Source organism: Gossypium raimondii, chromosome 3 (genome assembly GCF_025698545.1).
Source record: "Gossypium raimondii isolate GPD5lz chromosome 3, ASM2569854v1, whole genome shotgun sequence".
NCBI lineage: Eukaryota > Viridiplantae > Streptophyta > Magnoliopsida > Malvales > Malvaceae > Gossypium > Gossypium raimondii.
In genome coordinates, this window is record NC_068567.1 from 58,048,228 (window position 1) to 58,103,424 (window position 55,197).

Below are 55,197 nucleotides of genomic sequence, written 5' to 3' on the forward strand. Positions count from 1 at the left end.
GCAAATAATTATTTACATTTGGGTAAAGAAATGTTGTTGGTTTATCCCAAAATGTCAACTGTCCGCTCTCTCTCTCGAGATTTTTCTTTTATTTCAATCAAATATATCTTTTATATTATTTACTATAGATTAAACATGGGTTTAGGGAGAGTAATAAGGTAAAAGATAATACATATGCAACTGCTCAATTATTGCTTGATGATTATTTTAAAATAACTTGGTCTAATCACATTGTACCAAAAAAATATGGAGAAGAGAAGATTGATTTTCTCAAACCTGAATTTCTCTTTTTTACACTTCTAACAAAACCCAACCCATGTGCAAACTTTTATTGAAGCAAATAGATCAAAGCCACTAAATCGAAACTACTCACAATGCATTGTTAGTATTAAAAGGGTAATTTAAAATGGATATAATATCTTTTTTTCAATCCCCATGTTAGAAACAATTAAGTCAATTTAAAATAATGGCGTTGTTGGTGTCATGGGATTAGAACCTAAATCTGGCAAACCATATAATTTTAGATTTTATTATTATTATTTTAAATATGCCTAAATTGGTTTAATTTTAGGCCACCGAAATATAACGGAAACAAACTCAAAAGATAAAGGAGGTTGAAAAAACTAAAAAGCTATAAGAAAGTAGCACACTCTCAAACATATTTTTTAGCTCAACAATAAAGTACAATGGAATATTACAAATCAAGGGAAGACCTCTATTTATAGTTAAGCTTTCCTAGATCTAACGACACTAATTGAATTACATTATTAGTTGAAAGTAGTGCCTATTTGTAAGATGAGATTCTTAAGGGATTTAAACTCTATACATTTTTATCCTTTATATTTACAATAATCACGTTGATAACTCTAGTTATGCTAAAATGTTTCACTGGGCCACCAAAATTTAAGTAGATGGATTTTTTCATAAGTTGTACGAATCAGACTAATTCAGGTGAATCAAATGAGCCTCATTTGATCAATTGACCTCCTTAGAATAATTTGTGTGCATTCATCATGAGATTTGATCTGCCGCTCGTGACATTATGACTTGTCATTTCAATCAAACTCTTTTTCTTATTTTTTAACGTCCACCTAAGCTTGAAACAATAATTTTAAAGGTTGGTGTTTAAGTGTAACTCCTAAAGATCAAATAAAAAGTTTGTGGTGTAATGATAAAATGATAGTTTTAATAATTATTAGGTAGACTTAAAATTAATTTAAACTTGTAGGATTTGAATGATATTGGGAACAATTGTTTTTTTAAAACCTTCAATTTTATATGTTTACAATTATGTCCTTCCCTACCTTAACGTTTATATCTTGATCCTTAATTTGGATTTAAGTCATTCAATTTAGTCCCTTTCTTTAATTTAATTTGTTTTATTATTAAATTTCATTTGTATTTCATATAATTAATTTATGTTCTTGCATGCATATTGGACCATTATATGATGTAGTTAATTTTATTTATATTTTTGCATGATTCGTGGTTTTTATATAATCATTCAGCAATATCCTATAATCAATAACAATAGGATCAAACATCAAAATTTTCAAATTTATATTCTTAATACAGCTAATGATAGAGGTGGCGTCCACTTCAGTTGTTTAGTAAGGGAAAGGTCGTCGTGTTGCTTGGCAACCTTGTTGGCTGCAGTCCCGATGAAATGATGTGCACCTATCATCCAGTTTCCATTACAATCGCACTTGCACTTGCAACTCCAATATTCCCAATCAAGTTAAAAACTGAACCAACCTGCAGGGGAGGGTGTTAATGAATAGGAATGTTAAAATTTCGGTTAAAATTAAATTAATCAACCGAATCAATATAATTTGGTTGGTTAATCGATTTAATTCGGTCAGAGGTTGGTTAATATATAATTTTTTAAAAATTCGGTTATCAATTAATTCAGTTCGAAATCGGGTAATTAACTGAATTAATCGAACTTAGTAATTAATAAAACAAATTATACGTAGTTTTAATTCAAATAATTCGGTCAAACGAACATTATCAATTTATTTATTTTTATATGTTTTTTACTTATTTTAACAATAACAAAAATATAAACATATAAATTTCGGTTTGGTTAACGGTTAAAGGATTAAAAAGTTCGGTTAATTCTTAACCCAATCCAAGTATTTTCTTCATTTGTTAAATGGAACAAATATGCAAGACTGTAAAGGTGTGCTCTCTTCAATTACCTTTTCTCAGTAGCTAACTCTTCATAATGAGACTAATCTTATTGATGCTATAGAGTATTCCTTCACTCGTTTGGATATTACATATTTTGGAAATAATATGCACTCTCCTACAAAAACTCACTAGAATCTTCCGATACATGAAAAAAATTGCAGATTATGGCATATAAATCAATTGCCACTCTGAAAACATTCTTACAATATATGCAACTGCAAATTGGGTTGGGGACCTAAAAGATCGTGGTTCCATCACTAGCTATATTCTAGCGAATCTTCCATACTTGAAAACATTACAGATTATGACCTACGAGTCAATCGTTACTCTAAAAACATTTTTAGCATATATACAGTTGTGGATTGGGTTAGGAACCCCATAGATCGTGCTTCCACCCTTGACTATATTCTCTTATTTGAGCATGCTAGCCAAATCCTCCCTTGAAGTTGAATATAAGGTTGTTGGTGTCACTGCTACTAAAACACTTTGGGTGTTGCATCTCTTGTAAGAGCATCAAGTCCCTCTCTCTTCTACTCCTCAATTTTTTTGCGATATTCTTGAGGCCACATGTCGCTGTTAACACCCTATTCTGCATAGCAAGATGAAGCACCTCAAAATTGATCTTCACTATATCTAAAATCATGTTGAACGAAAGACTTTTGAGGCCAATCAACCAATCAACCAGCTAATACACTTACAAAAACCTTACGTATACTTTTCGTCAACTTCCCAAATTAGGTGTTATTTCACAACCCTAAACTTTTTGTCCATCACTTTTATCTTCTTTTTATAATTCAAATTTATTTTTTAAACCTCATAGAGGCTTCCATTTAATTTCAATAGAAGGATGTTGATGATGTTTTAATATTGCTTGCCATTGCATGATATTTAACAGCAAGAGGAATAGCCTTTCGGACGATGGATTCCTTGCGGATAGGTTTATTGAATATTAACCCATTCCCACCAAGCCAACTTCCCCTCAAAAGATAAACAAACACTAAGTACCAAGGAATGTTGGATGTTGGTGGTGAAGATTGATGCGTAACCAGTCGCTAAAGGGAACAGAGAAAGCATGCAGAACCCAGAAGGGTATTTGAAGCTATCCCAAAGATTCGTGGCATAATTGTAGTCCTTTAAATGATGTTCCAAGGTTTTTCAGGCTGAGTGTCGTAGAAAGAGCAAGGAAAGTGAAAAATGAGCACATCATCCACTCAACAAACAACACTTTAAAAACTTCATTAAGAAATACCAAAAATTCCCTCATAATGTCATCATTTTAATTTCAATGTGCAATTTGATATCCGAATATCTTGACCCAAACCGCATTTGAGCTCTTAAAAAAAGCATATTGAAATAAAAAAAATTTTGACATACCAAATTAAATGTTAAAACTAATTAATTGTGAAGAAAAACAATTCAAATATCAAATTAAAAGAACTAGAATACTAAATTTAACATTGAAACCAAATTAAGCAAGTGCCAAGTAATATATTAACCTTCATGAACATTGCTCGATTAACAAAAATGAATTTTAAACCAACCAAAAGTTTAAAATTCTCTAAAATTAAAACAAAAATCAAACCTTTAGCAAAGGGTAGAAAAACAATCACTTAAATGTAAAGTAAAAATTCTGAACTTTTTTTTGTTTTGTTTTCTTCTCTTCTTTTAATTCATTCCACCTGCATGACTTGGTGCTGATTTCCTCTTTTCAGAGAAAAACACAGTGGAGATTATTAACAAGAGTTACTAAAACAAATTGAACTCAAAATTGCCAGTGAAACATTTGGTAACAGTTAGAAAACTGCAAAACATCAGAAGAAGAAACTAAGCAAATTTAACAAAATTCCATTACAGTCTTGTAAGTTCAAACTACTCCATATAAAGTAAAGCAAACATAACAAGATACCATGAATAACATGTTTAAAACAGAGATGTTCCTTTCCCCTTCTTGTCTCCACCAATCTCAAAGTGCTTGCACCTCTGCAAAAACGGGTAACAAACAACCGAAAATTAGCTCATCAAACATGGGAAAACGAGAACACAGAAATACAAAAGGGTTTCAGGTGCACCGACCTTGATCGGATGTTGTGAAACGTGCTTGCAACCTTGGCATTGCAGCCTTAGCACAATCTTCTTGGTGGTCTTTGCCTGTTCAAATGGTACACAAATTTATACATATATACATGTACAAAGCTTGGAGAATCTCAAGCAACAATAAACATGAAATATATATCCATCCATGGGATAAAAGTGACACAAAATATTACCTTCTTGTGGAACACTGGTTTGGTCTGACCACCATAACCGGATTGTTTCCGGTCGTAACGACGCTTCCCCTGTGCAGCCAAACTATCCTTGCCCTTCTTATACTGTGTGACCTTGTGCAAAGTGTGTTTCCTGCACTCCTTGCTCTTGCAGTAGGTCTTCTTGGTCTTAGGTACGTTCACCTTCAAACAACAGTCACAGTTAGTCTAAGAAAGCAATAAATTTATAGCAGTCATTTCGTCAAACACTTCATCGACGACAATTAAGACACAGTACTGCCAAGGAAAAAGAATTAAACCTTATTCAGCAATCTCATCACATATTTTATATATGGATTTTTGAGGAAAACCCACGGCTAAGGTCATTAATTCAAGGCCAATTTCAGATTTCTGGGCAAAATCTACAACTTTAGTGATCATTTCTTGAATATAAACATATAAAGGAAAAATAAAACTATCATAACTTCACCAATAAATTTCTGGGAAAAAAATCCCAAACCCTAGATCCTCTTCTCCCCAACCCAAATGTTCTCATACAAACTTGATTATTTCAATTTTACAAGCACTTTGCAGGCAAAAACATAAACAATCAGATCATAAATAAGCTCAAAAGATGAAGGAAACCAAACCAAACAAAAGAAAGAGGAAGCACCATGGCTGCGGCCGAAAAGCGAGAAGCTTCAGTTTTGATCCGGTGGTGGCAGCCAATTAACCTAACAAATATATTGATTTTGGATTAGGGTTTGGATTTTGGGCTTAGAAACAAAAACAAAAATTGATTGCCATGATCTAACCCAGAAAAATCTTTAGCAGCCCAATTAGTCTTCGACATATCCAAGAATTAGAAGCCCATCATCAATATTCAACCCTAGAATAAGTAAAATTTTACATGCAGACATTTTTACACGATTTTCTTCCTCAAATTTTGTTCACTTCATCGTACATTTTGATTCATCGATACAAATATAATCGGAGACGGATTCATTAAAGAAATTTATTCATATTTGTAAGCTTTGATTTTCAAAAAAGAATCTTAAAATAGGCGAATCCGAGTGTGGGCTAAGATCTACCATAACTATAAATTAATACATGTAAACCGTAGCGCCAACCCATCCAAAATGAATGCCAATATTCCTACTAATCCATACCTAAATGTTTCATGTTTATCTTACTTGGTTTTCCACAATTCCTTGGAAGGACGAAACTCCTTTAACCTTGAGGGAATAAATAATCCAAAATTAATTTAGATTCTATTTTTGTTAAATTAATAAGTTGTAATTAAATTATGCCACAATTTGTATAAAAAACCATTCAATAAATATACTCAATAAAAATTTATGTAAAACCCAAATAGGTGCGAAGTCGAAAATATTTTAGGGCTGAAATTAAATTTATGATAGTAAAAATGTAATTTTATCATTTTAATACCTTATATCTTTATAATTTTAAATGATTAAATCAAATTTTATCATTTTAGAGGTCAAAGTGTAATTTTACCATTACAAATTTTAAATTTTAATGGACCTGAATAAAAATTTTTCATTTTAGGAGGGTCGGGCCTGGATTTGCCATTGAACCCAAATAATGCTTAGGTTAAAAGTTTGAAATTCAAATATAATCACGAATAATTTTTTATTCATTTATAAAAACAAAAGAAATAAATTTTTGATAATATCTTAACTGAATTAGTTGAACCTAATTGATTCATAACAGCAACTCAATTAAACATTGTATTAAAGTGAAGATAAGTTGAACTAAACTAAACTAAATCAAATTTTTATTTTAATTAGCTTTTATCATATAAGAAGAATTATTTTATTTCAAAATTAATGGAAACAACGGTCGAAATATTATTTATATATATATATGTGTGTGTGTGAAGGACTATACATTATCATGAACTTCTGCTAAGAGGTTGAATGATGTTGATCTTACTCTGAGCTTAAGAAGCCAAAATTCTTGAACACTGACTGTGCAAAGAGGATGAAGCTAATGGTAGAAAAATGCTTCATGAATGAGAAAAACATTAGGGAAACAAGCTTTCAGAAGCAAAGAATAGATGTAATTTTGAAGAGTTAAGGACTATAATACACTATTTCTTGTGTCAAGCCTGATTCGAGGTCAGTAGTTCAGTTTTAATCTAGCCATCATCAGTAATCATCAGAAGCATTTTGGGGTAGATGAACAGTATACACCAGATTATGACAAAGCTTACAGAGATCTTGATGAATGGTTTGTAAAAGACTTGGCCAGAAAGGCAATAGTTTAGGATAGCAGAGCTGGAGACTACATATGTTGCGTTGCAAGCTAAAAGGGGAAGCTGCTAGAGCTGTTGGTTTGGTTCTAGTTGTTGCTAAGGATTGTCTTTGTGCTATTTTGGTGTTTGGTTGGTTTGATGAACTTTAGTTTGTATCTTGATTGGTCTATATTACACTTGGATGACTGATGCTTCTGCTTGTTTTATATTTTAATGTTATGATCTGATGATATTCAGGGAGTTATGATTTTATTAGTTGATAATTAAAAAAAAAAAACTATCTTTGTATCACTGATTTTATGTAATGAAGAGCGGTAAAACTAAAGAATGTATTTTGGTAAAGAAGGAAACTTGATGATTTAGGCTCTATTTGTTTCACTGAAAATGGCTTCAGAAAAATGATTTACTTTTCTATAAAAGTTAATATTTTCTAGTGTTTGGATGAATCTGTGTAAAATATTTTATGTTGTTTGGATTTCTTGAAAATATTTCGTAAAAGTTGTTTTCAATAAAACAAACAAATATTTGAGATTTTATTATCTTTTCATTGTTTAATTGAATTTATTTCATAAAGTTTATTTATATTTTAATTAATCATGTTTTAGTTTTAATCAATCTTAATTTACTTAACTAAACTTAATTGTTAATTTCAGTACATTAGGAATATAAATTTATATTTATAAATTTATGTTTAATTAAGTTGAAAGTGGTAAATATTTATTTTGAATATTATTTGGATGAGTAAGTTGAAAATGATTTAATTTAATAAAATTGAAGTAAGGACCAAATAGTAAAATTGTAAAATTTTGAATTATAAGGGTTTGAGTAGTGAAATCTAAAACATTGATGTAGTAACTAAAGTATATGATTATGAAATATGAAAATTTGGAAAGTTGAGCATAAAATAGTAAAGTTTGAAACTAAATGGGTTAAATTGTAAAGATTTCAAAACTTGAGTTTTAGGACTAATTTACATTATTTGAGAACTTACAATTCTGAAAAATAGAACATGAAAGTTTAACTATTCAAAATCAAGGACTAATTTTTGGAAATTTTGACAAATTTAGTTGAAAGGACTAAATTATAAAATTTGGAAATTTTAGAAACTGGATTGTTTTGCAAATTTGTACAAAACAAGGTTTAGGACTGAACTGTAGAATAAGAAAATCTATTTTGAGAAATTAAATTGTAGAATATTAAAATTTTGGATTTTAGGGACTAAATCTTTAAAAATATAAAATTAGAATATAAGGGACTGTTTTCTTCGACAGTAAAGAGAGTTTCCCCTTTATTACTCTGAAAGTTTCCCCTTTTTGTTTCTTCAACAATGAAAACAGTGAACAGAGCCTTATCAGTTTGGAAAATGTCTTACGGAAAAATTTTTGATAATATATTTTCCTTAAAAAAGTCTTGATTTTACCCTTTTTAGAGAATAATTTCCTTTAGTAATTCATTTTCTATCGAACAAACACCGTAAAACAATGAAAATGTTTTACATAAAATATTTTACATGCAATATAATTATATTTTCATATTTAACAAACATGCAATTAAAGGTGTTTCTATTTATCTCACATTGTATCTTGGTATTAAGGGTTCATCACGTATAAGAACAAATATATAGATAAGATCGGTGTTAGAGGCAGTAAAATTTATAATATAATATTAGCTCCTCAAAATACAAAATTCATACTTTAATCCTTTTAGAAATTAATAAAATTATATTTTAGTCCATTAAAAGAAAAAAGACTAGAGAAAATTTTGGCACCACCTCTAAATATAGAAAACCTAAAGCTCTAAAACGGGATAAACTCAAAATGTGTATAAGAATCACATGGAACATCAACTTTGGTACCATATAAAGGGGGTATCAAATGAAGATATGAGCGAGCCACTAAGAGTTTCTGGGCCATTGTCCCTCTAAAACAGTAAAATTTTAATTTAAACCATTTATAATTTATAAAATTTTAAATTAATAACGACAAGACTACATTTTAACTCCTCAGAAAATGATAAAATTACAATTTAATCCTTTAAAAATTATAAAGATATAGGGGTAATTTACCAATAAAAGCCCTTTTTTTCAAAATTTACCGAAATGGGCCAACTATTTAATTATTTACCAAAATGGTCCATTTTCCGCGAAATCGCGTCCACGTCAGCGCGATGTCAGGGTACGCGCCAGGAAATCGCGTCCACGTCAGCGCGACTTGCTGACATGGACGGAAATCGCGCCCTAGAGGACGCGATTTGCTGACGTGGCATGAACAATTTATGTTTTTTAGCTTGAAAAACTTTGAAAGGCCATAACTTTTGGCTCGGTTGTCCGATTGATACAATTTTTTTTATTTCGAATAACTTTTCGAGATCTACGCGCTGAAAAACTGCTTAGAGATGAATAGGGACTAATTTGTAAAGTATAGTTTGTTAGTTACGAGTATAGGGACTAAAGTGTAATTATTTCAAAATTAGCATGAAATTTTTGTATTTAAGAATATTTGAATGTTGTGGAAGGATGAAATTGAATTTGAATTGAAAAACGAAGCTTAGATTTGAAAATATGACTATTTAGGTTTTAGGGACTAAATTGAATAAAATGGAAAATTTTAGGGAACTTCTCAAAAGTGGAATGAGCTGACTTATACCTATAACAGGATGATATAAGACAATTCTGTAAAAAAATATCCGGTGTTTACTTCAAATGAATAAGGAAAATAATGATTTGAATGTTTCAAAATTCAATTTTAAACCGAAAAAATCAAAATTTAGGGGCAAAAAAAGATCTTTTTCAACGAAAACTGCGGCAAACCGCCTTCGGCTGTTTGTCAGCGCGTAGATGTCGAAAAGTTATTCGAAATAAAAAAATCGTCTCAATCAGACAATCGAGCGAAAAGTTATGGCCTTTCAAAGTTTTCCAATCTTAAAAACATCAACTGTTCATCCACGTCAGCAAATCGCGTCCTCGTAGGCGCGATTTGTGTCCACATAAGCAAATCGCGCTGACGTGGACGCGATGTCCTGCCATGTACCCTGACATCGCGCTGACGTGGACACGATTTCGCGGAAAATGGCCAATTCCGGTAAATAATAAAAAAATCAGCCCATTTCGGTAAATTTAAAAAAAAGGGCTTTTTCTGGTAAATTGCCCAAGATATAGACTATTAAAATAATAAAATTACATATTTATTATTGTAAAATAAAATTTAATTCGACCCCAATTTTTTTTCTAATTTTAATATAAAATTTACTTGATGTATGATTTATTAGAGGAAAAAAGGAAACATAAAATAAAAAACAATGAAGTTGGTAACACCAAATCCATTGTTTTTGCATTAAAGTTTTGTAATAAAAAAAATGGATAAATTATTATTATCTGCGGATAAGTCATGAGAAAAGAAAAATAATAGTCAAATAAATTGAAAATTTAAATAGATTCTTGGAGTATAGTTTTTTTTTTGTTTTGTTTTTTTAGTTATTTGTCTCTTAAATTCTCTCGCTAATGTTAGGTGAGGGAAAAGCAGACAACTGAAACTGACCGCCGATGTTTAAGCCACACAAGCTATTGTCTAAATCACCCTAGTAGTAATTAACTAAGTCCACGGCACGTGCTTCATGTCAATCACGTGATATCCTCAACTGCCCAATTAAAAAAAAGGTACCAAATTTGAAGGGGAAAACAACTAAGGTGTTTAATTCTGCTCCCAGTCCCTATACTCTATACACTTTTGAAACTTAGCCCATTTACTTTTAATTCCATGAATTTAATCTCTCTACTTTTTTTTGGAGAGTTCCAGCATTACAAATACAATACAAGTATAATATTAAACCAACTATAATATGGAATCAAATGCACAAAACCTACACATGGTATACACATATGATGGGACAGATACCCATAAATCGTAATTATACATAATGAGACTCGAACTTGGGTACTTAATTAAACTCGAATTGATAACATTGTTAATTGTCTTAAATTAAATTTGAATATGTGTAACCAATTTAACTTAAAATTCGATAAATTAAATTACAAAATTTCAAAGAGTACATGGCTTGGTAGAATAAATTAAACCAAACTGAACTATGATTCTAGGATACATTAACCCTTTTTTCAGTTCTATTTTACACAAAATGGCCAACAGGTTCACTTTAGCAAAACACATATAGTTACATCTAACGTGCACATCGTAAATATAAAAAAATATTCCTGTACAAAAGTTTCATAACCCAACCCTGTGATTCCTTTCCAACAATCCTTCCAACACTATTTTCTTTTTGTATTCTTTGGAATTCAAATCTGATTCATTTGAACTCGCCATAGATTCAATATCGTTATCGTTATTAATGGTTCGATAACGAGACCGAAAATAAAACCAAGCCGAGGTACAAAGGATGGCACATAATCGACCCCAAACTAACATTATTACCAAAGTCACCATTATAATGGACAAACCCATGGCGGAGTCCAATTTTCCGACCACCCCATTGTTTTTCCGTTGGTGCTGTTTTGAATTGACCCGATCATGTTTCCGGGGATTCCCCACCCGTTGGTTGCCTTCTAGGACCGGTAACGAAACCGTGTGGGATAACTTGGACTGTGTTTTCGGGTTGATTTTGGGCTTGACTGTCGGTGAACCCGGCAGGCTTGAACCGGTTCTTGTCGGGTCCGAAAGTTTCTTGTTCCCGAGGAGAATATTCGGTTCAGGTCCCTGCAAAGCAGGAAAAACAAAAAAGGCTCAAAAAGTTGTAAGAGACGACATGGATCGCCTTTTTGCCTGCAACTGATGTAATTAAAGCTAAATTTAGCTTAAAAAAAAGCACCTCTTTAGGTCTCGTTCTCGAAGCTTGATTGGGGAACGAGAGTTGCGGATCAGGTTTTGAATTTTGACGTGAAGGGATAAGCTTGATATCCGATTTCTTCTTGCTCAGCTTCGACGATGTATGGCTTTCGCCGCCGGTGTCTGTCTTGTCGGAGTTATCGACGGGAACGGTTTTGGTCCGGGACTTCCCGGGTCTAAAACAAAGCATCGGGAAAGAGAGCGACGGTGTGTTTTTGCTACCGGTTTGGATGGGCTTTTTCGGTGGGGTTTTCTTGCATGAAAACCCAAAACAAGCTAGAAAGCGACTGGTTTTGTGGGTTTTCTTTTGGGGTTCCGCCATGGAAGACATAGAGGAGATGGAGTCGGCATGGAGGACTTTGAATACCCAAATGGAACGGTCTTGGCCCTCTCTCGCTATAACTAAATAAAACATTAATGGCTACTATTCTATTGTTTTTAATAAAATATTCAAATAAAAAATAAAATATATATTTAATAAATATGATTAGTTTAAGTTTATGATGAGAAATTTAGGTTTGATTTGGAAGAGAAGTGTTGGACTTAACCGTCGAAAGACGTAGTTCTTACACGTTTTCACCTTGTCCAAGCTTTCACCAATTCTACGTACTACTATTGCCAGCTTTCCATTCTGCACTAAAACAATTACAAATGCCATGTTGATTTTTTTAATAATACAAAATTTTAAAATAATTATTATTTTATTGCCATCGATATCAACGAGCATAAAGTATTTAATATTCAGACAGCAGAATTTTTAAGTTTTAAGGATTCGGATAATTTTAAGATTGATTATTACACTTAAGGGGTTCATAAGGCAGAATTTTATTTGGGGTTGAAATTAAATTTTAATAAAATTGTAATTTTATTTTTATTATTTTAAAATACTAATAAAAGTTTTAAACCCCAAGGAATTTGTGAAATATATGTAGGAAGTTTTTGAGAAGTTCATTTCTTACCAAATTATAGGACGTAGCTTGTAAAAGTAAAATGAAAATGTTGGTTAATTTCGTCATTGATTGCATATAATTCATGCATAAATTTCTTCTTAAATTATTTTAAATAATTAATTAGTTTGAGTTGAGTTCATGTGAAATAACCAATTCTAATTGGAGCTTAATTATAAATTTAATTTGTTTAAAATATTATAATTAGCTAAAATCTTAAAAAAATATCTTAAAAATATATTAAAAACAGTTATATTGAAAATTTTATAATATGTTTTGGTAAATTATAAAAATAGTCACTTTTATTTGCCTCAAATTACATTTTAGTTACTTACGTTTGAAATGTTACGTTTTAGTCACTTACGTTATCATTTTGTTACAAAGTAGTCACTCTACCGTTAGGCTCCGTTACCTCCCTAGCGACGATCCTATGTGACAGTCCAAATAGGTTTTAAATGTCAACTTGGATGTACTACATGGCAATCTAAATTAAATTTATTTAATTAAAACCTATTTCATCCCAACAAACTAGATATCCAAGTTGACATTTAAAACCCATTTGGACTGTCACGTCGGACTGTCGTTAGAGAGGTAACGAAGTTTAAAGGTAGAGTGACCACTTTGTAACAAAACGATAACGTAAGTGACTAAAACATAACATTTCAAACATAAGTGACTAAAATGTAATCTGAGGCAAACAAAAATGACTATTTTTATAGTTTACCCTATTTTCTTCACTTTTTATTCATAATAAAATTTAAAAATAAGAGATCAAAGTTAAAAATTTGACCATGGAAAATCAAAATGTGATAAATTTAGTAAAAGGCTTAATTTGGGGTGTTTTCCCAATTTCAACTTTAATCCTCTTAAATATTAATAATTTAATTTAATTCCCATTAGTCTATTTGTTAAATAAAAAAATCCCAATGTTGGCTCCTCTTAAAAGTTCAAATTTTAATTTAATTCATTTTACTACAATTTTTTTTTTTTTTTGTACTTTAATCTCTATTTTACCTCAGTATCATCTCACTTTGTTGACGTACATCAACAAACGTGAAAGTAGTAGTGAAGTTGAAGTTGTTCCCACGTCTATAAAGAGAGAGTGATGGCGATGAAATGCCTTTGGTTGCCAACAATTTTGCAAAGTATTTTCTTAAAATTAAAGGTAGGGAATAAATTATATTATGATGATTTTAAAAAAAGTATCGTTTTTAGACATTAATAAAATAGTGCCGTATCATTAAATTTTGAAAATAACAAAATATTATTATACACTCATCTATATCTAATATATTATTCAACTTAATTTAATTTTAATTAAATTACTTAAAATAATTAGTTTTTAAATTATAAACAAACATCTTTTATTCTTTTACAAATTTTAATCATTTTATTTTTTCCCGTAAGTTAATATTCTTTTTAATTTTGTGCAACCAATTTGAAAAAAAAAATAGAAATTTTTGTGCAATTTTTTTCATATCATTGACACATAATTTTGATAATTATTTTATCCCAAACCCTGAACCTCAAACCTCGAACCCTGAGGTGCAATGTTCAGGTTCGAGATTCAGGAGTTTGGAGTTATGGGCTAGGAGTTCAGAGTTTGGATTTAGGGTTTGAGGTTCTAGGTTTTGGGTTTAGAATTTGAGGTTACCAAAATTATGAGTCAATGACATGAAAAAAATTGTTGAAATATCATTAAATAATTGGAAATAGATCATGAATGATGTGGTGAGAAGGGTCTATAAAATAATTTCTCTATAGATGAGTGTATAATAACAATTTCATGTCTTTAAAATTTGATGATGTAGCAAAATTTTATTGATGTCTACAAATCTTAGTTTATAGGATCATCCTAATGTAAGCCATTCCTTACATAAATTTTTTCTTCTAATTTAATTACTTATACCTCTTTAATTAATTAAATATTATATATTTATAATTTTGACATATTAAAATGTGTTATAATCAACTTAAGATGTCTTGTATGCGTAGAATGTTTGTTTATATTGTGATTTGTATCTTATTTTGTTTTTAAAATTTATTATTATTATATAATTATGTAAATGTTAAAAATATGAAATTTAATGCATAGTAGCTAGGTGCCTTTCCTCTTCCTTTAGAAGCCAATACCCATGTGATAGATTATTAAGAGTGACCTAAATATGATACCAAAAACCATTACGATTTTACTTTAACTATATATATATATATATATATATATATATATATATATATATATATATATATTACATGAAGCTTTAAAGAAATTACAAGTCCACAAATAAATCTTGACTACAATAGTAAAACATGTTGAGGGAAGCTGATCCGCCACTCAATGGTGGAAGTATTGTATCTAAAGTGTTTACACTCGATTTTTTCATTAAATTTTTATCTCTTGGAAGAACCCTCAAGATGACATGCATGCCGATTAATCTATTTAATTATCCATCCCATTTGAGTTAGGCGGATAAGAATTGAGTTGAAGGGTTGAATTAATTAAGCATTCTTTAGGTTCTAAAAATATTATTTTATTTTTAAAAAATTGAAAAATAATGTTTAGTGAATAAAAATAAAAACAATCTTTTTTCAATAATGAAAACATGTTGGATATTTAATTTCCTATAATAAAAACATGAGAAATAATATAACAATGGTTTTATACTTAAATGGATAATAGATTTGATATTTAAAATTGTTGAAGAAAATATTTTTCTCAGTTTGTACCAATGTCAATTATTTTACTAGTTTTATAAAACATTTTTAATGAAAACAATGGAAAAAATATTTTAATTATTTTTAATTTTCACATATTTTTATTTGTATTTATATTTTTTAAAATTTTCAATTATCTTCAATATTTTTCATGTTAAAGAAAATGAAAATAAAATCTAAGGAAGCCTAAGCTTTTCACCAATCAATTTAAATGTATGAATTTTTGTTCTTTTTAATATAATGCTTAAAATTACCCATAGCTTCTCCCGAACCCTTAAATAAGAGGATAATGCGTTTGAACCCACCAGGCCCATTCTTGACATTTTTGGAGTTCTAGGCAAAACAATAAAATGGGGTTTTATGTTTCTTAAAAGTTGGAGAAAAATATTTTTAGGTCCCTTAAAACCTGGTAAAAATAATTTTTGGGCCCGTAAAAGCTAAAATAAAAATTTTTTTGGCCCATTGAAAGTTGATAATTTTTTTTGACCTTTAAAAGTTAAAAAATAATAACTTTTAGGCCTCTTAAAAAACTGGAAAATAATAATATTTTGGACCCCTTTCAGCCTTAGGCCCTAGGCGGTCGCATCTCTAGATGACTCCAAAAGTCAAACCTGAAACTCACGTCCTCCTGCACTGACAACAATACCAATATCAGTCGAGCTAAGACTCAATCGGCGTATATATATGATAGTGTTAATATGGGGATTTTAAAAACAAATTCTTATATAGATATCGTAAAATTTCTACAATTTTATTTTCTTTGAAACTTCTTTTTGTCTGAACTTATTTACATTTTCAGACATGTAATTATTTTATTTTGTAAAATATTATGCATGATTAGTCAAGTCAAATGCGTGGGTTCATGAACTTCGTATGAAGATTACTAGTTGATTAATTAATAGAATATTTTTAATGTCAATATATCATGGTTGACAATTAAACAAATATTTGAAGTTTAAATATCTGACCCCAAGTTTAAAAAATAAAATTCTGACCCCAAAATCGTAAAAAAAAATTCAAAGTTTACACATGAAACTAAAATGTCCTAATTTTTCATTTAATTATTATTATTTATTTGGTAGAAAAATAATACATTTTAAATAAAATTTCAAAAGAAATATTAAAAATTTTAACACCCGTGAGTTTTTTACCTAAATATTATAAAACAAATTATTTACTAAAATAATATGAAATGAAAATTATTTTAGTAAATTTGATAGTATGTTAAAATATAAAATCTTTCTCACTTTAAGATTTCAAATGGTCACCAATCATATAAAAATATATAAAAATTCAAGTTATTGTTCAAAATATAATATTTTGGTAAATAATTTGAGACTCATATTGATTTAGTAAATAATAATTATTTTCATAATATTTTAATAAAAGTCCAATTCAATTTTTTATTTAAATAAAATCTAATATAATTACCAAATATAAAAAGCTCATACTATTTTTTCATTTAAATTAATTTAAGGCATAATGATTTATTTAACCCTCTAACTTTATAAAAAAAGAAATTCATTTTAGCCCTTCATCTAAATTTTTGCCTTTAAACTTACTATGCTTGTCCATGTACTCCAAAATGGATAGAAAAGTTAACAAGTTAACTTTGTTGACATGGCATGCTTGCCACGTCAGTGATTAATTAATTGTTAAAAATTTAAAAATATATAAAATAATTTTAAAAATAAAATTATTTAAATTGTTAAGAATTATAAAAGAAATATTTTTAATATTTTAAAGGCATAATTAATTACTAATATGGTATACATTTAAATTTGTATTAATATAAATTCAATAAGTAAAAGTGATAAAAAATTAAAATAATTTTTGTTTATAAAATTAAAAAAAATCATTATGCCTTAAATGACTTTCACACCACCAAAACTATGTGGCGATAACCATGATGATGGCATTGAAATTAGAAGCTGCGGGGTTTTATGGATAGTTGTTTGGGGCGGCTTAGGTTAGGCTCAGAAATGAATGAAATATTATATAGTTATGGATGTGTATAATGATGTAACAGTTTTGGCACCACCTCTTGTCCTTGTATCAGTTATGCAACTCCTTTTTGTTTGTCCCTTCCCATTTTCCAAACCCACTTCCTCCATCACCGGAAGCAATTACAAATTAACCAACTCAATTTTACACCAAAACTCACTTTTTCTTAATTACAGATTTAAATAATAATAAAATATTTTAAGTCTTGTTTTGTTATTTAGAAGAATATTATATAATAATTATTTTAATTAATTACCAATCAATATGGGATGATTTTTGGTTAAATTTTATAAAAATATTTATACTATATGTTTTTGTTGGATTTTATTTTTACTTTTAAAACATGCTATGATGTGGAATATACGCTTTAATATTTTCTATATGATTAGATATTTTCTTGCATATTTAAAAAGACAAAAAAATAAAGAGAGTAAAATATTTGCTCAATTCTAAATAAAAAACAAATCAAATCAAATTATTTAACAAAATTAGTATAAAAAATTGACCCTCATTTTGAAATGGTCAAATTTTTCTGTTAGTCCCCATATTTCCTATACTTTTATTTGATCAATTTTAATTCCTACACTTTTCAAATTGGTTAATTTTAGTCCCTATACTTTTTAAAATTTTAAAATTTAGTCATGACCCAAACAGTAGCAATTAAATCCATTTGGTTAAATTCAATTACTACTCATGTATTATGTATATTCCATTTTCTCTAATTTGACCATTCTAAGTCCCTAAATTTTTCGATTTTTGAAATTTCAAGATTGACGCAAATGCCAGTCATTAATTCATCAAATAGAATTTTAGTGAGTAATATATGTAAATAATAAGTTGACACAACATTACACGTATGATAATATATTTGGCACATCAAACTCTAGAAATAGAAAAGCTTAACTCGATAAATTTTACTAAAAATTTTGATTAGGATTAAATTGAAACATGAAAATTTGATTTGGGGCCAATAACATGACATTACTATAACTAAAAAAAAAGATAGAATGAGAAAAAGGCAAATCCACATATGTTTGTAGTGTCGGATAAGAAAGTTTCCGACACTTTGCAGTAGAGGTGCTCATGGGCCGGGCCCGGAAAAAAATTTCGGCCCGACCCGAAATATGGGTCTAGAATTTTTGCCCAGGCCCGGCCCGGGAAAAAAATTCATAAGCCCGGGCCCGGCCCGGCCAGGCCTGTTTTTTAAATAAATACTAAAAATTTATTTTAAAAATTAAAACAAAAATTTTAAAAAGTATTTAAAAAATATTTTAAAATTAAAAAAATTTAAAAGTATTTTAAAAATATTTTAAAATTAAAAAAAGTTTAAAAAAATATTTTAAAATTAAAAAAAAATAAAAATAAAATATTTATTATATTCGGGCCGGGCAGGACCAAAAAAGTGGTGCCCGAGGCCCGGCCCGTTTTTTTAATCGGGCATCGTTTTTTTGCCCAAGCCCATATTTCGGGTGAGCCATCGGGCCGGGCCGGGCCGCCCGGCCATGAGCACCTCTACTTTGCAGTGCTTTTGGAACAAATAAATCAAATTAGTATTACATCATATTAAATTTATTTTATTCGTAATAATGTGTCTTAATTTTGGACAATTCCTCGTAGGACCAAAAGAAGCCGCCAAGTAGAACTGCTCACAAAACAGCCATTTGATTTTCTTTTTTCTTGCCTAAATATTTTATTCATCATTTTATAAGTGGATATAAATTGATTAATTATCACGAGATTTAACCTAAGCTATTTTGGGTGTTTAAATGGTTAATTGAATTGATCTAATATTAATTGAATATTTTATTTTTTTAACTGTTAATCGAATAAATTAAAAAAAAATTAATTGAACCGAAATATTTCGGTTATTTAAGTTGGTTAACCAAAATTTATATGTTTTTTTTTGTTAAAACAAGTATAAGACCCGTGTAGCCTAATTAACCGAATTAACCGAATTAGTAATAGCCTAATACATATAATATATAATGTTACTTATTAAGTTCAGTTAATTACCCGATTTCGAACTAAATTAACCGTTAATCAACCTCCGGCTGAACTAGATCAGTTAACCGATCGATTAACCAAATTAGACCGATTTAGTCGATTGATTCGGTTTTAACCGAAGTTTGAATACTCCTAAATCTATTAACGGAGTCCTTGAACTTTTTTTGTTGTTGTACCTAAATGAAGTCCCTGTAGTTTATTTGTATTACAAAATGAAATATTGATTTGTATTAAGAGTTCTATTTCTGGATAACTTAAATGTTAAGGGCTTATTTGAATATAAATTCCTTATTTGGGTATAAGGACTTATCTAAAAAATGGAAAAATTCGATGACTTATTTAATATATTAGCTTGAATGATATAAAATTATTATAAACACGATCTTGAATGTTATAAAAATCTTATATATGCTATGCATAAGCTCTTCATTGAATTGCATATTAACTCAATTAGAAAAAGATTCTTTTTTGTACTAAATAAAAAAATATTATGAAAATGTTTTTATCTTTTCTATTTTTATATAAAATCTATAAAAATTATTTTAAATCCAAAGTTAAAAAAAAACTTACATAAAAGACTTGAACTTATAATATCATGACCTTCGAAGCCTCGACCTTACGAGGTTGATCTAAACCTATGTTAATATGAATTAAAAATTTTAATTAATTAAAAGAATTATTATATTTAATGATAACAAAATTTAAAGGGTTAGGGACTTATTTAACTAAAAAAAATGGTATAAGGACTTGTTTGAATAAGGTAAATAATTTAAGGGGTATTTTTAGTAATGTTACTTCGTAAAAGAAAAATGAGAGTAAAAGCTTTGGGCCAATGACATAGCTGATCCATTCTTAATGGATCTGAAAAGCTATGGCGTTTGAATCTGAGTTGAAAACCCGTCCCCAACAAAGCACAAGCCTGCACCATGAGCCCCAAAATATTGGTAAAAGGAAGGACTTGCCCATTTTCTTCTTTCTTCAGCTATAGCGTCTCTGATCGAAAAACAAAGGGCATTAAACCATTAAGTGGGAGTTTTGTTTTCAGCTAGCTTGCTCAAATGGCTTTTCTTTTCAACAAATTCCAAGATGTAAGTTCCGTTTTTTTGTTTTTTCTTCTCGATCATTTTTTTCATTTGTAAAATTAGGTAATGTTGATTCAAAGTTGCCCATTTTTCTATTGATATTCCAGGCTGTTAGAATCCTTGCAAAAAGCCCCACTTTTGCTAGGTACAGAAGGAAACTCCAATTTGAAGACGATATCAATCTCCTCTTCATGTATACCAGGTTTGATGATCTTCAATACCCACACTTCTTTTTTATCATTCATTATCATTGCTTTAGTGTCTAATCCCTTTGACTTCTTTGATTGCTTGATATTGTTGCTTGTGCAATGTGTAGTTACAATCGTCTAGGAAAGAATGCCGATGAGGCCGATGCCGAGGAGATTATCGACATGGCTAGTAAGGCCTCTTTTACTGACCAACAAATGCAAGTGCAGGAAAATGTTCATTTTCAAATTAAAAACTTTTGCACTGTTATGGATGAAATCCTTCTTCCTGGCAGTGGTGAGTAAATTTCTAGTTTATTTTGTTTAATGAATCATCTATGGGATGTTTGGTATATTTAAATGTTTAAGCCCCTCAGCTTTCTTACTATATTGTTTGATTAAATTACATTGTCAAGGAAATTGGGGTTTCATTGTTTTTGTATTAGCTTGTCATGGTCTACATCTTATTGTATTGCCAATTTAATGCGATCACTTTGGTTTTGGAACTTAAATGTGAATTAGTTTTAGGCCTTCGTTACTTGATTCGGTTGCTATGGGATTTTTGGCTTGGCTGCCTTAACTGTGTTATGAGATTGGAGTGCATGCTCATAGAGGAACCATTTCTATGCTTTTTTACTTTGGAGATAAGATAATTTTTATATGTGCAAAGTAATTACATTAAACATTGATGTACTTTAGCTATTTTGAAAAGATGGTTGCCTTTATATGTATGATAATATGGAGTATGGACAGTTTAACTGAACTTTATTTTGTTGCTAAACTTATCATAGATCTGTACGGGAATGAAATAAGTGCAAGAAGTAGTTGGAATATGGATCATTTGATCCATTGTTCGACTTTTTTTTTAGTCATATATGCTTTTTCTCTCTAGTTTTTACTTTGCATAAGTAATACACTAGAGATGAATGGAAGACCCTGCCTCTGATAATTTCTTTCTCAGTCCTAACTATTGGCGATTTTTCAGTGCAGCTGTTCCCATGACAAGACCAATAAAACGTGCTGAACTCTCACTGAGGTTGAAGGATTCCATTGGCTACTCGCTTGATGTCAAACCATCTCAAATACCCCACAATGAAGCCAGCCAAGGTTTGTATTTGAATGGTGAAGCTAATGTTGGTGCTGTAATTGCCATTTACCCTGGTGTTATATACACTCCATCTTATTACCGATATATTCCTGGATACCCTAGAGTTGATGCTCGAAACAGATATTTGATCACAAGATATGATGGGATTGTCATCGATGCTCAACCTTGGGGATATGGGGGTGAAACACGTGAAATATGGGATAGCTCAACAATGCAAGATACGGGGCCCGACACGGATGAGACAATGCTTGGTAAGGCTTTGGAAAACAATGCTTTGGAGTGTAGAAACCCTTTAGCGTTTGCCCATTTCGCCAATCACCCTACTGAAGAAACTGTGCCAAATGTGATGGTTTGCCCTTATGACTTCCCACTGACTGAAAAAGACTTGAGAATTTATATTCCAAACATATCATTTGGTAATGCAGAAGAACAAAAAGTGAGGAGATTAGGCAGCTCTTGGTTTAGAGGGAGTTCAAGAAATAGTTGGTTAGATGACTCGGACTCAGATGGTCCTGTTTTGAAGACTCTTGTTTTGGTGGCTACTAAAGCACTCTGTGATGAAGAAGTGCTGTTGCAAAGACCATTATGGTATTATTCTGTGGACAAAGACGAGGATTGAAAGAGATGGAGCTACATTCATAGAGCAAAGGTATTGACAACTAAAATTATGGCCAGTCAGTGTAGATTGTAACACACATGCTATGCATTCAGTTAGGATGAAATAGTCATGAAAGAAAATGAGGGAAATAATCCTTTTTTTTGGTATACATTCAGACTGAAAATGACTGAGTTCAGACATTGAATGTAATAAAACTATGTTTCTTGTCATTGTTTTACATTGAATGAAACTCTGATCTTTTTGAGTGAAAGCTAATAATTAACTTATTGCATCAAGTGATGATTAGGGACTCATTTGGTACGAGTTTGAATACCCTTTACCTCTAATGTTGCATAAAAAAAATCAATTTATTAAGGGTAACTATTTGTTCAATTATAAATTTATATGGTTTTTATATTTTTTTGCTATTATAAATGCTCCTCTTGCTTAAATATCTATTGTAGCATTAATTTAGTTCGATTGTTAATTAATTATTTAGAAAATATATTTTATTACTTATTTATTGTACTATACTTGTATTAATAAAAATGTAAAGTTTTAATGTGAAAATGATATAATAATGTGATTATTAATACTTATAATAAAGGGTTAAATCATTCACTTAAAAAAAAAGGATAATACAATTACAATAGAGTTAAAAAAAAATTCTAACCTTCTATCACAACTCATCAAAAAAAATGATCTAGTTGAGAATTAATCATACAATAGCTAACCCGGAATTACAACAATCAAAGGCTCAAGAGAATGAATGAAGATTGATGGACACAAACCCTAAAAGTTAAACCAGAAGCCTTGGGCTTTCAACTTTTAGCCCTCATTATTCTTAAATTACTCAAAAATCAAAGAAGCCTGGACCTGCCCTAGAAAGGAGTTCTTTGCCAGCATCCTTCCCCATCATAACCATGTCTTCAAAAGCATATGGACCTTTTCTAGATGTTTCAAGCACTGAAATGTATATATATGGAGAAGAAATGATAGAGTTAAAAGGAGAAAGAAACAAGCATTCTCATAGGAAGATGAAGTTATTTATAAGTTTAGAAAATCTAGAAATGATAAGAGTGTGATGATCATACCACGTGTTCCATCGGGAGAAGCTACCAATCCTTTAAATATGCAATTACCATCCTCGTCTTTTGAAGCATAGCCAGCGATTGGAGTACGGCAAGATCCGTCCAATGTCTCTAGAAAGGCCCTCTCACATGTAACTGCCAATCGTGTTTCCTCGTGATTTAATGAAGCTAGGTAATTAGCCTATATATCAGAACCAACCAAATCAATGGTAGAAAAGCAATAGGAGATCAAAATAGTTTTCAAGGATACAAATAAAATTTGTCAAGATTACATCAGATATGGAACACATAAATCAATGGAGAAACTTCAATTCACAGAGACATCCAGCGCTTATTCTGTTGTCTACAATGATACTTTATATGAGCATCCAAATTCCAAACCAACAAAAGTAAAACATACCATTTTTTCATCATTGCTTCGACATGCAATTCCAATAGCCCCCTGCGCAACAGCTGGAAGCATTTCATGAATTGGAAGAACAGAAGTAACATTTTCAGTCATGCTCAAGCGTCTAAGTCCAGCTAATGCCAATAAAGTTGCTTGGACCACTCCTTCATTAAGTTTTCTTAATCGTGTCTGTACATTGCCCCGGAAATTATCCTCCACCTACAAAATTGCATAGAAAGTTATAACTAATTCAAAATAGAGAAATAACGGAGCAATTCTGTATGTTTGAATTCTAAGACAGTATGCTCTGTTCATTACAGCTGCAACAATGGAATTTTAAATTCAATGCAGAACCGGTAACTCCTACTATTTAGAAACAGTTAGATTTACATTTCAAGTCAATGGTCAGTGACCTGATATAAGACCACCCACAGATGAAAAGTTATAGTCCAACAAATAGTCTTGTAAATGACTCTGCTAATTCATCTACAAATATAATATCATGACATAGCAAAGTAACTTGCCTTGAGTGATGGATATCTGTAGAGTATTTGTGACTTTCTTCTTAGAGATGCAGTGCCAATAACACTCCCAGCAGGTAGTTCAGCCAAGGAAGATGCACTCAAGGATATAAATGCATCACGAACATCCTCACGCGGAAGGTTGCATGGTAGAATTGTCTTCTCCGGTAAATAAGTAGGAACGTCTTTCATTGAGTGGACAGCAATGTCAATATCACCATTTATCAAAGCCTCATCTATTTCTTTTGTGAACAAGCCCTTTCCACCAATATCTGCAAGTGGCTGACTCAGTATTTTATCACCAGTTGTTTTTATTACAACAATTTTGATAGCCCCTTCTTCAGCTAGTTCCGGATGGGAAGCCATGAGCTTGTCACGTGTCTCGTGAGCTTGCGCGAGTGCTAATGGGCTGTCCTACACATGGAAAAGGTGTAAACAGCCAGAAGAAATTCAAGAGGAAAGACCCGTAATCAAGTTAGAACTGATGGATAAAAAAGTACCATGGTTATCCAAGGTCACACATTAGTATGAAATAATTGAGAAAAGTACATTTCTTCTACAAGCAAGTCCCTAAATTGTCATGAAATTTTCCCGGAAATGAATTCTAGTGATCTCAAAATCATATATTTTAGCCCAATGAAAGACAGGCTATATCAATTCACTCGCCAAGTATTTTAAACTGGCAATTGTTCATCAATAACAAAAACCTCAATGACTAAGGGAATGAATCAGAATCGAGCCTACATTTACACATCAGATTGAAATTTAAGGAGGAAGCATGCATTTATAAGACTATATATTTAAGAAAACGCAAATCTGAATATTAATTTACAGAATAAGCAAAATCAGAGCCAGATTTTACATGTATACCAAATTAAACCCAAAAACCATTAGAACTTAAGATCACTTTCCAGTACTATAATTCAAACCCATCATAGTTCAACAACCAAGGGCACCAATGATCCACATTACTAAGCAATATAAATTCAGATTTCATGACAAAGGCAAAAGTCAAAGACCATACCTTCCTCTAGTGCCTATTCTGACAAGTGCAACTTCTGTCTTAGCAACAGAAGCTTTTATGACCCCAAAACCCTGCTTTTTCTTCGAATCGGGAAGGGATTGAATCTTGAGATGTTGAAGGGGGAAGCCAAGAACAGAGACGGAGCCACCGCCACAAAAATTGAGTAATCCGCCACCAGCGCCGCCGCCGTGGGTCGTACAAAGAGAAGAAGAAGCTAACGTCTCCATTGGAAGCTTGAGAATTCGATAGAAGGGAGGGAGAGAGGAGGAGGAGGAGAAGAAGAAGTTGAAAGCAAAAGGGAAAGATTGAATTGGCTTTGAAGGGACTGTTGTTTGTTATTTGTCTGTTATATTAAAAGAAAAAAGAGTTGAGTTGAGTTGAGTTGGGTGAGAGCAGATACTGGATAGGATATTAGGATTACAATGGTTTTGATCCCCTACGGCCGCCTATCCTAGCTTCGCCTAAGCTTAAAAATTAATCGATAAATTTAATCCTAAAATTTATATTTTTTTATCAATTTAATTTTCAACCTTTTAAAAATAGTCAAATTTAACATCAATTTTCAGAGAAAGTCAATTTAATGTTTTTAATGGTAATAATGACTAAAACATTAAATTTTTAAACATGACAACTCAGATTATAATCCACTTCTAATTTATGCTTTTTTTAGTTTTTTATTTGTAAATATTTTATAATTTTAAATTAATTATTGACGTGACATGTAAAACAAATAATATTATGTCAGCATGAAATAATATGTATTGTTATGAGGGTTGCAACGTCAAAATTATTATAAAAACATTTCAAACATCATTTCGTTAAAAGAAAAATAATTTGACTCTTTTTAAAGGTTAATAGTTAAATGTAGCTAAAAAACTAAGGGCCAAATTTTTAAAAAATTGTAAATGTTGAGAGCTAAATTTATTATTATGCTAATATTAATTAATCTCCAAATTTCAATCCGTTTAAATTCGCTTTTATCTGAAGTCTCAATGAATCAATATCGTACTAAACAAATTTTTTGTTAAACTTTCACTTACACATTAAAGGTTAGATTGAAATGTATTTAAATTAATTGGATCAAATTTAAACAAATCTATATGGTCGTGTGGATGGTATGAATATGATTCGATAAAAAAATTACTCTTAAATTATATTATCATTTCTTTAATACATCAAATTCAAATTGTAAACTAAAATCTAAACATGTTTCTTCTTCGATCTCTGATGTTGACAGCCAAATCAACTTAGATCCAAGGTATGTTCTTTTACTTGTCAATGGGTATTGATCCACTATACCAATCGTCGAATTATTGCTTAGAGCTACCTAGCCGAACTTTAAAAAAAAAAAACTTAATAGCCTAGTGACTTAAATAAAAACTTTCAAATAGTTTAGTGATTTAAATGAAAACTTTTGAATAATTTAGTGAATATTTTGTAACTTTTAAAAATTGAGTAACTAAAACGTAAATTAGTGACCTTGAGTGTAGTTTACCCTTTTTTGTTCGAAATGATATTTCATTGATTTGTAAATTCGATGGTTGTTGAAATTAGACTGGTTGATCAAACTAGTTGAACCGGAACAAATCAGTATATTGATTTGAACAAAAGGTTGAACTGATTTTTGAATGAATCTATTGAACCAAATCAAAACCGTTGAATTGATTTAAAAAAAAATATTTTTAAACTTCCTATGATTTTTTAATAATTTATTTAATTAAAATCAGATTGACCGATTGAACCAGTCAAACTAAGAATCGATGATCTAACTTATTCAACAATAAGTAGGATAATAATAATAAAATCTTAGTACAACAGAATAAACACATAGAAAATAGAAAACAATGAAATGGTACGACCACTTATCCATATGATCTAATGAAAATTCGACACAACAAACACAAGCATCACAGAACCAAACCCCATCATTAGGTGTTAGCCACCAAATCAAACATCGGGAACAATTGCATTAAATTTGTTATCGATAAACTAGTTTGTTTCAAAATATCTACGCACACTTAAACAAATGTTGATTCCATCAACTCAATTGTGAACAAACTGGGTCTATTCAAACTTCAAGTTAACATTAGATTGATGGAGGGATTTGATTAGTATGATACTAACACTTTAGTTTAAAAATTAATTTAAAATATGGATCTTATATAATTGAATAAATCAATTTATTTAGTTGACTTGATGTTGACGACCAATAGTATGATGAAACGTGACAATTTCACATTTAGTTATTTAGTAAAAAAATAGTTAAAAAATAAAAGTGTAATAACCAATTTATGCTCGGGCCCAACAACACAATTACACCCAGCCCAACAAGATTAAACCCAAACCCGAAGCCCAAATGCACAGGCCCAACTATCTAAACCTAGCCCAAAAAAATCAAATCAGAAACAACACTGTCAAACCCTAGGTGCGCCGCACCTAGGGGTTCCTAGCTTCTGGCGCCACATTCTGCCTCTGCCACCTCTGACATCACCCACCGCCACTTGCTCTGCCACCTGCCCACTTGCTCCGTCAAGACCTGCAAACATGAAAAAAATACGCAACAGCAGCACAAATAGCAGAGAAGCAATGATAAAAAAAAGAAGCAAATATGCATTTGGCTATAAAAGCCACAAATTCAATGTAATCTGGGGGGATTTTTTTGGAAAATAATAAAAGAAAATGGTTCAGAAAAAAGAGCAAAGATTCAAAGGTTGTTTTCTTATTTTTATTTTTGTTTTGTTTTTTTTATTATTTTTTTATTTTCGAAATATTAAATAACAAAAGAAAAAGGAAGTTTTTTTACCTTTTCGCCGTTCTTGAGTGCCCGGGGCTAAGGTCGATCGGAGAAAAAGAAGTTTTTAGACTCCCATTGCAGTGCAATGACACCGCGCCAATGGCCGACATGGCGGTGATGGTTTGATTCTGGCTAGTGCCCAGAGAGGGGGAGAGGAGCTGAGAGTGTTTTCTGAATTTTTTTTGAAGAATAAGGTAGAAAATGAATTTTTTAAAAACATTTGGACTTATATAGGTGTATAAAACGGCGCCGTTTTGGGGCATAGCTCCAGGCCCCAAAATGACGTCGTTTAGGGGGACGACCAGCATGTGACCCAACCCGGAGATCAGATCTGCGTGTTTCCTTGCTAATGGGATATTTGCTCGGCGAGTCCTTCCACTTCTTTCTTGGTTTTCGATTTTGCCCTTTTTTTGTTTTTCTATTTTACCACATAATTTTAGTTCCCTTTCAATTTAGTCCTTCGTATGCTGACCCTCCAGTGAATGACGCATGTTCGGATTTGGGTTTTATTCCTATTTGGGCCTCGTTAATTGTCACGCATATCATTTTGGTCCTTTTTCTCCTATTTGTTACTAATCTGCCCTAAAATTTTGTCTAGTTTCATTTTAATCCTCCGTTTGTTATTTTAATTATTCTATTACTAAATTAATTATTTTAATATTTTTTGTAAATCGATTTTAGCCCAAATCGAACGAAGGGTTTCGGGACCACACATCCAGTCTCTGAAAATATTTTAATATTTTTATTCGTGTTTATTATGTGTGACTTTACATATGTGAAAGTTTCGTGAATTAATTTTATTGTTTAAGTGCTTAATTTGAGAAAAGGGCTTAATCGCGTAAAATAAAAATTTAGTGGTTAAATATGAAAGTGCCTAATTATTGTTGTCTTTTTAAATGAGAGGTTTAAAGGTGCAATAAGACCAAAAATAAGATAGTGGGTGGCAATAGTCAACATTACCCTTATATTATATGTTTATTAAATTAATTAATAAAGGTTAAATAAGCAAAATAACAAATAAATAATATATGTTATGTTAAAACATAAAAAAAATGGTCTTTTGATCATCTTTCATAGCCGAAATGAACAAAGAAGAAAACCATTAAAGCTTATTAGGGATTCGACACTTTTCTAGCTTGATTAAGGTATGAAATTGTTTCGGTTTTTGATAATTTTTATGTTTTTGAGATCGTTGCTTTGAATACTTCAAAATCCATGTATTAATTTTGTGAATTGTGGATGATTTTGGAATGTGCCATTGATGAATGTTTGAATTTTATGATGTTAGTAGGTGAAATATGAAATATATTTGTTAGATTAACATGTTTTGTTTTAGAATTTTTGGTGAAATTGAGTAATTAGGGTTAAATTGTGAAAATAAATTTTTAAGGGACTAAAATGCTAAATAAATTAATAATATGGAGTTTTATGGACACTAGGAATATTCGGCCCTTAAGGAGTGTAGTCAAATTTTGTGTATTTTGAGTTTTGAGCAAAAAGGATTAAATTGTAAAAAGTGTGAAATGTTAGGGGAAAAATTGTAATTTACCCATTCATGTGTTTTTAGGCTAAATTGAATAGAATGGTGTTTAAATAAGCTTAATTTGAATATGTTTAGATCAAGAATTAAAGAAATCAGATTTGGATCGGGGAAAGACAAAAGTGGTTGAGTTGCCGATTTAGCAGCCGACGATATCCGAGGTAAATCAATAAGCATTTAAATGTTGAACTAACTATGATATATATACAATTTTTTATGCATTGAAATGAATTATTTGAAGTCTTATAAGGTATGGCCGAATGTAATATTGTGAATTGAGTATATTCCGAGAATGATTTAATTTAGATGTGAATTATGTGAAAGACCGATTTTTTAAGTTCAGGCTTTATGCCTAGCAGGCTTTATGCCGGTGAATTATATCAGGCTTTATGCCTAGCAAGCTCAGTGCCAGTGAATTATATCAGACCTTATGTCTAGCAGGCTTTGTGCCGGTGAAATGTATCGGGCTTTGTGCCTAGTAGGCTTTATGCCGGTGTTTTATACAAGGCTCTATGTTCTACAAATCTTATGAGAGCAATAGTAAAAGCAAATAAATGTGTTACGAAAGATAAATAATTCAGGTATGTGATAGCCATTTGCTTAATTGGTGACAAGGTAAGTTGATTATTTTAAGTTGTAATAGTTTCAAATGAAATATAGAGTATGAGTTAACCATTTGAGTATAAGCATGTTTTGGCATAATGATTTATTGAATATTAGGCTTTACTAAATATTTATGTGTATTTGGCCATATGGTTTGTTTATATGGAAATACAATGTGATCTTTATTCAAGTGTTATATGGTACAAAATATTAGGATATTTGTTTTATTTAATTTAATGATGGAATAAGTATTAATATATATATATATATATATGTGTGTGTGTGTGTGTGTGAATTTTGCTTATGACTTATTAAGCTTTAATAGCTTAATGTGTGTTTGTATTTGTTTACCTCTGTTTTATAGATTTTGGAGTCGCGTTACGAGCTCGGGGATCGTCAGCATAGTCTATCACACTATCGACCGTCTTTGGTATTTTATAAATTATGAATTTGAACCTATGGCATGTGTAGTCTAGTTAATATGTTTAAGTTTGGGATATGTGAATATGAGCCATGCGAAAATGACTTACTCATTTTGGTTAAGCTTGGTTTTATGTTTTTGATCTATTTAGTATATGTATATGATGTTTAAGCTTATGCAAATTTCAGTTATATATATGGAAGTGTGATGTGTTTAGCATATTTGTTAATAGTTGTATAAATTAGTTATATTTAAGCCTATTTGAAAATAATATGTGTATTAGATGTATATGATGTATTATGTATATGCTGCCCATTTGTTATATATATATATATATATATATATATATATATATATATACTGTTCAATTTTGGTGTAAAAATATTGCTCAATTTGGTATGTATATGCTGCCTAATTGTTGTATATCTATGCTGTTAAATTTTGGTGTAAAGTGGTGTTAAATTTGGTATATATATGTTGCCTATTTGCTGTATATATGCTGTTAAATTTTGGTGTAAAAGTGGTGTTAAATTTGGTATGTATATGCTGCCCATTTGTTATATATAAGCTGTCCAAATTTTGGTGTATAAATGTTGTTTAATTAATTTGGTATATAATTGCTGTTCAAATTGATGTATAAGAGCTATCCAAACAAGGTAGATTATCTAAATTATAATATGTAATATAGTTAGTAAAATGAAATGAAATAAATGTGTACAAATAAATGTTTGGAAATGTTTTAAGAATTTGAATTATATCAAATTTTGATTAGGTAAATGATAATGATATGGTTGAATTTTGAAACATAGTTGGTATATGTAATTTGATTAACGATGCATGTTTGATTTTAATTAATTATGTGCTTAAATATATAAATATATATATTTATGGGAGGAAATTTTGTGGTTGAGTTAGTATAAAAAAAATTCGAGTTGGGTTTTGATCGGTAATGCCTCGTAACTCTAATCCGGCGACGAACACGAGTCGGGTTGTTACACTGTTATTATTATTATTATTATTATTATTATTATTATTATTATTATTATTATCAGGTACTTATGTATACCTTTTAATTCAAGTTTTATTATATATATACATATATTTTATAATATATATAAATACGCACATATTTTACAATTCGTACGTACATACATATACATCCTTTATGTTTTATAATTTTAAAATTCATATGTACATACATAAGTTTTATAATATATATATACATATACATATATATATATTTTATAACTCATACATATACATACATATATATGTCCTTTATATTTTATAACTTCAAATATATATATATATATATATGCTTACATTTTTATGATATATACATACGTACGTATTTCTAATTTTTATAAACATGTATATACACATACTTTTATATTTTTTATATTTCATAATTCTTATATACATATATATGTATATATACATACTTGTATATATTTTTATATTTTATATTTTATATATATACATACATACATATATCTTTTTACATTTTATAATTTTATTCATTTTCTATTTACTTATTTATTTACGTTTTCATTAATATTTCATAAGAATGTTTTACTTTTATTTGCTTATATACTTGTTATTTTGTATGTTATTGATTTGCCTTTTTATTTTTCTTATTTTTGTTACTATTGCTCTTATTATTTTTACACTATCGTATTCATTATTGTTTTGTTATGCATATCAACAATGTAATTTGTTTCTGCATTCTTTTTATCACAACATCGTGTTTCATTTATTCTAAATAAATGACATTTCGTATATTGAGATTTGAAAGGTTGTACCCTAATTTACGGGGTTTCGACTTTCTCAATAAATCTAAATACACGAATTTTTTTAGCAAATTTTTATGATCTCGGGATTTAACAAAAGATCACGTTCCAACTTACGGGACATGATTTATTTTCTAAACCCGAGATAGTTGAATATCTTTTTAAATAAATAATTTTTTGGCATTTATTCACATATCGAGAATTCGATAAGTTGTGTCCTAACGCATTGGATATGACATGTTTTCTCGAGATGAGGATTTTTCTAAAAAATAATAAAGACAATATTCAATATTTGGAATTTTGAGAAATTGTGCCCTAATGCATTGGACTACGATTTCTTCATCTGACTTAAACAATTGAATATCCTTTTGAATTTTATTGCATGAGTTTTTTTTTTTATGACAAGCTCATTTTTTAGAATGTGAAATATCATGCCCTAACTCATTGGGTATGACATTTTCTCTCTCCGAAATGAAAGGGTCTTAACATGTAATTTGATTTATACAAGTTTTTTTTACAAGGATCGTATTTTGAATCTCTTCAAAGTTTTCAATTCTCGACACTAAGACACTAATTAATTAACTAGGTACCAATTTTGAGCGTTACGAGGGTGCTAATCCTTCCTCGTACGTAACCGACTCCCGAACCCGTTTTTCTGAATCTTGTAGACCAAAATTGTTGTTTTAATAAATAATCACTTTTCGAGGGACCCAATCACACCTCATTAAAAGAAGATTGGTGGCACCTCCCATGTTCATTTTCATTTTCAAAATCTAAGTCGATCCCGTTTTATCAAAAAAATGGTGTTAACAAAAAGTATTTAAAATTTATAAATAAATAATAATTTTTGTCACGTGCCACCTTGCTTTTGGTCATTATTGCCACATCAATCTATTTTAACAATGTTAATCAGGTACCTAGAAAACATATCAAGTTAATTTAATTTTTTCGAGTTTAGGTATAAGTTAGGTCCAAAAAACTTTAAATACCAAATAGATATAAATTGCAAAATTCAAATACTTCCATTTATATAGTAACCTTCTAACAAACAAATTTAGAAAACACTAACATAAACTAATGTTGGTTATTACATATTAGATTTTGTCCCACCTATTATAATTTTAGGAAAAAGTAAATATTTTATGCTAAATTTTTAAAAAATTATTCAATAAGAAAACACTAACATAAACTTTAATTTTGATGTTATTAAATATGTGTTTCAACATTGCATTTGTAATTGTTTTCTTAAAGATGATATCAAAATATAAAGAAAAATAAAAATTTCATTGTAATAATATTAATTATATTTTAAAAGAAATGATATTTTATAATTTCATAATGAATTGATGGTATAGTTAAAGATAAGTAAAGAGCTTAAATAAGATTATAGATAAAATAAAGGCATAAAATTTTGACCTTCCAACTTTATAAAAAATTATTTTAACTATCTATTTAATTTTTAACTGTTTTAACCTTAAATTTATCTTATTTTTAAATCACCCTAAATGCATAAAAATTAATATTTGTTGCTTTTTTATGTGATAGCATAAAAATTAAAATGAAAAACTAAAATGAGTTTTTTTAATGGTTGAATAATAAAGGAAAGATTGAACATCAAAGTAAAGGTATGTATTGGACTAATTCATTAAGGGCCAGTTCTTTATTGCTTAAAAAAAATACTTCTAACTCTAAAAGCACTTTTGGAAGAAAGGCTGTGCAGAACAAGCTGCTTTTGACTGAAATTTTTAGCTTTTTAAGAAGTGCTTTTCAAAAGCACTTCTTACAAGTAAAAGCTAAAAATTTTAGCTTTTTCTCTCCTAAAAGTACTTTTGATGCTTAATTACTTTTTCACCCCTCTAATAACATAGTACTTTCTTTTTTTTCTTGGTGCTTAATTACAAATGTGTTAAAATCATTAGTTAAAAATAAAAAAATTTATTAAAATACTAATTACAAATATTTAATGGTTATATTTAAATATTTAAAATATAGTTTATATATCCTAATTAAATTTTATAACTAATTAATATTTATTACTTAAAAATATTTAAAATTTATATTTCATATATTAAAATATTAACAACAAATTATAATAATTTTTTATATTCTTACTAAAATATAATAATATTAACTAATTTAAATATTATTTAAATGCATATTTGTTAGTTGATAATAATATGTCTAAAATGAACATTTTATTTCAAAAAATACTTTTTAACAATAATGCTAAACACTCAAATTTTAAACTAAACTTTTAAAAACATTTCTCAAAAGTATTTTTCTACATCACTTTGGAATACTAGAGAAACTGTGTTGAGTAATAATTTCTCACTCTTTTATTCCAGAAAAACTAATACTAGGATAGCATTTCAATCACACATACATACATCTCCAGAAGATAATAGAAACTATAAACAGAAAAAGGACTTGCAATGAAAAGGATTTTTATTACCAGTACTCTTCGCCATGGGAAACAAAATTACTTCATTCCTTTCCCAAAAAGCCCCTGTTGAAGCCTCTTGCAGTCAACCAGGTACGCAAACCCGTAGGCCATGTTCTTCAAAGTAGCCTCGTACATCTCCGAATCCGACGGGGCCGTCGCATCCGTTGAGAAAAACACCCTATATCCTTTCACAAACGCCGCACGAGCCGTCGTTTCGCAGCACAGATTCGTCATGACCCCCGTGATTATAACCTCCTCCACCTTTTTCTCCATCAGCATCTCATGTAGTCGCGTGTTCTCGAACGCGCTGTACGTGTTTTTCTCAACCACCTCGTCGGGTTTCGAAAGCCGTCCGATCTCGGGGATCAGTTCGGAATCAACGGTGCCGTCGAAGATGAGGTCGTTGTCCCACCACTCACCGAGCATGCCGTAGTCGGCGGGGGATTTGTGGCAGTGGCGAGTGAAGAAAATGGGGATGGAAGCTTCTCGGCAAAGGTTGATGGTGGTAATTGCGTTGCTGAGAATAGGTTTGGCCATGGAGGCAAAATAGTTTTGCATGTCGATCACTAACAAAGCGGTGGTTTTAGGGTTTGGATCTCGCTTTCTGATTTCGTATTTCTTGTACGAGGAAGACGCCATTGATTTTGGATTCTTGGCAAAATAATTGAAGCAGGGGAATATGACCCCGCTTAGCTGCTTGGTTTTATAATATTTTAATCATATTTAAAAATAAAACAATTTTCTATTTTTTTAAAAAAGTTATCATTTTACATATAGTCCGAGTTTAAAATATAAAAATTAGAATAAAATTTTATTATATCAAATTAACAAACTGCTGTTTAACACGTGAAAAAATTATTTTAAAAATTTTAATGAGAAAATTTTAATTTTTTAATTAAATGATTAAAATGAAAATTTAATCCTAATTTAATATGGTGTAGATAAGTATTATACCACATTTCAAATTTTCAAAGCCATTTATATAAAAAGAATTGGATAAATTATGACAAGGTTCATATGTCACCGTATTGTTGTATTCGACAGGACAGCCGTACCAGTGCATTATTTCACTTAAAACAAGTTCCGGAAAATAAAATTATTTTCTAAAAATTGATTTTTTAATGTTTGGATAGTATTTTGTAAAATATTTTTACCATTTGGTAAATTTTGTATGAAATAATTTTCAGAATTATTTTTAATGAAACAAACACAACCAATACTAATCTATAGAATTTTAAGATTTAGATACCTTAAAACATTCATAGCAACTCATAACATATTTCAATAATGCTAACATAATCACTAATGTTGATAGATTGGTCTTCATTTGGCCAATTAGTACTATAGACCTGATCTTGGACTGAACTGGGTTGATGTAAAATTTTTAGCTCTTTTTTAAGGCTCAGGTTTAACCCGAAAAATGAGTTTAAAATTTTGTCCAGATAAAAAATACTAAACACGAGCTTGACCCACTCGTATTAAATTTTATTTATATAAAAATAAATTTAAAAAATATAATACATCAAATATACTAAAAACATTAAAATAAAAACAAATGTTTCCCAACAAATTCAAAATACATTAAAAAAATCTTTATTTAGCCAACTTTGGGCTAGGTCCGAACAAAAAATCTTACCCAAAATTTGGCCCGTTTAAAAGACAAGCCTTATTTTTTTATTTAATCTCATTTGTCAGACTTATATTTTATTTTTGTCTAAATCCTCTCACTTTTCGGACGGACCTTCGGGCCTAAACGGGTGGCCCGACCCGTAATCAATTCTATACCTCCTTCACTAGTATAGATTTTATGAACTTTTTTCTCAAGTTGTAATTGCATTCTGCCAAGCCTTTGCTCTCAAGCATGTCCATTTCTTCCACCATTAGTTTCCAAGAACATGCTCATCCATTTACAAATCAATTAGATACCTACATCAACAAATCAAGTTGTAAAGATTAGGATTCAATATAAGAATATGGCTTTAGATCATCATGTGCATCGTTACAAATCCTATCACACTACTACTGATAATAACAAATTTAGCTACCCTCATATATGTTATAAAGGTGAAGTGCCACTGCTAGTCAATGATCTTGCTACCCTGAAATAGCCTTATTGCAGTTGTAATGTGTAAGAGGAACTAGCTTTTAACAAAAGAATTCATGAATTATTCAAAAAGCTACATGATGACCTTACCTATTACTTGGAGCTCTCCTTTCGTCTAATCAAGGTGCCTTTTTTCCTCATTCAAATTCATATAATGGCCTTCTCTTGCATTTTTCAATTGGAATCCTAGTAGGTTCATGTTATACATCCATCTATGGAGTTATTTCATCTCAAAATCAACTTATAGAAGACAATAGTAGAACAGCTAATAACTATAAACCAGATAATTTGCAACATCAATTTCATTACACAAAGGAAACTCATGTGTAATCAAATCTGCATTAAACAAATATATTATCCAGTATCATCATTACACATATTTGAAAAATGCATTAATCATTACACATATGTGTAAGGTTGTGGACTAGTAAGGAAGAAAAGGAACTACTGAATTGATTGTAAGAGATCTAGAAGTTCAAGTGAAGTCAAATTACTCAAGCATAAACAGATGTTTCCTTGGAGATGGTTATCATACAGGTTTAGATCCCTGATGGGAAGGCTATGGCAAAGGCATTTCGAAATAAAACCAGTTAAGTTGTTAGAAGACAAATCTAAGTAGTGAAGAGAAGGTAAATGCCTTCTTGCCCCAGCAGAAATCAGAAGCATCTTGTATGGCGTTGTAACCCAGGGTCTGCAGATGCTTGTGCTCTTGAAGCTTTGCACAGCAATAAGTTAGTACACATAGGAGATGTTACGACTTACAGTTTCATGGAGTGTGGTGTTTAGTGCTTACTACGAGGTGAAGTGAATCCTTTAATGTTGTTCCCTGGAAGTTCAAGTTCTTTCAAGTCCTTAAACTGAGCAAACAGGGTAGCATTTGGATACCAATGTTCAAGCAAGCTTGGATCTCTTTAGTAGTGAAACATAAGTCTGCTGACACGAGTCGTGGACGCATAACATTCAACAGCCTCCCACTGGCAACAGTCTTCACTGTATCGGTTTGGGAAAGTGGTTTCTTCGGGGCTGTTTATCGAAGCCTTGTTTTTGTAGAAGTGCAAACCTTTGTTTTTCCAAGCAGCCTTGGCAATTTAAGGCATATGCATAGAAGAAGCAAGAGGAAAAAGCACCTATGGACAACAGTGATCTTCATGATTGTGAGAATGAGATTGTTGAACATCCCAAGTAGGCACAACCTCTATTTATTAAGTGTAGCTACTTTATTTGCAAAAACATTGAACTTTCAGTTGTCTGTGTCAGGCCTGTCTCCATGGAAACTACCTTTTTCCACACGTTCAAGGCAGAAAATAAGAGGGAATCGCTGAACCTGTGGTGTACAAATCCGCAACTCTACGGAGTTTATTGCAACGAAAAAGGACAAACGTAAAAGACTTGACCGAAGGAAATCCCAACGTTGTATCTCAGATTGTATCATAATCAGAGGGGTCCATTTCCATAGAAGAAAGGGGTTTAACTTTTGACTTGGGAAGCTTTTTCCAAGGAATGGCAAAGGACACAACTTTTACTGCAAGTAAGACAAAAAATCTGTAAATGGAACACAAGTAGACTGCTTTCCAAATCTCGATTACTCACAAGTTTTCTGGTAAGGTTGAAAACAAGTTGGGGACATCAGTATGAACAAGTGCTCTGTTTTTGTTTATAACAATGATAATGTATTATAAATATTGGATGCAGCTGAGGTTTTTCCGGTGACGGCTCTTAAGGTGTCTTGGTAAAATGGAAAAATGAAAAGATCCCAAGGTCGTGAAGGTGAGGTTTTCATCCACCTATTCAATCAGTCTTTGCTGCGATTTCATTAGTTACAATTTATTATAAATTTTCTTTTAAGACTAAATTGGCTTGTCATGCAGCAATATACCTACAATGGCTGAATCTTCAGTTTAACTGCGTTGAAGATGTTGTGCCACCCTGTTGGGGGCAAAACATGCCTCTCCATCAGTAATCTAAACTTGTCAAAGAACCGCTTTCCTAGATACAATAGCATGATTTTTTTATACTATCTTTTATTTATCTAATAATTTTTACTTATTAAATTTTAATTCGGTTGACATTGACGTTGATAATATAAAACCATATGAGCTCCATTGACTTGAAACCTTTCATTTAAAGGTTGGAGAGAGTGTTATTCACTATTTGCATACTTTGATTCTTCCATAGTTGATAATTGGAGGAAAAACAAAGACTAATTTACCTATAAAGGCCCATTTCCAAGTATATTAACAGAAATGGGCCAATTTCTGCATTATTTACCAGAAAGGATCGATTTTGGCAAAATGTGTCCACGTAAGAACGTTTTAGGGCGAAATTTCAGTAAAACGCACTCTTGGGGAAGCAATTTTACCATGTCAGCACAAAACGCACTGACGCGGACGCGCTTTGCTGACGTGGTAAAATCGCTCCCCTAGGGGCGCGTTTTACTCCGTTTTTTCCCCAACGACTATTTAATTTTTTGACCGTTGGGGGGTCCAACGGTCCAAAAAAAAGTATAAAAACCCCTCCTATTATTTCACACAATATTTCTTCAAATTTTGGCCAAAAACTCTTAAATTTCTCGCTAAATTTCTCAAAGCTTTCAAATTTCTCCTTAAATTTCTCAAAGCTCTCATTAATTAATTATTTCCTTTTTTTTTATAAATTAGTATTATTATTTTATAATTTCAAAAATATTTGATCGTGTTAGCAATAGCCGGGAAATTAATTTGTCTCGATCATAAACATATCTCCGTCGAACAAATGAAAATGGTAATGGTTAATTTTAATTTTTGAATATTATTTAATAATTTTTTCATTTATGTAATTTTAATTAATTTGTATTTTATAATTTTTTATAACATTCTGTAGATCGGGTGTTACAATGTTATATTTGTAATATGTCTGGTCCTTCATCACCGTTGATAGAAATTTATTTGAGGGAAACGGGTTTTTGGCACGTGGCCACTATAGGCCGAGAGTGCAAGTCGAACTTGAAACTCATCAGCGCGTTAATAGAGAGGTGGAGACCCGAGACACACACATTTCATCTTTCACGCGGAGAGTGTACTATCACTTTGGAGGACATACAGTTACAATTAGGATTGCCGGTGGATGGGTTCGCACTCACCTAATCCATTCAATTTGCTGATTGGGGAGCCATATGCTACGATCTTTTGGGTGCGATTTCGGATAATATTTACAGAGGTCGGATCAAGATGGGTTGGTTACGAGACACATTCCCGGAGCCAGGGAATGATTCAACTGAAGTAGAAAGAATACGATATGCTCGGGCATACATCCTTGAGATGATTGGAGGTTATTTAATGTTGGACTTGTCATGAAACCTCGTGCATCTGAGATGGCTACTAAAACTCGTTGATTTTAGAGCAGTTGGCGAATTTAGTTGGGGGTCTGCCATGTTGGCAACATTGTACCGGGAGATGTGTGGGGTGACTCTACCAAATAAAGCCAAAGTCGGAGGTTGTCTATCACTACTACAATCATGGGTGCGGTTTCACTTTCTATTTTTACGTCCTTGAGTGAATCACCCATATACATTCTCACTCATAACGAGGTAAAGTTTTTATTTGATTTTACAATTATTACATAGATTTAAAATAAAATTGTATGCTAAAAATTTATTTAATTAGCTGGAACCATCCGACGAGTTATGTTGGAATACTTACCGCTTTTGAAGATATACAGCTTCTATTAGACCAACAGTCGGAAGCGCAAGTAAGTATTAAATAATATATATATATACATAAAATAGTCGTTTCATATTTAGTATTTAGTATTATGTATATAACTAATTTTCATCATGTTTATATAGTTTCAATGGATACCATACAAGGATTCGATAATTCGGCAATAATTCCGAATGAATTTTTTCAAAATCTTAAAATTTAGCATGTTAAGGTCTCATTGGTCAACTATGCTATTGTCGAGATGCACCAAACAGATAGAGTGTTGCAACAATTTAGATTCCGAAAATCGATTTCGAAGCACTTGAGGTGCTCAATAAAGAGCATAAAATCTACTTATGGCACAACGAATACGAATTGGCCGGTATTATTCTCGAAATATATCAAAATTTGGGAAAATTAGTATGATCATATACCTACTACGAATCGATCATCGTTCCAGAGTTAGTGTGCACTCCAGATTACATGTCATAGTTTAGGATCCCTGACAAGCCATATTTGCTGCTGGAAAAACAGAGGTGTCGAGAAATCCGTGTCGAAAGAGAACGACAGGGCCCTTTAAATTCAATGAGAAATGATGACGACACGGGCCTATCGACAATGCCCACACAATCACCGGGCCCAATGCCTCAACCGATGACACCCACACCACAGCCCCTTTAGATTATGCCAGATGCGTATCATAGCCCTTATATGTATCTTAACACTTATATGTTTCCTTTTCCCAGTCCTATTCCAGGCTGGAATGCATGGCCCGGTGCATCTCTTTTCCCGATAACTCCGACTCAATCGATGATATATAGGCTACCGTCGTCGAAGGGATTACACGAGGCATCGTTGGGGAGCTCATCTCATTACCATTCCTCATCGCCTTATGGGATTCAAACACCTCCGTCGTGGGTGATACAAACACCTTCAAATTCTTTATTCTATCAAGGTGGGTCATCCTCCCAACACCCACAACCGGAGCAACCATAACCCCGATCAGAGCAACCATAACCCCCGCCAAAAGCTGAACCAAAAAAGAATCCAGCTCGTAATCGTCGATCACCCCCATGTGGCATTGATTCCGACTGGCACATACATTGATTTTTTTAATATATTTGTACAAACTATTTTTATATTATTTCATTTAATAAAATAAAAGTTTTTTTAATATTTTAATAGTAAAATATTTTTATATTTTTAATAAAATAGAGGTTCTTTTGAATAAGGTAACAGAAATAATGCAATATAGTTTCATTACAACAATTATCAACTATTTCGATTTGGACATGATTGAATTGTATGACCTGGGTTCCTACACCATCCGCACAACTTCTATTGATTCATTTTTTCCCGGATATTCATATTATTACGTATTCTACTCGAGCATGGTCGACCTTTTAAACGATTTAAATGATTTAAACGAAGATTGGTAATGAGATGAGCCACTTACGAAGTAAGCGATATAGACAGCCACTTACGTTCATCTAGGATCGGTGGAAATACATATCTCTACACATTGTACATGTATTCTATTTTGTCCACTTCCTCGACATATCTCATGGGATCCAAATGGAGATTCTAACAAGTTGCAGTTGCATGAGCACATGGATTACGAAGTGCGTTAAATATCCCACAGTCGCAAGTTTTATTTTTCAGGTGTACACAATATTGCCCACCGATAATACATTGGTTCGGTCTATCAAACTCCGTTACACGAAACCATAAATTGTCGTGATTATGACACACTATGTGCATAGTATTGGCCCGCGCTTTCACCTTGTTAATTTCTTGCAATACCTTCTAGAACCATACATGGCTTCCCTGCATTTGGCCTTTATAACTCGCTGCTTACTTTGGAAATAATGCCGCCAAACAAAAATATATCTCTCGCACAATCGAGGTTATCGACAAATGACGTGTTCCTGTTAGAACAAAATTTATGCATTCAGTCAGGTTCGTGGTTATATAACCATATCGTAGGTCGCTGGCCTGTCATATGCTTGTGTCCACTGTTTGAAAGGTACATTACAGAGGTAGTCTGCGCTTTGATCGTTAACTGAACGCAAAATCCCCAACATATCATGAAAATGGTCTTTATTGATCTCGTACCCTACCAATATAAGTAGATAGCGAAAATTACATACTACTATTCCTGTAACAGCCCAATTTTCAGTAGTGTCAGAACAATGATTTGAGATCACTAAATTCGATGAAAAAGTTAGAAATATTTTTGAATCAGTGAATTTTGTGATTTAAAAGAAATTATTAGGTAAATTGGGTCAAAAACGAGGTATCGAGACCTCGATATCATAAACTGAGTCGTAAATATTTTTATAAATATTTACAGAGTGTCAATAGGATAATATTAAAGTTTCGTTAAGAAATTTTAACGTTTCGATAGTTAATTATGAAAAGGATTAAATTGCAATAGGGATAAAAGTTTAATTATAGATTAAAGAAAAGTTAAAAGGACCAAATAGGCAATTATGCCTTTTTCTAAAGTTGAGCCGGCATAAGTATAAAAATCTGAGATTTTTATGTGTTAAAAAAATATTATTATATTATAGTAATGATTATGTTTTTATATTATATTATTATTAATATATTATATTATATTTTATATATATATATCAAAAGAAAGAATAGAAATGAGAAAGAAAGAAACAGAGAGCAAAACGAAACAGAGAAGGGAGAAAGAAGAAAAAGAAAGAGAGCGACGGTTCAGGGGTTTCAAAACTTCTAAATTCAATTGGTAAGTTAATTTAGTCCCTTTTTCTTATGGTTTTGATATTTTTGGAATCCTAGAACAAAATACTACTTGATTTAAGTTGAAATTTTGGAAGTTAGTAAATTTTTAGATGTTGTTCATGTTGAATTAATTGATGAATTAGAGGTTAAAATGATTGAATTTTAAGTTAGAAGTTAGTAGAAGGTTGATTTGTAAAATAAAACATAAGTTTTGAATTAATAGGGACTAAATTGAGAGAATTTCGAAATTAGGGATTTATGATGAAAATGAAGAATTAAAATGAGTATATAGTGAGAATTAAGAGAGAATATGGAGTTAAATTAGGAAAAATAAAATTAGTATTGATAAGGGATTAAATTAGAGTTTATGTAAAGTTTAGGTATAAATGGAAATATTTTAATGGAATTGTGTATTAATAATTTTTAATTGTTTAATTACGTAGCTAATGTCGTGCAAGAGTCATTGTCCGAGAAATGAAAGGAGAAGGTGGACAAGGATTGACTCGAGAGAAATTTCGGTTAGTATTACTATAATTCAAATTTAATTATTAATTGTTAAAATTTAAATTAATATACATGATAAGCAAATTGAGGTAAGAATCATGATTGAATTAAATGAAAATACGTATTGGTATTGAAATTATAAATAGCAATTGTTGAATTTTGAATAATATGTTTAGTAAATAAAAATAAGGTGAATATTGATATTGAATTGTATGTGAATTGAATGGAAATTACTAGTGATATGATTTGAATTAAAAGAATTAATGTGATATTGAATTGTATGTTGATTGAAAAGTAATTAGTGATTTGAATTTCATTAAATAAATAAATAAATAAAATATAAAATATGAATTGAATAAAAGTGAATTAAAATATGAAAAGTGTGAATACATGAATCAAGTATGATTACATGTGAATGTCGGAATATCTATTGGTAGATTAGAAAGTGGAAAGTAAATTTGAATTGAAATGTGATTATTGAATAGAAATTGAAATGGTTTGAATTGAATTATTGAATTGAATGGAATATTGAAATTGGTGATTGATATGGATTTTATTAGAATTGAAATTGAGAATGTGGAGATTGATATGTGAAACCGATCTTCGAATCAATTATGGAATACTTAATATTGTTATGTGTCTTGCATTGAACTGTGAAAATCTCAAGCAATGAATTACTGCAATCTTGTGAAACCGATTGGAATAATGAATTTATAATTGATACTGAACTAATATGGAAATTTTACTGGAAAGTAAATTAAATACCCTTTTAACTAGTCGGGCTAGTCGGATATAGTTGGCATGCCATAGGATATGGAAGAGTACGGGTTATTGCCGACTTCATCGATCGTGCACTTATGTGCCGACTCATCATTATCATATCATTATTCGATTCGATACTTTGTGTGTCGAATATTATTATTATTCTTTATTCATGATTCAGCACTTTGTGTGTTGAATCTTTATCTTATTCTTATCACTATCCGTTCTTGTTCTTGATCGGTACTATGTACAGTATTAGGCACTATGTGCCGTATTGTGTGATTGGTTGGAATCTGTATCCGTCAAAGTCCGAGTCAAGTTAATAGGGTAAATGAATAATTTTGATAATATAAATTTTATTGCATGATCTTGAATATGAATTGAAATAAGACATTAAATTGAGGTATTGAATGAAATGTATGAACCATGGGTTCAAGAAATAGATAATGATATAGTTCATGAAATAGTTTTGGTAGTATGAGATGATGTAAAAATATAAGCAAAGAGAAGCAAACTGAAATAGCCATTGTTGAGAAATGAGAAATGAAAAATGAAAAAAAATGATTTGAAATAGTGAAATAATATGTGAATTTAATTGAATACAAGTTATTGAAATTTATTTATGGATTTAATGTATAAATTGAGTGTTAGAAGATTATAAGTGTAAATTGATTATAAATGAACGAATCGAACTGAAAAATAGTTGTTATTATTATTGTTGTTGAAACAAGTTGATTTAATATATTAAATGTTTATTAAAAGATTAAAAGTATAAATTGAATATAAATAGAAATGATAATGAATGAGTTGATAAATTGATTGGATTTGTATGAACTGGAATGAGTTATTAGAATGAGATGTGGAAAAATCTAATAAATTTTTTTATAGTGAAATAAGTTCTGAATACACTTAAATATAAGACTGAAATATTGCTTATTGTTATTAATGATCAAGTTGATTTAAAGTATGGGATAATTAATGAATAATTGTAGACATAAATTAAATGTATATAATTTATCCATTAATGTTATTAATTTGAATTATGGTAATACCACTGAGTATTCCCATACTCAGCGTACGGTTGTTTCCGTGCGCAGGTTAGTAGGAAGCCAGTGCTCGGTCCAGCATCCAGAGTAATCCCGACCTCAGAGAAATTTTGGTGATGTACTTTTGTTTTGATAATATGGCATGTACCTAAGTGATATATAGGTTAAGTATAAGAGTTTTGTGATTGTGGTTTTAGAACGATGTTTAAATTGGTTATAAGTATGAAATGGAACTAATATGACATATTTGATTAAAGTATGCTATGTCTGTTATTTATTTGTGAATTAGTTATAAGTTATCCAATATGTCCGGTAATACTCTATAACCCTGTTCCGGTGACGGTTTGGGGTTAGGGGGTGTTACAATTCCATTCAGAATAAATTGAATATTACAAACGAAATTATATTAATAGAGATTAAATACCCATGTTGGTCACTTGTTGTCGTTTAGTGGTAGACTAATATTGCCCGTAGTAGTTGGATGCAACGTGCCTTAGACAATACCAATGGTGTGTGTAATCCTATAGGCTTCCCTGTCGCTCAATTGGGACTAGTATTCCAATGTCCCGGTCCGATATAACGTAGATATCAGGTTGGGGGCATACATGTCTTCTTAACCTAGAAAGAAAGAAATTCCAATCATCACCTGACTCCGTCAGTGTTATTGCAAGCTCAATTGGAAGGATTCTCTCACTGCTACCTTGTGTCACAGCTAGCAATAGTTGATGGGTATATCTACCATACATAAAGGTACCATCAATTTATACCAATGGCTTGCAGTACACAAATGCGTCTCGACATTGCTTAAAGCTCCAGAACAAACGCTTTGACACTTGGCATCCACGGAGCAATCGATCATTGTAGTACGTAGAGACCGTTTCAAGGTCTATTATGCAACCTGAAACGCACCTCTCCAGCACCTGACACCACTGCCACACCTCATTATATGAAGCGTTTCACCCACTATACATCTTTTCCAATGCCTTCTACTTAGCTATCCAAGCCTTGCGGTAAGAGGGCGTGTACCTCAATTGGCTATGAATATTGGCAATTAAGATCGACACAGAAGTCTTGGGATCCGCCTTCAACATCGATAGTATTAATCTAACTATCATACCTGAATCCATCTTAGAATGATCTTGTGAAACACCTGTCAACGAAGTACGTTAAATAATGCAACATTAAGTAATAACGTTATTATTCAAAAACCCTAAACACCAGTGATACTGTACCGACAACACAAGTATGTGAACCTTTATACTTTTTTTATCTTCCATGAGCCTATCTTTTTCCTAAAAGAAGCTATAATTTTCCATGAACATGTATCATCTTGCACTGCACACTTGGCCTCGAACTTCTCGGATTTGGATTTAACCACGTTGTAGTTAACCTTGTGATTGATGCTATGTTATTTCAATGCACCAAGAAAACTATCCTTACTGGAAAACTCCTTACCAACTTCCAATTCACCCGAATCTAATGACGAACTTGTACAGTCACGCCTTCTGTGTGGTAGATCTAGAAACTCCAACGCATCATTTACCGATATATCGATATTATACATGTGGGTTGGAGGCGAGTACACCTTGAATCGCAGATTTTCTTTATCTAAACCCTTTTCAACGTATTCAGGTTCGGATGGAACAGGCTTCGATTCAAAAAATAATACAACTTTTGCACCATCGAGGCCGGGCTCTCGAGGTGGATCCACATCGGACTCATCATCCAACTCAGCATCATTTGTAACGTATGAGGTCCCCTCGTCGGTGGACGTCGTAGAGAGTACATCATCCCTTCTTGTGGACGTTTTGTAATGTCCCCAATCAGATGTGGATTGCCAACCACTAGAAGTTGATGTCACTCCCGAATACGTATTTCCAGTATTGAACATCGATCCACCGATGTGTATGTCCTATCCACTAACTGAGTATTGTGTAGGAGTTGTGTATTTCATACTACCACCAAATACGGGAGCTTTCGTGTTTTGCCTCCCACTAACGGAGTGTCGGGTAGGGGTCGTGTATTCCTCTCGAACAGCAGTAGATGTTGAAGTCGCAAATGTTTCATTTGGCGATGAAAATTGTACATATAACTCATGATAGGGTGATCCACTAACGAGAAGAATCTGCACTATCGCCTCAAAGCTACGACCACATTTGATATCAAATGAGTCATATGTCACGAGATCAATCGAAGCACAAAATCGATACTTAATAGAAGAAACCCTTATTGGCGTCGTTTCGAAGATTTTGCGCATAATTCTTTTACGAAAATTTGTCAAATTTATAGTCTGGTTAAAAACCAGTCGCATTGTGTTCTCTGATAAAAAAACATCACCGTTCTCGGTGTCACGGACCTTACCATCGTAGTAAATAATAGCACTAATATGTTCACTTATCTTCAATTTTTATTCTGCTTAGCCTCTCTAATTTTTCTTACAATAACTTATGCAACCTGAGAATGAAATTTGACTCATTTATAGCCTAAGGCGAAACATGAACTACTGTAGAAAAATAGCTTCAACGTAGGAGCTTTTTTCATCAATTTTGCTGATAGTGCATCCTGCTTGAAGCGTTTTTGACACTATTTGTTCATAACCGTCTTCTCAAAATTATTTTTTCAGGAACTACTGTAGAAAAATAGAGTCAACGTAGGAGCTTTTTTCATCAATTTTGCTGATAGTGCATCCTGCTTGAAGCGTTTTTGACACTATTTGTTCATAACCGTCTTCTCAAAATTATTTTTTCAGGAACTACTGTAGAAAAAGAGCGTCAACGTAGGAGCTTTTTTCATCAATTTTGCTGACAGTGCATCCTGCTTGAAGCGTTTTTGACACTATTTGTTCATAACCGTCTTCTCAAAATTATTTTTTCAGGAACTACTGTAGAAAAAGAGCGTCCACGTGGAAGCTTTTTTCAGTAATTTTGCTGACAGTGCATCCTCCTTGAAGCTTTTTTGACACTATTTATTCAGAACTGTCTTCTCAAAATTATTTTTTCAAGAACTACTGTAGAAAAAGAGCGTCCACATGGGAGCTTTTTTCAGTAATTTTGCTGACAATGCATCCTGCTTGAAGCGTTTTTGACACTATTTGTTCAGAAACGTCTTTTCAAAATTATTTTTTCATGAACCACTGTAGAAAAAGAGCGTCCACGTGGGAGCTTTTTCCAGTAATTTTGCTGACAGTGCATCCTACTTGAAGCGTTTTTGACACTATTTGTTCAGAACCGTATTCTCAAAATTATTTTTTAGGAACTACTGTAGAAAAAAAAATAAAATCCTTCTTGTCAATAATATTTCCCTAAACCCTAAACCTAAACACAATATTATTTTTAAAAAAAACTATATCTTAATTTAATTAAATTTCTTAAAAACACTAAACCCTAATTAAATTTATTTATTTAAAACCCTTAACCCTAATTTAATTAATTTTTTAAAAAGAATACTAAATCTTGATTTATTTTTTAAAATTCATAAAACCTAGAACCCTCAATTATTTTAACAAAACCCTAACCCTAAAAACCCTAAACCAAAAAATCCTAGGGACTAAACATGCAAAAAGCTCTAACCTAAAAAAAAACACAAAGCAAAACGCACCCCTGGGGGAGCGATTTTGCCACGTTAGTAAAGCGCGTCCATGTCAGTGCGTCCACGTCAGCGCGTTTTGTGCTGACATGGCAAAATCACTCCCTTAAGGGCACGTTTTGTTGAAATTTCACCCTAAAACACTCCTACGTGGACGAGTTTTGCCAAAATCGGCATTTTTCGGTAAATAATACAAAAATTGGCCCATTTCCATAAATATACTTGGAAATGGGCCTTTATAGGTAAATTAGTCTAATACAAAATTTCTTTTAAATATTTTTATTAAAAAATGCTATCTCCCCTTGGATCAACGAACCGGAGTTTAGGAACTTAGGTTGATAGCCCAATTTAGATCCAAAACATGGCCCATAAAAGTTCAAAAAAAAAAAAAAAGTAAAGGAAAAATAGTTTGCAAAGGAAAAGAAAATGGAAAAAAGGGGAAGCTGACCAAAATAGAGGGGGGCTTTGGCTTTTGTACGCAATAATTTGGTGGAGACTGCATTTTTTTGGTATCTGCAGCGAAAGAGGCAAGGGGAGATCCGATACTGAATCAACAGCAACAGCAATGGCTAGACAAGCGTCACGACTAATTCAGTCTTTGTCTTCCAGGATTTCTCCTCACAAACCTCAACTATCCCCGCTCACTCCCTCTTCCTCTTCTTCTCAGCTTTTGACTCAGTCACGCTCTTTCTCGGCGGCTCCGGCACCTCAACCGGCGGTTTTCGTAGACAAGAACACTCGTGTCATTTGCCAAGGGATCACTGGAAAGAATGGCACTTTCCACACTGAACAAGCCATAGAATATGGCACTAAGATGGTAAATTTAAATTCCCTTCAAATTTTCACCTTTTTAAAAAATTTTAATGGATGTTTTTGGTTTCTTTTTTCCCTTTTATTCTTTAATGGGTTTTTATTATTCACGGCAATACTTGATGGGTTATTGAGAAAATCACGGAGAGTAGGACCTTTATAAGATTTGTTTATATATGCCAGAGAACTGGGTTTGTTGTAGTTTTGTATATTGGGAATGATCCAATGTTGCTTATTAGTCATATATATTTTTAATTCCTTAGTTTTGTCTCATTTTCTTTTATAGGTTGGTGGAGTAACACCCAAGAAGGGTGGCACAGAGCACTTAGGGCTTCCTGTTTTCAACTCTGTTGCTGAAGCAAAGGCTGAAACCAAGGCTAATGCTTCTGTCATTTATGTTCCTCCGGCTTTCGCAGCCGCTGCTATCATGGAGGCTATGGAAGCTGAATTGGATCTTGTTGTTTGTATCACGGAAGGAATTCCTCAACATGACATGGTAAATGAATCAAAGGCACCGTAGAAGTAAAGCTGTTTGTTTGATTATGTGTCTAAATTTGTAATTCTGCATTCTTACCCGTGGAAATGAATTTATGTTGCGGTTTTCATTTTAGAAGTGATTTTAAGGAGCTCATTTGCATTATGTGCAATTTCAAGTGTATGACTGCAATATGCACATGAGTACTGAGAACCAAAATCCAAATTACAGTTGATATCTTCCTTCCAAGTTTTGTGATTGGTAATGAATTTTATTGATTTTTTAGATCAATGCTGATATCTTTACACCACAGGTTCGTGTGAAGGCTGCCCTTAACCAGCAATCAAAAACCAGGTTGATTGGTCCAAACTGCCCTGGCATCATTAAACCTGGGGAATGCAAGATTGGAATTATGCCTGGATACATTCACAAACCAGGTCGTGTAGGAATTGTTTCTCGATCAGGCACTTTAACATATGAAGCAGTAAGACCCTTTATCGGATATTTACTTTCTCACTTGGATATTTGTGTGGATCAGTCACTTTCTAGTATCTATGTGCCTGAAGATACATCTTCACATGCTTGTTTTCTAGACCTCCTTTTAGAGAAAACTTGGGGGGTAATTCCAGTATATTAAGGTGTGTGCCTAGGCATTGTGCCTTAGCATCAAACAATAAAAGCACTTCAAACCTCTTCGGGCAAGGCCAATTTGATCAAATGCATGCCTGGTTCTCCTAGATACACTTTTTTTTGCAATGCGATAAGTGCAAAAAAGGGAGCCTAATTGAAGTTCTCTTTAATTTCTTTCATCAACTATAACCTTGTAATAAAAAGGATAATATCATACTCTCTACTTTTCAGTATTTGAGTATTCAACAACTGACATGGGGCCAAAGGAAATCATGAATGGTGGCCAACAAAAGAACAATAAACTCTTGCATTTCTTTTTCCTGATAAGATGAATCACCTTTTAAAAGTTTATTATTGTAATTATGTATCTTAATCTATGTATGACATTAATTACAAATAAGCACGTGTACATCTTAAGCTTTTGGTTCGCTCAGGCAAGTGTTTTATGTTTTTGCACCTTTGACAGCACCGAGTGGTTTTCCTATAAAATTTTTTCTATTCAGAAAAGAATGTGTTAGAAAGAAAGTTTACAAGTGATCAGTTTGATTGGATAATAGTTGAAAAATATGAATATAATTAAACCTGTGAATGTTTGCTAGATACTTAACGTCCTAGTATTCAGTAGGTTTATATACAGGGTAACAGCTGTGGGATTGGAACACCATGGTACTCAAGAAGTTAAGACTATTTTCCATATGCTGATGTTGTAGTGTACTCTCTTTTAGTAAGTTGTCAATAAGCATATTTTTCATTTTATCTTGTAGGTTTTCCAAACAACTGCAGTAGGTCTGGGGCAATCAACCTGTGTAGGAATTGGTGGGGATCCCTTTAATGGAACCAACTTCGTTGATTGTGTGACAAAATTCCTTGCTGATCCTCAGACAGAAGGTAACATTTTCCAGATTTAGATTTTAGAGAGTTTCTCTAGGACTAGTCTTCTTAGTATTATTTGACTATTATTAATTCTACTGCAATTATTAGATTAAAAGGCCTTTTAGGTTATGTGGCTGTATTTTGTCTATTGTGAATAGGAATGCGTATTGTCTAATTATTGCAATTGCATTCAGGCATCATTCTGATCGGTGAGATAGGGGGCACTGCAGAAGAAGATGCCGCTGCACTGATAAAGGTAATGCTTACGCTTTAGCATGAAGGAACTGAGGGCTTGTTTGTACTTTTAGAGCTTTTTTCCCCCAGGAGGGTGGGGGAGATGGTTGATTTCCATGCTGATCCTCATTTGATGCTGATCCTCATTCATTGGCTTCTGTCATCCTCCTCCGGTGGGATAAAGTTGAAGCATAAGCTAGCCTGTCTTTAACATTTTATATAATATCCACTGAATTATATATTAGCTTGTAATAGTCTTGGCAATTGTCCTAATTGGCATAATTGATAACATCTAAATTATGATTGGATTTAGGATTTGTGTTTTCTGCAGTCTATTTCTCTTTCAAAAATCATAGTTAGCCTTAATTTTGATCCACTCCCTTGTCTGAAAGCAAATATTCGGGTAAATGAAACATAAACAAAGAAATATCTAGGTGGAAGAGAATAGGGATACATAAATATCTATTTATAGTGCCAAATATAAGATAAGGTTTGCAACGTGGTGGAATCTGGTGATGAACATATAACTTTGTGATGTGGACCTGCAAATGAATGTTTTTGTACTCATATATGCATATTGTGCTTCTGTGCATATTCTTAATTGTTTTCTCCATGGTGCTTTTGTTAATTTCACTTCTATAGATATAAGGAGCATGTTTGTGAAATGCATTGGGGGTGTCTCTGCACTTGCATAAAGCGAAAAATTGCTGAACAGCTTCTATCCTCGGTTTTGTTTTAATAAATGAAACAGGAAAGTGGGACTGAAAAGCCTATTGTTGCTTTCATTGCTGGACTCACTGCTCCTCCAGGACGGCGTATGGGTCATGCTGGAGGTAATACATTGCTTCCGTCTTCTATTTTTTAGGTTATGATTTGGCTACAAGTAATTTTTCTCTAGTATGCACTCTTGCATAGGTAAAGCATGTTAATAGCAAAAGCCTCATTATTCATGACAAAAGCAAAAAGTTCTACCTAAAATAGTTAAGATATCATGTTTTGGCTGAAAGGTAAATTGTTATATTTGTTCTTAATGTGAGCATGTATAGAAAGGGTAGACAATTAAAATAAGCTATTTCGGGACAAGGTCATAACAATTTAGTTTTGAGTTCCATCGATGCCATTGTATATCTGTATTCTGGTGCTTTTTACCATGTCTGATAGTTTCTTTTCGTGTTGATACCCTTCTTCTAAGGGCAATATTCCATGTTTTATTATTGTACAATTTCTTAAAACTCCATGTTTTGCTACAAACAGCTATAGTATCAGGGGGCAAGGGCACGGCACAGGACAAAATAAAGACTCTAAGAGAAGCTGGAGTGACAGTTGTTGAATCACCTGCAAAGATTGGTGTTGCAATGCATGAGGTTTTCAAGCAAAGAGGTCTCCTTAATTAGTGTGTGTGTGATTTTCCCTAGAAAAAGAAAAGCAAAACAATATTTCCTGGATTAGTTTCAGGTGACAAACTTGTTCGAAATGCTTTCATTGTTTTTGTGAAAAATCAATTTTATACTGAAATGAGGGAAAAACCCAACCAAAGAAAAGAAACAGTTTGATGGTTGGGTCGATGCAAAATTAATAAACCTGAGAAGGTTGAGACTTTTGATGAAGAGAGAAAGTTCATTTTCAGCCATTTATTACTCTTCTTTGTTGTGAATTGAGAGAGTGGGGGTGTCTATGCTGCATGCATGCCCATGCTGTTGTTGTCAGTTGTGGGCTTGAATTGCAACGGGGCTGAGGTGATGAACCCATGCCCGTTTGCCAATCACATCGAGCACTCTAGACTCGATACCAGAAAAGTACCGTTTTGAATGAAATAAACTTCTGATTGATTACTTTTAATAAATTTAGTTTTGGGTGTTTTTTTTATAAAAACATATCAGTATGTTACATCGTACTAAATTTGAGAAAGAAAATAGTTTTGGGTGTTTTTATAAGAGGGGTATGTGTGAGAGTGGTGAGTTTGAAATTGTATTTGTTTAGTGTTTATTTCTTTATCTCCCCCACATATATAAAGCATGATCCATTATATGACGAGTTAGGGGTAATTAGGCATCATGTGTGACTGATACGTTACTCCCTTAGGGGTTGCACATGTTTTAGATACCTCAAGCAAGGTAAAATTATACAAGTGGCGAGCATACCTATCAGGCGATCCGTTGGGGAGCTAATCTGGACCATATCTCGTCAATTAGGATGAGAGGCTTTATATTATTTATATAATAGTAATATATAAAAAAATAAATGTTTGTAATTTAAATATGAATTTTTAAAAAAAAATTGATACATGAGACAAAAGGCTGTTAAAACGCAAGATAGGAAGGTTAGAGACTATTTAGATATCTTGACGCTTCCTTACCTAATCATACACAAGCTTCAAAATTATTTTTACAGATAGTTAAGTATTGAAAAGACTTCCTAGCACTAAAATGTTTTTCAAAATTGATTGAACGTTTCGGTTCAGATGCATCTACTTACACTAGAAGATTCTATTCAAGAAATTGTTTTCGATTCAAACGAGTGTTGAAGCTATGCCCACTTGATTGATTAAAGGTAGTTGAGATTCTTACTATTTCATCTAATTCTCGTAGTTAAAAATATGGTAATTTTAAAAGATAATTTGATGATGATTATATTTAAGGGGTATATATCAATAAAATGTGATTGGATATATTGATCTAACAATAAAATGTGTTAGTTGCTAGTTAATTATTTAGTTTAATTATGACTCGTTTGATTATCGATTGTGATAATAAAAGTAAAATCAAAATTTATTTGATTAAATTGTATATTTTACAATAATAAAGTATAAAAATATCATTTTAATAGCCTATATCTTTATAATTTTTAAAAGATTAAATCAAAATTTTATTATTTTTGGGGCCAAAGTACAATTTTACTATAACTAATTCAAAATTTTATAAATTATAAAAGGT

At 31.6% G+C, this 55,197-nt stretch overlaps 6 protein-coding genes and 1 long non-coding RNA gene across 9 annotated transcripts; 3 read left to right on the forward strand and 4 right to left on the reverse strand.

Annotated features, from left to right (window-relative positions):
- Positions 1 to 4,018: 4,018 nt before the first annotated feature.
- On the reverse strand, positions 4,019 to 5,656 carry LOC105794962 (60S ribosomal protein L44). 2 transcript variants are annotated; one of them, XM_052628594.1, is made up of 5 exons: positions 5,630 to 5,656; positions 5,110 to 5,170; positions 4,461 to 4,640; positions 4,267 to 4,341; positions 4,019 to 4,173 (listed from the first exon to the last, which is right to left on the reverse strand). In XM_052628594.1, the coding sequence occupies exons 2-5, from the start codon at positions 5,110 to 5,112 to the stop codon at positions 4,114 to 4,116; spliced, it is 318 nt and encodes a 105-aa protein (XP_052484554.1). In that variant the 5' UTR covers positions 5,113 to 5,170; positions 5,630 to 5,656; the 3' UTR covers positions 4,019 to 4,113. The 2 variants fall into 2 exon arrangements, with proteins under 2 accessions (XP_052484554.1, XP_012479828.1); XM_012624374.2 differs by lacking the exon at positions 5,630 to 5,656 and adding an exon at positions 5,252 to 5,304.
- A 5,052-nt stretch (positions 5,657 to 10,708) lies between these two features.
- Positions 10,709 to 11,952, reverse strand: LOC105794968 (uncharacterized protein At5g23160). Its single transcript, XM_012624376.2, has 2 exons — positions 11,536 to 11,952; positions 10,709 to 11,423 (listed from the first exon to the last, which is right to left on the reverse strand). The coding sequence occupies exons 1-2, from the start codon at positions 11,881 to 11,883 to the stop codon at positions 10,935 to 10,937; spliced, it is 837 nt and encodes a 278-aa protein (XP_012479830.1). The 5' UTR covers positions 11,884 to 11,952; the 3' UTR covers positions 10,709 to 10,934.
- Positions 11,953 to 20,160: 8,208 nt separating this feature from the next.
- On the forward strand, positions 20,161 to 22,474 carry LOC105794969 (uncharacterized). Of its 2 annotated transcripts, none has more exons than XM_012624377.2 (4): positions 20,161 to 20,310; positions 20,412 to 20,506; positions 20,621 to 20,787; positions 21,480 to 22,474. In XM_012624377.2, the coding sequence occupies exons 1-4, from the start codon at positions 20,281 to 20,283 to the stop codon at positions 22,214 to 22,216; spliced, it is 1,029 nt and encodes a 342-aa protein (XP_012479831.1). In that variant the 5' UTR covers positions 20,161 to 20,280; the 3' UTR covers positions 22,217 to 22,474. The 2 variants fall into 2 exon arrangements, with proteins under 2 accessions (XP_012479831.1, XP_012479832.1); XM_012624378.2 differs by having other exon boundaries at positions 20,621 to 20,682.
- Positions 22,475 to 22,791: 317 nt separating this feature from the next.
- On the reverse strand, positions 22,792 to 25,610 carry LOC105794970 (porphobilinogen deaminase, chloroplastic). Its single transcript, XM_012624379.2, has 5 exons — positions 25,220 to 25,610; positions 24,199 to 24,604; positions 23,687 to 23,893; positions 23,290 to 23,467; positions 22,792 to 23,161 (listed from the first exon to the last, which is right to left on the reverse strand). The coding sequence occupies exons 1-5, from the start codon at positions 25,444 to 25,446 to the stop codon at positions 23,049 to 23,051; spliced, it is 1,131 nt and encodes a 376-aa protein (XP_012479833.1). The 5' UTR covers positions 25,447 to 25,610; the 3' UTR covers positions 22,792 to 23,048.
- Positions 25,611 to 34,680: 9,070 nt separating this feature from the next.
- LOC105794971 (nicotinamidase 2) lies at positions 34,681 to 35,503 on the reverse strand. Its single transcript, XM_012624380.2, has one exon. It carries the CDS (start codon positions 35,447 to 35,449, stop codon positions 34,847 to 34,849), a length of 603 nt encoding a protein of 200 aa, XP_012479834.1. The 5' UTR covers positions 35,450 to 35,503; the 3' UTR covers positions 34,681 to 34,846.
- A 7,726-nt stretch (positions 35,504 to 43,229) lies between these two features.
- On the forward strand, positions 43,230 to 45,934 carry LOC128039653 (uncharacterized). Its single transcript, XR_008194103.1, has 3 exons — positions 43,230 to 43,349; positions 43,789 to 43,863; positions 45,709 to 45,934. It is a non-coding gene; the product is annotated as an uncharacterized LOC128039653 (long non-coding RNA).
- A 3,729-nt stretch (positions 45,935 to 49,663) lies between these two features.
- Positions 49,664 to 53,894, forward strand: LOC105794972 (succinate--CoA ligase [ADP-forming] subunit alpha, mitochondrial). Its single transcript, XM_012624381.2, has 7 exons — positions 49,664 to 50,059; positions 50,339 to 50,548; positions 50,841 to 51,011; positions 51,922 to 52,045; positions 52,225 to 52,286; positions 53,016 to 53,097; positions 53,519 to 53,894. Exons 1-7 carry the CDS (start codon positions 49,808 to 49,810, stop codon positions 53,656 to 53,658), a joined length of 1,041 nt encoding a protein of 346 aa, XP_012479835.1. The 5' UTR covers positions 49,664 to 49,807; the 3' UTR covers positions 53,659 to 53,894.
- Positions 53,895 to 55,197: the final 1,303 nt, after the last annotated feature.

What these genes read in the sequence shown, in the direction of transcription:
- LOC105794970 (XM_012624379.2), bottom strand. Translation starts at nt 25,446, where the DNA reads ATGGAGACGTTAGCTTCTTCTTCTCTTTGTACGACCCACGGCGGCGGC. An exon ending in ACAGATATCCATCACTCAAG is followed by an intron (nt 23,894 to 24,198) that starts GCAAGTTACTTT and finishes GCAATTTTGTAG; the next exon opens with GTGGAGGATAATTTCCGGGG. An exon ending in TTCTCCCGATGGAACACGTG is followed by an intron (nt 23,162 to 23,289) that starts GTATGATCATCA and finishes TATACATTTCAG; the next exon opens with TGCTTGAAACATCTAGAAAA.
- LOC105794962 (XM_012624374.2), bottom strand. Translation starts at nt 5,289, where the DNA reads ATGTCGAAGACTAATTGGGCTGCTAAAGATTTTTCTGG. An exon ending in GCTGCTAAAGATTTTTCTGG is followed by an intron (nt 5,171 to 5,251) that starts GTTAGATCATGG and finishes TATATTTGTTAG; the next exon opens with GTTAATTGGCTGCCACCACC. An exon ending in AACCAGTGTTCCACAAGAAG is followed by an intron (nt 4,342 to 4,460) that starts GTAATATTTTGT and finishes CCATTTGAACAG; the next exon opens with GCAAAGACCACCAAGAAGAT.
- LOC105794971 (XM_012624380.2), bottom strand. Translation starts at nt 35,449, where the DNA reads ATGGCGTCTTCCTCGTACAAGAAATACGAAATCAGAAAGCGAGATCCA.
- LOC105794972 (XM_012624381.2), top strand. Translation starts at nt 49,808, where the DNA reads ATGGCTAGACAAGCGTCACGACTAATTCAGTCTTTGTCTTCCAGGATT. An exon ending in TAGAATATGGCACTAAGATG is followed by an intron (nt 50,060 to 50,338) that starts GTAAATTTAAAT and finishes TTTCTTTTATAG; the next exon opens with GTTGGTGGAGTAACACCCAA. An exon ending in GCACTTTAACATATGAAGCA is followed by an intron (nt 51,012 to 51,921) that starts GTAAGACCCTTT and finishes TTTATCTTGTAG; the next exon opens with GTTTTCCAAACAACTGCAGT.
- LOC105794969 (XM_012624377.2), top strand. Translation starts at nt 20,281, where the DNA reads ATGGCTTTTCTTTTCAACAAATTCCAAGAT. An exon ending in CTCCTCTTCATGTATACCAG is followed by an intron (nt 20,507 to 20,620) that starts GTTTGATGATCT and finishes TGCAATGTGTAG; the next exon opens with TTACAATCGTCTAGGAAAGA. An exon ending in AATCCTTCTTCCTGGCAGTG is followed by an intron (nt 20,788 to 21,479) that starts GTGAGTAAATTT and finishes TTTTCAGTGCAG; the next exon opens with CTGTTCCCATGACAAGACCA.
- LOC105794968 (XM_012624376.2), bottom strand. Translation starts at nt 11,883, where the DNA reads ATGTCTTCCATGGCGGAACCCCAAAAGAAAACCCACAAAACCAGTCGC. An exon ending in CGAGAACGAGACCTAAAGAG is followed by an intron (nt 11,424 to 11,535) that starts GTGCTTTTTTTT and finishes CCTGCTTTGCAG; the next exon opens with GGACCTGAACCGAATATTCT.